Raw genomic sequence first — 60,948 nt, 5'->3', positions numbered from 1 at the left:
TTAGAAAACACGATGCACTTGTATTGAAACCATGCAATTTGTATATCATAAACAAAACTAGATGGCATACTGTTTTTCAACTTATTTTGAAAACATTTAAGAATATCAACTTTCAATATACAATTCAATCACATTACATTTTCTAAAAATCTTTACTTTACAAGATAGGTGCACATGCGTGTAAAAATTCACGTATACATTATGTATATATAAATATATAGATAATTCAAACATAAACCAAGGTCATCCCCACATTAGTCACCATGGCTCCACACCTACACCCGCCAACCTCAACTCAGCTCATGTGCACTCCCACACCGCACATAGCTAACATCCTCATGTGCACTCCCACACCACACATGGCATTTATCATCATCATATGCTCTCCCACACTGCACATGGCATATATCATCGGCGTGTGCTCTCCCACACCACACGCTATCGGCACTGTCATGTGCACTCTCACACCGCACACGCATGATTATAATTATCATTCAACATTACATTTAAATGCATAACACACATAACAACATGTAACAAGAATCTTTGCATAACAATGCATCACATGCCACAAATCAATTGGCAATTCAACATAATATTTCAAATACGTAATTCGTCACATTATACGTTTAAAAACGTAGAAGTATCACTTGTGAAAAGCTTGTTCCCGTGCATAAATTTGAAAAGAGTCAACCAAGGATATTCTAGCATTTCATTCAACACATATGCGTTTGTTCAAAACCTTTTAAATGCAAGTTCACTCACCTTACGATAGCGAGGTACTATATCGTTATTAATTCGGAGGTATATCTAACTATTTCCAATTTTCGATCGCTCATTATTTCCACCGGCACACCACCACAGTATATTATCTTTATTTTTGTACTTTCTAGCAACAATTCAAATTCAATATCTTTAATGTATATCATTTCTACTTCTTTTTTGCATTCAATTGTGAATCTTTATTCAACTAACTTATATCTTGACACATTTTTACCAAAGTTACCTTTATCCTTTGCTTGCGTAATTCTTTAGATTATAAATACCGGTAACTTATTTATGACTCCAGCACATATGTTAATCTTTTCTAAGGATATTTATCAAGTTCAACCATAATTTCCACACCAATAATCTAGCATATGGCAGCAACTATAAATTTACTTCCATCAAGCATTTTCTAAATCCACATGCACCACAATTTACTTTTACATGCTGCCACAAGCATAACAATCAATACGTATCTCATTTTTCCTTTCTACTTGTGATTTAGAGGTTAAAACGCTTACCACCACTTAATCTAGCTCAAAATCACCACGCATTTTAAGATTCTTTCACATGCATGCCTCGAGTTCCTTGGATCTTTATTGATCATTGCTACCACAAACAAAACCTCACATCATAATTGGTTCAAACTACATGCTTTCAAACAAAACATCAATTTCTACCTTCCTTACCTTGAAATCCTCAACAATGGTGTGTGGGTGGGGAGGAAAACCTCTTGGTTTTCTCTTTTCTCTTTTAAGGCCGAGCCTTCTCCGAGCTTTTCTCTTCCTTTTTCCTTTCTTCTTTCTTCCTTTCTCTCTCTTAAGGTTTAGTTGGGATGAAAAATGAGGTTGAAAGTTGTGGGTTGGGTGAATAAAGGGGTAGGAGAATGGAAAAGTAAGAAAGAAGAAAAAAACTTGATTTTTATGATGAAGAAAGGAAAATGGCGTGGGAGGAAGAAGATGGAGAAGAAAATGTCTTTTGGAAAAGATAAGGATCAACCATGGATAAGGAAGAAAAGAGTCAAAGCTTCTTTTGGAAGCTTTGACGAAGTTCATGGAAAAATTATCGTTTTGCCCTCCAAGTTTCTCCATTTTTATAGTTAGTCCTCTGAACAATCTTTCAATTCCAATTTCATTCTATTTTTCTTCCTTTACATGTGTGCAAACAAAATATAAAGTTTACACTTCAATGCGGTATCACCATAATATTTAAATATATACTTACCATCGCTAGCTTTATTTAATAAAGACACGTGAGCCCCACTAACGTCGTTTTTCTCCAAAATTCTCTCATTCTTCTTCTCCCCCACTTAGATTGACCATATACTCCTCCTTCATAACTAATTTCGACATCAAATAAAATATTAATATTTTAATATTATTTTATTTCAAGATTTTCCTCTTATCTCCTTGGAACTCAAAATGTCTTATTATGCCCTGATTCACTTTCGAACCACTTTTTATCTCACTAATTCATCCTCAATAAAAATATTATTATTTAATTATTGTTTAATTATTATTTTTTCGCGTGCGAAATATTTTACTCTAGAATATTCCTTTTACCCACCACTGCTCTTTGACACTTAAATCCACATCAATTAGCTATTCGTTTTATCGATACGGTTATGTTGACTACTATACGGGGATACGGGGTATCACAGGAGTAGTCAAACTCGACATTGGTACCTTTGGCTGTACTTGAGTATCTGCTTCGGAGTGAGACTCCGTGGTTTGGGGGGAGGATGCTGTAGAAGATGCGACATAGGAAGTCGACTAGTCGAAAGGCCAGTGCTATTGGCCTATCATTGATAGCCTTCCTTCATCTTCTTCTTCAACTTAACCATGTTTGTCCAATAAGAAAAGAAAATGTACAACTATTAATATAACTATAAAAAAAGTAATATGCATATAAACATTAATTTAACTATGAATAAATAAATATATGACATGATAAATATAATGAATGAGCTTCATATAGTTTTAATGTCAAAGTGCAAAGAATACATTCATACATTTTTTTTTACAAAACAAAAAACATTAAGCAATCATCATCTGAAAAAGCAAACTCATTTTCTTCGTTCTTATCTTCATCATCATCGATATCATTTTCATTTTCTTCGTTTGATTTTTCCTCTATCTCGTCATATTCTCCTTTTGCTTCATCATCTTCTTCATTATGTTCAACATCCACAAACATATTAAGCTCTTCATATTCACCACTAACAAGAATTGTATTATTGTCAAGGTCAATCGACGTATGATCAAATTGTGAATTGAAGGAAACTCCATTTTCTTAATACACCACTTCGTTAAGGTTGATCATTTTTCCATCATTTTTTTTATTGGGGGAAGGAGATTCGAACTTTGCTCTTTAAACGAGAAAATGATGCATCAACCAATGAGCCAAATACTCAGGTGCTCGTTTTTTTATCACTTTGCTCATTATACGTAATGGGAAATCGACTTTGAGCCTTTATTTTGAACATTGCCCACCAATCATGTCGATATCTTTTGTTTAATGGATATGGAGTGTAGAACACTTGAGTTCCTTGTTCGGCTAAAACAAAAGGCTCATTGCTAGCTAGAATTGAGTTGTGTCTAATTTTGACCAACTCATGAACAATATCTACTCGAAGACCTTTGTCAATATCAAACCAATGGAATTTGAACAATATGACTAGGTTGTTGACACCAAAGTATTCCAACTCAATGATATCGACCAACAATCCATAAAAGTCACGATTGTAATCATTATAACAATTTTCCTTGATACCGACATCATTGTTCATCGTTTTACGATTGTGACCATAATCCAATGTGTGAAACTTGTATCCATTGATGTAATAACCTTTGAAACACCTTGCCATACGACTAATACTGTAAGACATGTCAACAACACAAGAATCAATTTGACTCGCATGTTGGGTGACTTGCGAAAAGTTACATGGCTTTCAATTATTTGAAGTATTAAGTTAAAAAAATCAAATAGACTTATAAAAGATAACTTACATATTCTTTAAAACCAATGACGAAATAATGCATCATGAACTTTTTCCAATTCCTTCTCAGAAATACCGTACTGTTATCTTTTAACCATATCATCGAACATCCTAGAGATAGAAAGAACATAAATCATGAATTACTACCATTCTCTATTCACAATTTTCTAAATTATTGGTTAAACTTATACTTACTCAATGTACAGTAATATCTCATCGCAATTCATTAGTACATATAGTTCGGCAACGTAGAACTCATCCTTCTCTAAGTATTGACGTTTCTCGAATTATTCTAAAGGTTGACAAGGATAAGTGAAAATTGATAGACAACCGGTTGCATCAACTTCTTCGCTGTGGTCATTTCGTGGGACCAAGTTCACTCTTGTTGGGATTGCAAGGTTAAGCTATATCGAACAAAACGATGATATTTCGTCAATGATATATACTTCACAAATGGATCTTTCCATGGATGCTCGATTTTTCACCCTTTTTTTAGATGATGTAAAAACCTAAAAATCAACATTTGTTTTTAGATTCCAATTGTCAAATTGATAGAAAACTTTAATTACATGTGTGGCTCATAATTCCTTTTGAACGGATACATCCATCGATAATAGACCAATCCTCCAACCTTACCTTCGTATGGCAAGTGGATTAGCAAATGATCCATTGAGTTAAAAAAATTGAGGGAAAAATCTTTTTTAATTTGTAAATGGTTTTCACAATATTTTCTTCCCATGCATTGTTATGCTCAACATAAATCACGAAAGAAATGTGAGATCTCAACAACTGCATTCCAGATAGTGTGAGGAACTATATCATGCAAGGCAATTGAGAGCAAACATTGTAAGAAAACGTGACAATCATGACTTTTCATCCCATAAAATTTGCATTCTTACTCATTCACACACTTTGCTATGTTAAAGGTCAAACCATTTGGTAATTGTAATTGTTTCACCCAAAACTCACACAACTTTTCGTTGCTTTTTAGTCAAAGTGTATGAGGCTTTCAGTTTAAGAAGTTTACCATTATTTGCAATTAAGTGCAATTCCAACTACCTATAACACACCTCTAAATCACGAAAAGCCTTGATATTGTCTTTTATCTTTTTCAGAACATCCATCATCGTGTTGAATATATTGTCAAATAGTTACATTCAATATGCATCACATCCAAGTTGTGACAAATAAGATATGTCTGCCAATACGGTAACTCCCAAAATATATTTTTCTTAACTCAATTATTGGTTTGACTGAAACCCGGTAGCTTCTGGTCTCCCACTTTTGTCTCACTCGCAATATTTAAAATTGACTCCAATCATTCCAAGATCATCGAGGAATTGGAGGGTCTCGTTCAACACATTTTTTAAATTTATCTCTTTGGTGACTAAAAGGATGATCCTTTAGTAAAAATGCCGATGACAATAAAAAAAACAAGGCTTCTTCCCTTACTCTAAGAAGAAACTTATTCCATGTTCCATGCAATATGGACATGATAAATGTCCATGAGTGCTCATTTGGAGAATATATCATATGCAGGGAAGTCATTAGTGGTCCACAAAAGTGCTATTTGTAGAAAAAAATTTTGGCGAGTAAAGGCCTCGTACGTGACCACCCCTTCGTCTTAAAGAACTTTTAACTCATCTATTGGAGGTCAGAGAAACACATCAATGTTATGTGCTGGACTTTTCTTCCCAAGGATGACCATATTAAGAAAGATGTCAAATTACATTACGCACATCCATAGAAGTAAGTTATAGATGATGAGCATTACTGGCCAAACAGAATACGGTTTTGTTGTTGGCCCGAATGAACTAAAACCATTTGAATATAAATCGAATGTAACATTGCGAGGCTTAAAGGTAAAAAACTAATGGGTGCAATTAAAATGTTGCCAAACCTCTCTATTAACAGGATCCCTTAGCACTTCATCATTAGATTGGTGTGTGGCATGCCATGTCATATGTTTTGTAGTTTGACTTGACATATATAGCCTCCGCAATCCTAGTGTTAGTGGAAAGTGTCGCAAAATCTTATAAAGAAAATTTTTTTGCCTTTCCCCCGTGATTTATTCGGTTTATATTGAGGATGACCATAACATGGACAGTAAGACAACTCGAAATATTCATTATAAAATAACATGCAATTATTCTTATATGCATGAATTTTCTAATAGCCAAGTCCAAGTTCTTTCATGCGTGTCTTCATTTTATAAAAGTTTTTCGATAATAATTTATTTGATGGCAACATCTCCTTCACTAGATGCATTGGACAATTAAAGTATGCCTCACTCATATTAAACTCTAACTTCACATTCAGTAATTGGGACATAGTTGACAATTTTGTGTGCTTATCGCATCCGACACACAAAATTGAATTGGCTTTATTTAACAACGAAAAAAAGATTACAACGTTCGGACTTGGACTTTTAGGAAAGACCAGTTCCTTTCAAGTCTCATTATTGAACTAAAACTCTAGTCCTAAAGCATCCATAACGATTTTAGCATATAGATTTTATACTATGACTTCATTAACAACTTCGTTCTGGTCACCAACAAAATGTGCTGATGATTAGTTGGCATGGAATGATATGCCATGTGCATCTCATATTATATATGCACCGATAAACATTTTACAAAATAGGTGTTCTCGAATCTTTTTAGCAATTTATGTATGTTTTTTTAATGTATTATTTTATAAATTTAACGAATTACTAATTTATCACATTAATCTCAAGTTGAGATCAATAAAAATTATTATTTAATTAAGATTATTAATTTATAGAGGTTGTACATTACTTAATATGTTTTATTAAAAGAGAAATTTTTTTTATTTAAAAAATACAAATTAAGTTGAATAAAAAAAGTCGGTAAACACAGCTTAAAAGCAGGCGGCATGTAGATTGGACTCCCGCCAAAACGGACCTTTTCCAATTATAAATATCCAAGCGAACTCATTTCTATCTTCTTTTCTCCGTTCACTTTCTCTGAAAAAGCTGCAAAGGCTATGAATCTCAGCTTTCAGGTGAATCGATCTAGTGATTCAAAGAATCATACGATTTTTTAGTAATCACAATTGAAATTTATACAGATTTTTGTGTTAAAAATAAAGTTAGCTAGTCCTTGCAACCAAAGAAAATTCATCTCGAATTCGCTCATCATATTCATCAGTTGCAAGAACTAGCTAATTCTTCATAGCTCGGAGATTTCACGATCGAGCGGCAATAGAGATTGTTCTGGGTGATTTGGATTTGAAACGAAAATTACAGTTCAATCGATCAAACTATGTACAAAGAATTATAGACTTTAGCGAGTCTTTGTTTTCTACTTTGCATTTTTTTTATTGCTCTTCAGCGGTTCTTCTTCTCTAGAGGTTTTACAATAATTTGCTCTATGATTTGCATTGTTTTTCGTATTTTATTGAGATTTGAATATAAAATGAAGAATTAAAATATTTAACGACTATCCGCTTTCTTCTTAGCGTTTTTTAACTGACATTTCGAGAGGTTTAAGAATTAAACTAAGAGATCTTTCGAAACTCATTTCTCTGGAAGTTTTACGATAATTTGAGCTTATTTTCACTAGTTTCTGTGAAAAAAATGAAGAATTAGAGTGTTTAATGAGTATCTATGTTTTTCAATCGAGATTTCGAGAGATTTGAGTTTTAAATTCGGAGATCTTTAGCAGTTCATTATATATAGAAATTTCTTTGTAAATTTGCGGCATTTGTGAAGGAATCATCTTAGCTTCGTTAAAATACTACAGAATTTGAAGCATTTTTATATAAATTCTTTCCAGTTTAATTTTCTATCATAAGCTGTTATTATCGTCTCATGAAAGATATATTTGAATATCTTGTTGCTATTTGTTTGATTTGAAATCTGAATCCAACAAAAAAATAAAGCTACAAATTGTTTGAATTTAGTGTAATATTTTTCTTGTTCATTGAACTGTATTATCGAAGTGCATTTAATCTCGATATTATTCCAATAATTAGAGTCTCGGTTCCAGGAGCTTTGCATGATATTTACTGTTTTGTCCCTTTCCATTTGAAAAATATGCTTAATCTTGACAATTTATATGAAGATTCACAAGAATGGCATTTATATTAGCTGGTATTTATTTATTTTCATTTTTGTTTGCCTCAGATTGTTAATAAGAGAGTTTGATCATGGATTCATGTTCACTGAAATCCGTGTTCGATTTGCCAGCACTTTTCCGTTCAATTTTTAGTTTCAGGTAAATATACTTTAACTTGAGATTTTTCAAGTTGACATGGAAATTAGGCGTTTGTCAGTAACATATTATGGATTTTAGCTTCATTCTGATTATATAAAGTGTTTATAATTATAATTAAATAGAAATTTTATCATTTTTTTCTGAAACAAATCCATAATTCCATATGGTGGTACTTTTTATTTGCATTTGTTATGCTCGCAGGTACTTTAATTCACTGCAGAGTGAATGCTTCCCTGTTTGTTTCCTCTCCGATGTAAACATGGTTATTTCAGCTCCTACTGGAAGTGGGAAAACTGTGCTCTTTGAGCTCTGCATTTTGAGGCTTCTGTCAAGGTTTATCACTGGGGATGGAAGGTTTGTCCATATAAAGGGAACACTAAAAACAGTAAGTCTTGAGCACTCATGCCAGTATTAAGTTTGAAGACACTTGAATTATTACTTTAGTAAATGCAGACAAGCGCCTTTTTCTCATGCTTTTCTGCCCAATGCATGATATATTAATGTTAGGCTAGAAGCATATTGAATGTTTCTATATAGGAGCACTTTGTCATTGCTTCTTATTTCTAGTTTGGATTTTGTATTGCTTATTATTTCTAGTTTGGATTTGGTCTAAAGATCTACATAGCCCCATCTAAAGCTTTAGTACAAGAGAAGCTGCGTGATTGGAATCAGAAGTTTGGTTCACTGGGGATAAATTGCCTGGAGTTGACAGGTGATAACGAATCTTATAGCATAAGGAATATTCAAGAAGCGGATATTATTGTAACGACTCCTGAGGTGAGTACATATACATGTCATACCAAACGATAAACATAGCCACGAATTTAGTCACATGCACTAATCTAGATTTGCAATTATGCAAATTCCTTTAATATACATGTTGCACTGCATGATTACATGACTGAATGTTTTTCATTTTCTTTTATATAGAAATTTGATGCTGTTACCCGGTACCGCATAAAGGATGGAGGCTTGAGCTTCTTCAGTGATATAGCACTTCTGCTTATTGATGAAGTTCACCTACTGAATGATCTGCGTGGGGCAGCTTTGGAGGCAATAGTTAGCAGAATAAAAATGCTTGCTCGCAACCCGGAAATGAAATCAAGTCCTCTGGCATCTGTTCGGTTTTTAGCTGTGTCAGCCACTATTCCAAATATTGAGGACCTTGGTAAATTTTCCTCTCATATTTACTAGAGAGTTAATCCAATTTTATTTTAACTTTTACTTTCAAAAGATGGATAGTGATTGAACTGTAATCACATACACACTGCATAATAACAAGCACAGCTGAATGGCTTGAGGTCCCTGTCCAAGGAATCAAAAGGTAATTTATGCTATGATGTGATGGCTGTACTTTCTTCTCTTAGTTGCAGTTGAATTTTATGTCCTTCAACTTTCTAATGTATTAACAGGTTTGGAGAAGAAATGAGGCCTGTAAAGTTGACCACTAAAGTTTTTGGTATGCCTTTTCATTTTAGATGTTCCATTCTCAAAATTATCTTTTCAAAGTTGTCTCCCTCAAGTGCATTTCTTTGACCAAAGCAAACACCTTTCTTGCAGGGTATGCCGCTGCCAAAAATGACTTCCTATTCGAAAAGGCAAGTAATTGTGTCTGGATTATTAAGTCTTACACTTTCTTTATTGTAAGAATTTTATATATTGAAAGGGCAAATAACAGAACGTAAATATTTAGTTAACAAGTTCAAATTCATCTAATATTAGTGATTGTTTCTATTTGTCATCATCCAGCGCCTCCAAAACTATATTTTTGGTAAGATTCAACTTCTGGACTAATGTCTTATTGAATGCTTTTTTAACTGTTTCCGTTTTATATGCTGAAATAATTATATATGATAAAAGAGCATAAATACCATTTTTGGTCGGAACTAATTGCAGATATTCTAATGCAATTTTCAAGGGGAAAATCTGCTCTAGTTTTTTGCTCAACTAGAAAAGGAGCACAAGAAGCAGCACAACGCCTCTCCCAGACAGTAATGACCTTAGGTTATTCAAATCCATTTATTAGAAGTCATGAACAACAGGAAAGGCTAAGAGAGGCTTCCCTGTCATGCAGTGACAAACAAATGCAATCTTATATTCTTTATGGAGGTATAGGGTGAATTTATTCTGATATGACACTCATTATTGGAAATTATATGTCAAGTTAATGTGAGATACTATGTTTGCAGTTGGTTATCATAATGGTGGGCTTAGTCTTAAGGATCGTAATCTCATTGAAAGTCTTTTTCTTAGTGGTGATGTCCAAGTTCTGTGCACCACAAATACTCTTGCCCATGGAATCAACCTACCAGCTCATACAGTTGTAATTAAGTCAACACAACATTTGTATGCCAAACTGTTTTTCTGAAGTCAACTACTTATTATCTTTATCGTTTTCTCTTATACGAAGGAAAGAGCATCTATTGTATCTAATGCTTCAAAACTTCAATTTATTCAGCAACAAGGAAAAAGGTCTTTACATGGAATATGATCGGTCAATGGTACTACAGGTGTGCCACTATATGTTTCTTCAGTAGTTTCCAGTCCCTTTCAAAGATATAAATCACTAGAATTTCTGTATTCCTCTACCTTTAAAGATATAAATTACTTGAATTTTTGGAACATTTATGTTTTTTGAGAAAACTAGTACTTCTACATGGAGCTGCTCATCTCTATCCCCATTGTATGTGGAAGGCATGAGCTGTTATAAATAAGTAGACATGTTTTGTGGATGGTCATTCAAAATTGTCCATATTCACTGTCGCTTGACTGAAGAGAGAAAGAAGAATGTATCTGGTCGTATCTGCATTTCATGTCCATATTTCTCAATTTACATGCATATGTATATAATTAAATTAGTTGCTTGTTCTCCAGATGTGTGGGAGAGCAGGTCGGCCACCATTTGATGAGACGGGGATGGTGGTAATCATGACTAGAAGAGAAACAGTAATCTAACACTGTCCTTTGTTCCTCTTCCCTAGCATATTTCTTTTACGGCCACTAATTTAGCCTACTTGATTCTTGCTAATTTTGTCTTTTATGATATCATGCATGATCTCAGGTCCATTTATATGAGAATCTCTTGAATGGATGTGAAATGGTAGAATCACAGTATGTTCACAACTTCTAAAAGCCATAATAGAGTTGTTATTCTCGAGTTTTTCATGACTCATGCATTCTATGAAAGTTACGCATATCTTCTAATTGTGTGCTTCACATTTTTGTTACCAATGTAGGTTGCTCTCATGTCTGACAGAACACTTAACTGCAGAAATAGTTCAACTGACCATCTCTGATATCACAAAGGCAATTGAGTGGATGAAGTGCTCATACTTATATGTGAGAATGAAAAAGGCATGTATATGGCCATTTTTTGAAGGATATAAAATGCCTTCTTTTGATTGCATTCTGACACTTTGAATGCACAATCAGAATCCTGAGAATTATGCAGTTAGAAAAGGGATTCCAAGAGATCGAATAGAGAAGCATATGCAAGGTGTACTTCTTTCCCTGTTGATTTATCGAGTTTTTTTTTTTTCTGACATCACATTGCTCATCAATGCCCTCTAATGTCAGAGATTTGTGTTAAAAATGTTAATGAGCTATCATACCACCAAATGATTCAGACTGATGAAGATGGTTTCGTATTGAAGCCACAAGGTATGCTGAAATTGTTAATTAATATCTCTTAGCTTTCCTTAAGTATAAACATATCACTAATTCCTACCCTCCTGTTTTCATTGTTTTTAGAGCCAGGTAGATTGATGACAAAGTACTATCTGAAATTTAACACCATGAAACACATTATGCAAGCTCAACCTAGCTATAGTTTAGAAGATGTACTACAGATTATATCCTGTGCTGTGGAGATTGCTTGTATGCATACCCATCTAGTAATAGTTATTGTTTGTACTTGTTCTTCTAAAGGAACTGTAAGATTGATGCAGTAATTTGCTGAAAAATGAAGGGATACAGCTCAGACGCAGTGAGAAGAAACTTTTGAATGACATAAATGCCGATAAAGATGGCCGCCTCCGGTTTCATGTCAGTGGTGATAAAGGGAAACGGAAAAAGCGCATTCAAACAAGAGAAGAGAAGATATTTGTGTTGGCAAATGACTGCTTAACCGGGGATCCTTTGGTTCATGATTTATCTATGACCCAGGTATCATGACTTCAGTTATTTTCGTACTTTGATTATGGTTAAAACTTTTTCTAGAAGAATTACTCTTAAAGTTGAACTGATGAAATAATGAATTGCTGTGTTTGCTTTAGGATGCAAATTCAATATGCTCAAATGGGTGTAGGATTGCTAAGTGTATGAAAGAGTATTTTATATACAAAAAGAACTATAAAGGAGCCCTCAACTCGTCGCTTCTAGCAAAGTCATTATATCAAAAACTCTGGGATGACAGTCCTTACTTGCTGAAACAATTACCTGGCATTGGAATGGTGACAGCGAAGGTTTTCTTTGATGAGAATTTGTTTGATTGATGTAATTAGATTTATTGTTTCTAAATACTTGGTTGGTTCAATTTTATCTCATTATACTCCCTCCACTAATGCTTTGTTCAGGCACTGCATTCAATGGGAATTAAATCATTTGAGACACTAGCTGAAGCTGATCCAAGGAGGATAGAGTTGGTTACTGGGCGAAAATATCCTTTTGGAAATCATATCAAGGAGTCTCTAACGTCATTGCCACCTAAAGTTGACATTAAGATTGAGGAGAGTGAATGCCAGAGGCAAGGAAAGTCCAAGTTAGCAGTAACATTGACGAGGTTATCACAAGGTGTCCAATCAACTAAGCGACACTATGCTGATATGGTATGTTATCCGGAATGTTTCTTCATACCTTCGTGATTAGCGTCAATGGAATATAAATGTTGTACTAAACATTTTCTCTTACAGATTGTTGCTTCAGAAGAAGAAAACCTGATCCTTTTTCATGAGAAGATAAGGTGCAGTTAACATTTGTTTATATTCAATGTTTGTATACCATCTATTGGACCATTATACCAATGTTTTTCCGTCAAACAGATTTGTTATTTACTCAAATATTTTAGTAAAATAAGACTGGAACACTTTTTATTCTCCTGTATGGAATTGGTTATCCGAAACAGTGACACTTGATATAGTGCTTAATTCTAGATCCTATCTCTGCTTCTTTCTTCCTTATATTACTTTCTAACTCCATCTTACTTGGCTTCAGCAGAATGGATGACTTTTTAAGGTATGCAAACTTCTTCTCAGACTCCTTATGTTGTAAAGATCAGCCCGATAATGTGTTGAAACAGGCTTTTGCCATATGAAACAGATTTATAGGTTTAGAATGGATGAGGAAGGAAATAAGTGCCCTTATAAGAACGTTTTGTTGCAATCATTTTTATGTAATTTGCAATTATGGCATTTCAAAATGACAGAACCAATGGCATTGGTACTTGATCGACTTCATGAATGAATTAGCTCAATTTGCTAGGTCTTTAGTTGCTCAACCATCATCTGCTTGGTTCAGAATATTTGGTTAGCCACTTGTTTTCCTTATCTTGCCTTTTGAGGCAGAGGTGGTTGTTCATCCTTGCAGCCCCTATAGCACGACTATCCTCGTGGCAAACCCCCTGGGAAAGATGACTGTAAAGGCTGATCTTATATTTGAAGAACACAGTTAAGCTTCTGCTTGTCTAATTTCTACAACTTTTATACACACTGGGCATAAATTCCAGAGTTATGACTCATTTTGCTGTATTATTCATGCAGTTGGCGTTGATCTCCATGAAAAACTTCTGCTGGTTAACGAGAGCAATTCATATGCGAATAATAAACGTGCAAAGGAGCAGCCTCAGTTTTTTGCTCCACCTGAGGAAGTTTATGTTGTGGAAGATGACAATGCAGCCACAAATCAAACTTTGGCTCAAGAACCTCCTGATTCAATTGAATCTAAAAGGGAAAGCTCTTTAATGTGAGAAACAGAGGATTCATCTGGATTTCAAATAGCCCATTTTAGTTTTGATCCATTGGGGCTTGAAGGGGTTTGTCTTTATATCATATATCTGATATTAATTCTTTTCAATTGCAGGCCCAGTTTCAACCTCTTGGATGAAGAATTGGGAGAAGGTATACCTTATGGCATAATGCTATGCTTTTCATTAGATGTCCTGGTATCTTTTTGCCTTTTCACCCACCATTTCTACCTCCAATGGCTGCAGGAGAGCCTGCTGCTGAAACTGAAAAAGACGATTGCGAAATCACCATTGGGCATACAATATTTGACCATATACGTGAAAAAGCCAAGAGCTTCCCTCTGTTGACTCCATCAAACAGTGCCTATCCCCCAACATCTGGTGGCTTAATTCTGACAAGCAAGCGCTCTCGCGACCAGCCCCCGGAAGAAATGGAGAGAAGCAAAACTCATCAACATATTGTGCTCGATCCTTCTCCAGAATCCAGAGAGCCAGAACAGAACGTCCATGGTATCAACAGCTACATGACCAGAAAGTATCATATAAATTCTGGGAGCTCAGTTACCATTGATCTCACGGATGAGTCAGGTACACATTTGACCAAAGCATTGTTCGTAAAATCATCATTGTTTGCTTCTGGTATGGTGTTAAATGTTACTTCTATCATTCAAGGTGATCTTCCATCTGAACCTGAAGTCCTCTCGTTCAAAACGTTGACTGAAGAAACAATATTTGATCACATACGGAAAAAATCCAGGAATTTTCCTGTGCTCAATACGCTAAATCCCATTGAGTCCGATTCTTTCTTTCGGACAGATGAATACTTCGCAGTGAATCAGCGAGGGTTTTGCAATGCTACTTCAAGAACATCAAATGATTCGAATTCCAGCAATGTTGTCAGGGATGCAATGGTCATTTCAGAGCTGGAACCTGGGGAAGTCAACATAGACGTGTGTGAGACCAAAGCCGGCACAAAGGCGAAAAACAATGTATTCCATGGAAGTTCCAGTGGAGCAAATGGAAAATCAGCAGTTTCTCCCAAAGTTTCAAGCACCAACGCTGGTATATCATCTATTAAAATGCTGACCTTTGATATTTCAATGGTGAAGAACAGCAAGCGGCTAGCAGACCTTGGAAGCTGTATCGAGGATGGTTCGAAAGAACTGCGATCTCCAATCGAATCCAAAAGGCCCTGCTGCTCAGTGGCGTCCACAGGCAAAGTCAGTGAAGTAGATTCATTCCTTGGCTTTCAGAGTGTCTTTTCATTTCTCTGATTTACGTGGACGTGTCTGCCAAGAAGACTTTCATTTCTATTTTACTGTCCAACGACCAGTTACCAGAGGTATGTCTTCTTTTTGTTTTTACTTAGCCGTCTATTTAGTTGCTGAGAAAGCGTAGCAAAAAATTTTCTAGGGTTCTGATTAGTAGTTCTGTTCAGTTCTGAAGATTAAGTTTGAGAAAGATTACCATGTAGGGTGATGATTTTCAAAGATTTAGCAAATTGATAAAAAAAAAATGGTGCAACAAAATTCAAACAAGTTTTCCCTAAGGGGAAAACACACTATCAATTAAAAGCAATTAATGATTAATGAGCTTTAGAATTATGCAGTGAATCTGTAGAAATGAACCAAATTTCTTTAATTAATTTGGATTGAGAGAAAAGGGGACCAAGCAGACCTATTGGGTTAGGGAACAAAATTTCAAGCAGCAAATGCGTAGGCTGAATAGGTTTCATCAGCTTAGGGAAATGGTGGCCAAAAGCAACTTTTATGTGTCACAGATTCAGACAAGACAAGTTAAGATCATATCACAAGCATTCTTTTCCTTTTTCTTTGACTTTTTTCTTTTTGGTACTGAAGCAAGAAAATCAGTTAGCAAATCAGAAATTAGTTCAAGGAAAGTTATCAAAAGTCAAAATAGCCGGATAAAGAAAAGCCCACAGGAAGGCCTAAATTTCAAAATAAGCGACCACCATTTAAACCAGGAGAAAATAAAATTATCCTAGAATTTTTAAACCTTTGATAATGAACGGTGCTAAGTTCCAATAATGCTCAATAATGGAAAGTTGCTTGTCGAGTTAGTAAAATTGACTTAAATTCGAAAATGTACTCGATTTGATTGAGTTTGATTCGATTAGAAAAAATTAAAACGATTTAAACTTATTCAATTCAAACCGAAATTTTTAAATTTAGATGTTTAAAAAATTAATCTAAAATTACTTTAATTAGAATACTCTATCAAAATCTAATTTGATTTAATTTTAAAAAGTTAATAATTTGAACTTAAAATAATTTAAACTCGAATGATTTAAATTTAAATAACTTGAATAATAAATTAAAATGATTCAAATCTGAAATAATTAGATATGATTTAAATTCAAAATAATTTGAATCCAAAATAACCTGCTTTAGAAAAAGTTAAATTTTTCTTCAACGTGAAATAACCAAACCGACCAATCAAATTGCCACCAGTACACATTACCTACTTCTCGATATAATTAACCATTTATGAAGGGAGATGGGTGTGAATCTCAAATATAGATAATCAATGCCTAAATAAGTACAATGAATGTTTCGGGTGACATGTTTTCATGTACATTATGTAACCACGTGGACTGGTGGGAGAATCAAAAAAATTATCTAGCCACGTGGATAACAACAAAGTCGACATGCCACGTGGTAAGTATATGACCGTGTCACATCAAATATTTAATTTTAAGCCCCATCTGTTTATTTGCTCTGAAAAGGCCATATGATAAGAGCATTAAATAACATCCTAATCATCCACTGGATAGAGTGAGGTGGCTCTAGTCGTTTGTAAATCAATTGACAGAAAATAGAAAGAACTGCATCCATCTATGGAGGCAAATGGGTCCCCAGCAACTACCCCTACTTACTCTTTTAACTTTTGGATTCCTCGAAGAATGTTTTTGTGTGAGAAGAAGTTGAAAAAAATATTAAACATGAAAGCTAAAAGACAAAGCTATGGTCTCACAAGCTCTGCGGAAAAATTGATATGCCAATGCATAGATATCTACTCTCATTGCTCAATGTTTTGTCTCCTACTATGTTGTGGCATTTGTGGACTCTCGGCTGATTGAAACTTCAATGGGCATTGCTGCTTTGTACCCCAAAAGAATTATGCCAGAGACCTTCCCCTAAACCCTTCATAACTAGATGAGTCCTGGGATTTCAACTGGCTTCTGCATCAATCATTGGCTTCTTGATGCCTCATCTGAACTGAGAGTCCTAGAAGGCTCGGAGGATGTACCTGAGTCTTGAATTTTTCTCACTGCGTTTGTTGTGAAACTGTCTGTGCTGTTGGACCTTGTGGAGCTTGTTGGATCTAGCACACTAGCATTCAAGAAAGGAGGCTGGTTGGGTGAAGGAATTTCACAATCTTTATCTGTCAGCATCTGAACTACTTGTGCCATTGATGGTCTTAAGGAAACTGAAGCTTGTGTGCACAATAGTCCAATTTGAAGCACATTGGGGGCTTCTTTTGCTGAAGTATCATCTTTTATGCTATAGTCCACAGCTTCAGCCAATCTATTTGATCTGTAAAGTGCCCAAACCTGAGGTTGAAAATCCCCTATCAGAATTCTCATTTCATTTCTAACTGATTTAACAGCAAGAGAAAGTAGCAATATGCCGAATGAACAATGATTTAGGAGCTTACTGTTTGTAGAAGGGAACCAGAGTCCTTTGTGAAGGTTGTATTCCTTTTACCACATACAATCTCAAGAGCTAGCACCCCAAAACTGTAAACATCTGCTTTCTCTGTGAGTTGTCCTCGAACAAGGTACTCTGGAGCCATGTATCCACTGCATCAACAGCAGTTCATATGAAGTTCTGTCATGTAGTACTGCTCAAACTATGAACCAATGTCATGCTGATGAAATGCATTTGATTCTAATGAATAGCAGTATGAAAAACCAATCAGACAATCAGATAGATCTTCTCTAAACTTACAGTGTTCCAGCAACCCCAGTGCTAAGATGACTTTTGTCTGTAGCTAAACATCGTACGAGTCCAAAATCAGCAATCTTGGGGTTGAGATTCTCATCTAAAAGAACATTGCTGCTTTTAATGTCCCTGTGGATTAGCCTTACGTGAGACCCTCCTCCATGAAGATGTGCTAGACCCTCAGCTGTTCCAACAATGATATCAAACCGCTGCTTCCACTTTACAAGGTTTGTTTTCTTCTCATCTGCGTATGAAAGTAAAATCATCAACACCTCGGAAGTAGGCTACAGAGAGCAGAATGGAATGGCAATAGAAAAATTTAGGCTGTAATTAATCAGAAGAATCATGTTTTTACTAAGAAAAAAGACATACTAAATCATGTAAAGGGAAAACAATTTACCAAAAATGAACTGATCGAGGCTCTTGTTTGGTACATACTCATAAACCAGGAGACTCTCAGGGCCCTCAATGCTACAACCCAGAAGCTTCACCAGATTCTTGTGTTGAATTCTGCTGATTAAGTTTACCTCATTAAAAAAGTCATCTACCCATTGCCTGGTATTGTATATCAATCTCTTCACAGCTACAGTCTTCCCATTTGGAAGAATCCCCATGAATACAGAACCAGTTCCTCCTTGGCCTAGCTTCCTTGAAAGACTAAAGTAATCGGTTGCCTTCTCAAGGGTTTCATACTTGAACTTCAAACCTGATTTGTCAAAGCTTTTGGAAATCTGGCCGAGGTTTTTGAGCTCTAGGCAATGCAATAGAGAGTAATAGATAAGAGGAGGCTAATGCTTTATGCAAAAATTGATGCTAAAGAGATTTGAGATGAATGAAAACAGCTAGAATTATCACTGCACATAGTGAAGATTACTCAGAGTGATTGTACCTTCTTTCCTCTTTGACAATCTTGCATAAGTAGCGTAAGCTGCTGAAAGAGAGACCATCAAGAATGCAGCTATTGATGAGACAATTGCTACTATGACTGCAATTTCTGAAGTCCCTCGAAAAGGTGAAATACATTCAATACAACAAGGAGAGAAGAAAAGAGGTGAACGGAGTTTAGAACTCATACAAGGGAAAAATCCAAAATCTACTCTAAAACAGCCAAAGAGGAAACAGTGAACAAATAACCTAACTAGAACTTTTTGGAAGTTGTTGGAAAAGGATTATGGCAGACTTACCATGATCATGCTTTGCTTCTCCCTCTTTACTATAAAACTTATCGGTCGAGTACCTTATATAACACCCAGTATTCATCCCTCTCCCTTCCTCCTTTGGCACGCAGCCTCTCACCGCCTTTGCCGCCTTCTCCAGGCACTCTCTGCACCCTTCAGCAGGAACACTCTTCCAACACTGTGCCAATGCATACACACCATTCATACCCACCGTCCCAAATCCTCCATTTCTCAAAGCAATCCTAGTCATATTCCCAACTGCATAATCAACACTCCTACCAAATAAATTCACCCTCTTACTATCTCCATCAAACACTGTTGCTTCATCAGGGCTGCAACTGACATTATCCAAACTAGATGAGACAGACTCTTGATAAAAGCTGTAATTATCGTAACGCAAGAAGCAGCCATCAAGAAAGATTCGACCTGAGACAGAAGGAAGGCAACGTGGAAGCGTAGTCCTTGCGGCTGCATAGCAAAGAAGGCAATCAGTTTGTGAGAGGTCTTGATGGCACTGAGCCAATACATACATTGGAGATGTAGAGTTGAGGTGGTAAGAAGCAAAGTGGCTATTGTTGATCGCTTGTGACAAGCCTCGCATCGCTTCAGAAAAGTTTGGAATTAAGTTGGTCCCATTTGGTGGCCTGGAATGGCCACACAAAAGGCCAGCGTTTGAGATCCTTGGATCAGAGAAGGAGCTGGAGAGCAACAAAGGGAAGACTAACAAGAAAACCCATCTCCAGTATGGTTGTTTAGAGGCTGAGAACTGCATGGGAATCAACTTTAGCCTTCTCTCTTTCATCTTTTTCTCTCTTCTTTTGTGGGTGTTTAACTTAGTTGCAGTTTCAGGGAAACGCAGAAGTATGCAGAAGAAGCAGGAATATGAAAAGAATACTGCTAAAGTAGGCTGTTGCCGGCTTGCTCCTGTCAAGTCTTTACAGCCGACAAGGGAGCTTTCAAGTCTAAGCACAGTTTTCTACCCTATGGCTTTTTTTACTTTTCTCTTGTTCTGTCTCTATCACCCTGTGGAAGACAGATTGATCCATTCGGTATAGTATAACCAGTTATGGTTAAGGTAAGTGCGTTGATAAATTGACCTTAAATTATTCTAATCAACAAGTCTAACATGGCAAACATTTCAAATTCCACTCCAATTTTTGCTTGGGTGGAAAACTCAAATCCGATTTCTTTGAATCAAAATCATATGCATTTATCATTTAAGTTCAAAATTAGATACAATTTAATACCTTATATCTAATGAAATGATACACCAATGAAGTGAAATTTGCTTCACTTTTCTTGCCCTCTAAGCTGAAGAAAACATGGAATCAATCAAGACACGGCAAATTATCATTTCTTTTTGGGGGGTTTTAGACTTTTTCTTCAAAATTTAGGTAAAGAGGAGCACACAGCTCACCAGGCAACACAAGTCTAATCCACTTTCTAAGAATTCAATAGATTGCTAATAACTTGACTCCCCTGTCCTCCACTGTTTTTGCTTTGTAGGTGGGTGGTTTCTATGCCATAAAAGTCCCCAATTCTTGGGGAATACGTGTTGATCCATCGAAAGGTATACATTTCTTTTTCTTTTTCTTTTTCTTTATTCAAAAAACACAAAAGACTTTCGTCTCTCTTTAATCATTGACTTCCAGAACATGATGTAACGAATGCAGCTTCACATCTGGGTCTGTTCGATTTATTCCTTACTAATAAATCAACGCCTCGCATTTCATCGAGGAAAATTGGGGTTTTTCTTTTGTTTTTTTAATAGAATTCCTTTTGGTCTTCTTTTTATTTTCACGAAAATAAAAATAAAAATAAAAATTTTAATCTATTTTATACTAAAAGTTAATTTTTTATAATATATAAAAGGTGTAAAAATCATAAAAAATAAATTTGTGATATAAAAAAGTAAAAATATTAGAGGTCTAAAAATTAAATCCAAAAGGTAAGGTTTTTGTTATTTTTCAGATACTTTAATCCAAATCTTATTATTTGGTAGGATATCCGAAACCAATAAATATTTAATTTTTTTTTGAATTGATTTTCGAACTTGTATTTGAATATCCTATACATTATTCCTCAAATATCATATTAAAATAAATTTAAATGAATCTTTTAAATATATTATTAATAAAAACCAAATTCATAAATTAATGTTAATTCACAAAAAATAAATTAAAATTTAAAATTATATTTAAAACAATTAATAAATTTTAATAAGTATTATATGAATAATATTAAATTTAGAAATAAATATATATAATTAAAACTTTAATATTAAAAATCATTATTTATAATCGTATTTAAATACTAGGTACCTTAACACTTACTACTCCAGTCTTATCCAAATCTGCTTACAAAATATCTTAATCTTACCTAATTTGAGTCTGATTTGTTCAACCGCCTCGGCAAGTGGTCTGTCCATTTTCTTTCCTGCAGAAAAAAGAAATTAAATACTCAAAGCAGCACGTGGTAGCAAAGGGTCTTCGTCTACACCAAAATCAAAGCACCCCACCCCCGTTGTTTGTTTCTTACTCCATTTTCCAGTTTTGACTTTTGACTGTCCAAAGGTCACAATTAATTATCACCTTCTCTGATCTTTTATTCTTTGAAAATTCAGTAATATTACTTCTACTTGTCATTATTTCCTCTTCTAGAACCTCAATTAACATTCATTCAACTTGGGATATATATATATATATATATATAATTATGTTTTTAAATTCATTAACTTCATGTAATATTTAAAAAAACTCAAGAGCTGTTCAAAAAGTTTTAAATAAAATTTTATTTTTTATTATATTTAATCAAATTTTTATATTTTTATTTTGAGTTAAATAAATTTTTATAATTAATGATTTATGAATTATTATTAATCAAAATATCGCATGTCATTCTATATCACGTATTGTCGTGTTGTGCTGACATGTCATGTGAATGATTATGTGACATATTAATATGACATAATGACATAGTCATGTGATATTTTGATTAATAATATTTAAATAATTGTTAATCATAAAAGTCTATTTTACTTAAAATAAAAAATACACGAACTTAATTGAACGTAATAGAAAAATAAAGGTTTATTTAAATTTTTTTAAATAATTTAAAGTTTTTTTAAAGTATTTTATGCTGATTTTATTTTTTGATATGATTAGTGAATTTTCAAGAAATAATATCATAATGGTAATGCTCTACATGTGATATGTATGACATTGTAGATGATGTTGGAGTAGTTGTTTTATATATTAATATGTTTTCTATTTTCAAGATCATATTCAATGTAGAAGAAAAAAATGGAATAAGAATCATTATTAGTAGATCACCTATGAATCTACTTTTTGGTGGCAATGAGAATCAAGAACAGCGGCTGTTATGAAAGCAAAGCAGCTGAACCACATTCATATGCTGAAAGTTGTGTGTGACATCCTAAAAGCAACAGAAGAAATGGGACAAAAAGAAGAAAGAGAGATTCAATTAGAGGCATTGATAATTACAATCCTGAGGTCTATGTAGATTGAACATTTGAGATTTTCCTGGAATAAAGCCAAATGAAGATGATAATTCTACACACTCATCCAAAAATGGAGGTTTTGTTGGTGCAGGCAACTCCATGTCTTTATGTCTCAGCATTTGAAGTACTTTAGTCATGCTGGGACGCAGAGCCGGTTTCGCCTGAGTACAGAGCAAACCAATTTGGATGTCTCTCTTTGTTTCTTCAACATCTTCAATCTCCAAGCTCTCATCTATGATTTCTGATGCTGTGTTGGATTGGAAGTGCTTCCATGCCTGGTAAAAAGGTGAGAACAGGGAAAGGTTGTTAATAAAAGTTAAGGAGTACATATATATATCAGTAAACAGATTGGATAAATTTGTAAGCAAAGTTTGTGGGGTTTTTACATCAGTCACCAAAGTTTCGAAATAGTTATCTGATTCTAGTGTTGTGTTCTTCACTCCACTGATTATTTCAAGCACCAGAACCCCAAAGCTGTAAACATCTACTTTTTCTGTTAGTCTTCCCTTGGCAATGTATTCTGGAGCCATATACCCACTACAAAGGCAAAGAAACCACAGAAAAGGTTTATGAATTCATCTAAATACTGCGCATTAACAGCCTTGATGTCTAAATTATGAGAGAATGTACATATTATGTGGAAGAATGACGTGTACCCTCTAGACAAAGATTCAATAAGCTCACTTTGTATATATGGAAAAGACATGAGTAGTTCTAAATATACTAGTAGTTGCCAACAGGTTACTAGAGCTGAAACAAGATTCTGTATCAAGTACTTACAATGTACCGGCGACAGGATTGTTGACAAGGGAACTCTTGTCACACTCACGGGAAGAAAACCTTGCCAGGCCAAAATCAGCAATTTTGGGTCTGTATTTCAAGTCTAGTAAGATGTTACTCGCTTTGATGTCCCGATGAATGATCCGGACTCTGCAGCCTTTGTGCAGGTATTCCAAACCTTCAGCTGTTCCTATGATTATCCTATGCCTTATTCCCCAGGCTAGCTCTTTCTTCCTCTCCGGATCTTTCTTCCAGGGGGCATCAAAACAGTTATCAGATTGTTTTAGTACTTCCAATGAATTCTTTCTAGCTTGTACTAGTATTTAGATGCCGATAACTTACCAAATAAGATGGTGTCAAGGCTTTTGTTAGCAAGGTATTCATAGACAAGGAAATTCTCTACTGTGGTGAAGCAGCCACCTAGGAAACGAACCAGGTTCTTATGTTGAGCTTTACTGATAACATCCACTTCATTGTATATCTCCTCTCTTCGGCTCTTGCCATTTACATACAAACGTTTTATTGCAATTTCTCTTCCATCTTGTAAGGTTCCCTACACAGATTTTCAGATATTATAGAGAAGAACAGGAACATCTAAATACTTCATAAGATAAAAGTGTTGGTATATACCCTAAATACTTCACCATATCCTCCAGAACCAAGCTTGTTAGATGCATCGAAGCAATCAGTTGCTTTCTCCAAAGTCGAAAACTTGAACTGCAAGAACTGCATGGCCTGGTCCATTGCTGCCAAGTCCAGTTCTTTTCCTGTGTAAGTAACATACAAAACCAAATATAAGAGACCAATCTCTGGCAAAAGAATAGAGACGAGAAGAATTAAAGGAGAGAGAAGGTTCATGATTTCTTTTAAGCTTTTCTAACACTACCTTTCCGTTTGCGTCCAGAGTTCTTCGTTATGTAAGCCAATTTTCCCAGACACAACCCAATGGCAATGGCCAATAAGCCAATGGCGACCGCGAAGATGATGTAAAATATGAATGATACTATTGCATCTACAAAAGAGAAATGAAGCTAATTACATTACTATTTAAGCAAATAGAATGAACCAGGGTCATTGGAAACTAACATCGGGTTGAACCAGCATCAGGGTCATTGGCAAATTTGTAAGTGGAGTAACGTAAAAAGCAGCCAGCGTTGAGGGCACGTCCCTCCTCCGATGGCAAGCAATGGAAGGCAGAATTGACAGCATCTATCAAGCAAGCAGAACACATATCCTTGTCCAAGGTTCTCCAGCATTGAGCCATGCCATGAACTGTGGTTCCATTTTTTGTCTCATGAGCCAATCCAAAACCTCTGTTGTTTGGAGCCTTGTAGACAATCTTTTGGAGTACATTTCTTAACAGTTTTGGGAATCCTTCCTTGGTGTCAACATCATCGCTGCATCTCTACCTCCATTCAACCCCCAAAGAGGAGAAATTCAATAACTTGTTAAATGAAAGAAACTATCATAAGGCTCATGAGGCTTAAAAAAGACCCAAAAGAATTGGAGCGGTAGAGAAAGCAAAAGTTTGTATGGAAGCAATAAGGAATTGGTAAAAGACAATGGCACAGAAACAGATAATGCAGTTAAAAAACATATATGAAATGAGAAATGATGCAGGGTTGGGAATGGGTTATGACTTGTATTGAAGGATCCATGAATCTCATCTCTTGCAATGCTCATCTTAAAATCCATTTTTCCATACATATTATAGCAACTTTCTGCAATAAATCAATGAATGCCAGGAAGGGCAAAGAGACAATTTTCCATCCTTTTTCTTTTGTCACAAGTCTACAAGGAATGAGAAGAAATTACAAATGCAACTCACCTTCATATCACCCTCTGTAATGATTTCCCGATAGAAACTATAATTGCTAGCCCTGATAAAGCATCCGTCGAGATAAACACGGCCACCGGTGGCAGGAAGACAACCAGGCAAAAGATTACCGATCTTTGAAAAGCATTGTGCACATTCAAAGTTAGAAAGATCATCCATGCACTGAGATAAGACATATAATTTGTCAGGCGGCTTGCCTGCTTCAGTAAATGCAAACTTGTTACGATACATCTCATATCCCATGTTTTCCAGGATAACTGCATAGAGCTTCCGGTACTTGTCCACGTTCTGCACAGAAGTTGTCTCACATGAATGTGCAACAATTTCAAGTCTAGGGTCTGCATGAGATGAACGGATCCAAAAGGCAATGAGGAGGATCAAAATGAAAAGACAAGCTGCCATGACAGAGAAGGGAGGTCGGGAATTTGGATCAATTAAGAAATTTTAATCTTTAGTTTTGTGTTTTTGATTCTGTTTTTCATGTGTTTTTGGTTATATTTAGGCCTATATTTTGTTACGTTTATATTTAGTAATTGTGAAAATTTTTGGTACTTGAAAGAGGAGGCCAACCCAAACAGCTACAATACTTCCAAATGTCAGTGGTATATATTCTAATTGTACAAATGGAAAAATCAATTACATTGGAGACTTCAAGTTACAACCATTGCTATACTTGATATATAATATCATATATTATCAATCAAGGATTCTATTCTATTGCAGAATCAATGAACCTAAACTGGTTAAGAGCAAGGTCAGTAGAAAATTTACAGCAGCTAGTTCCTCCCTATTTCTTCAAATACCGGGATTTATTATCGATAAATGGAATGTTCGAATTTACAAAATACAGTAAGAAACTAAGAGGCCATCCAACTATCAAAATCTCTGAGGTTAAAGAAAGGTATGATTGTTTGTCCAGTGGCAAAAGTTAAGCCTTGCTTGAACAGCTAGCTTGCCATTAGGTGTCAGCGTTCTCGACATTTCCATAGATTAGGCAGGTTGCAAAAGCTTCCTCGAACAATTGCAGATAAATTTATATCTTTGAATCAGATTATAAAGATGCACCTGCCTTCTCCGTGCAACCTTGTTCACCAAAAAACTGTGTCAAGAATTCGACAATGCTCAGTCACTGGAACAAGAATATCATTCAACCACAATCCGCAAGGCCATCTACTTGACATTATTCTCAGAATGGACTGTCAATGTGCTATCATTCCTCATCCACCAAAGACATGACAGGGATACCTTTAGATGTAAAACTTGAACATTGGACTGGCAACTCATCACCTACATTGAAGTCCTTCTCACCATTGGGCTGCATCTCAATCAAATTAAGATAGTGAGATTTTGTAAGTTTTATTGGAATAAAAAGATTAAGGGCCATCAAAATCAAAGTTAATTTGGTTCAAGCATAACTCCATCAAAATGCATTATTGAAGATGAATGGGTAAATAACTAGATATATTAACTTAGAAATGCATCAAAAAAGAAAAATAAATGGAAATTGTAAATAACACAGATGTGCAAAATTTGAAATGATGGGCAGGATACATATAAAACACAAAGAACTTTCTCAAACAGAGTGCAAGACAAATAAATAAATTCACATGCATGCCTATTGAACTCAAATATCCGTCCCAATCAGAATTTTGTAGAGATGGACTTGGACATTAGAAACAAGACTCAAATTAGTCAAACAATTATTAAAAATAAATAAAAAGGAGAGAGAGAAAGAAAAAAGGTCAAAGGGGAATGAAAAAGATCAATGAATTCAACTAGTAGGCAGTTTCCATAGTGAATTTCAATTAATAGGGAGAGAGGGGGAGTGATGAGGAAATGAAGAACACAATGATCTATAGCAAGGAACACCTTCTTCAGGCTGGGCGAGTATTGATGTGTCAAAGGTAAATGCCACAGAAAACTTTACCTATTTTAGTGCGGCAACCATGTTTTTCCATAAAAGTGTGTTTATAGGGGAAAATAGAGAAGGAATAAAGGCAGTGCCAAAAATTCCTTTTCTTTTAGTATTTGAAAATAAACTGTAATGACTGTTATCTCTGGACCTATAGCAGGCTAGATAGTCTTGTCAAAGTCAACTAAATAAAAAAGAAGCTGTAAATAATTAGCCAATGAGTTAACAAAGCACCTATAAAGAAAATATAAGGCTCTTAAAACATTGGCACTTGAATACAGATGATAAGAATAATTTGTAGCATGTAAAGAAATTTTAATAAAAGGTCATCCTAGTGAGAAGGGTGGTAGCATGGACAGAGACAAACCCTTTTAGTGAAAAAGCACTAGCAGTGTCAGACAAAGGATACATACCTCAAACCTATACATGCCACGAATTCCACCACCCAAATCAAGAACCAAACCACGTGCACGAATTTGATAAACCTTGGCAGTAACCTTAGTTCCTAACTTTAGCTTTTGAGGTGTCATAGGAGTCTTATCATCAGTTTCCTTGTCCTTCTGATTACTCAGATTATTCTCACCTTCATCTTCACTAATAAATTCTTTCTCCCTTCCCATTAGAGACAAGGAATTTGACAACAGACTGCTGAGTGTTGAATCAGGCTTGTTATTGGAAGGTTGGACTGTTTTCAGCTTATTATTCCTTTTCAAAATGCCCATTCGTTTAGGTGCACTTTTGGCAGTCTTACTCAAACCAGCAGATTTTTCTTCCTCATCACACTCAGCAGCACTTCGAATTACTACAGCTGGTGCTGAAGAGGCAAAAGGATTTGCTTCAGCATCCTCATTTTTTCTCAGAGGCAACTCCTCTACAGTAGATGTCTGCTGTTCTCCATTAGACACATTCTCAAGTGATACCCAAACGTTAGGTGCTTCTTTACTAACAGGAGCAGATCCTTCAACTGCAATTTTTGTCTTAGATCCAGGCTGAGGTAAAGTTGCTTTACGAGATAATTTGATATTACCACGAACATCTTGCCCTATGCACATCAAAGAAATTTGCTGGCCGACAGACACCACGTCTGAAACCCGAGACACCTGATGAAAGGATGAATACAAGTTTTCTGAGGCTATAGTTATTTACATAAAAGCTTTGTGAAACAAACAGTTCATATGAAACACCCCTAAACCCTACACAGAACAATAGTTATTAATTATTAATATAATCTGGTTTTTTGTTCCTGAAGCATTATCATATGTTTCTGAAAATTTTCATGATCTTGGCTGATCAGAACAATATATCAGACACATGCATATTGGGAATTCTTATTAAGTATTAAATAGCAAACCAATTTAAGAAGAAAACAAAATGCAACAGTTTGCCAAATCTTTGAATTGGACAAAATGCTAAGACTCTGAGCAAACTTGTACATGACCCAAAAGAAGAAAAAGAAGAAAAAGAAAAAAATGCAGCCATTCAGAAAAAGAAAGTGATAGATAAAATCAACAGGACTGCTCTACTCCAAGCTACCACGACTGTTTTATCACCTACCGGTTCATGTGACAACTCAGAAATGTGTAGCAGGCCTTGCTGTCCACCATTGAACTCCACAAAGGCACCATATTCTTTGACTGATGTCACAATGCCTTTATAGATTCCTCCAACTTCAATTTCACGGCCAACTATGAAATCAACCTATAGCACAAAAAAAGGATAACTTAAGGCACTTAAATAGGATAAAGCATAATGAACAGGCATGCTCATGCTCTTAAATAAACTAGCAGCAACATGAACAAGATGGACAAAATTAATGCCACACATGCATGGAAAGAGACTGCAAAATTCTATCCACAAGGTTTATTTTAGTGGTAAAATGAGAGAGAAATGATTCAAGCAGCACATACTAGAGGGTTCAAGGCATTTAAATTTGAAAACAAATACCAATTCCCCAGAAATTAGTTACTTTCGTTAGTCAAAGAAATAACCAGTAATACAGTACATTAAATTTGCAAAATAGCGTCAATGACTTTTAGAATTGAAGGAGGAAATAATGACAATGAATAAGTATCAAACTTTTGCATAGATCTACAACAAACTAGAGTAATATCAGATGTCAATCAAGATAAGGAATGCTGTGAATACCTTATCTTGCACTTTCTCCATCACAGCCTGATTCTTAGCAACTATAGTAATTGTTCCATCGCCTACAGAGATCCGTGCCCCTGAATTTTGAAAAGCATTAACATGGTTATTGAATGAATGATGGCAGGGAAATGCACATATACAACTATAAGTTGCAGCAACAAGAAGTTAATTGGTAAAGTATGCACAAACAACACATGTCCATGAATCATCCATGATTGGAAAGATATACTAATTCTGCAGCAACATGAAAACACAGATAGTTTCATGGCTGCCAAACTGATGCTTGAGTCTAACAAAGAAAAAATCATCTTCATATCCAATATGAAGTGTGAAAATCCATATTGTCAATGACTAGTAATTACAAAGGAAACTGTTGCCACGATATATGAAAAAGAACCCATGTTAATCCCTTAAAAAAGCTTTGTGAATTATGAAAAATGTTTATAACATTATTTCAGTAAGAATACCATCATAAGGGAAATGATCGAAATGACAATCCAATTACCTCCCCAACCAAGGTAAAATGTTTTTCATGTTCAACACCCACCTGTTTCCTCTTCAATTTTTCTTTTAACAGAACCTAGAGGCCCAATGAATTTCCGAATAGCATCATTGGTGAACTTCAGGGTAACTGCATCAGAGAGCATATATTTTCAGTTAAAGCAGAAAATCAATTGTCGCTGAGTATCTGAACTAGTTAAGTGAAAATATATAAGGATTTAAACCTAGTCGAGGAGAATTTCTATCATCTTGAGTTCGAGGTGCACTAATCTCTCGCTCCATGTGATCAAGGATTTGAAGGCGACCTTTACGGGCAGGCTCTAAACAGTCACATATTATATCTAACGGAATTCCAGCAGGTTTTATATCCAATTGAATTGCTGTAACTCCATTCCTTGTTCCAGCAATCTTGAAGTCCATGTCTCCCAGATGATCTTCCAGACCCTAGAGAGATCACTATTTTAATAAACTCTAACAACCAACTTCATAATATTGACGTCACATACTAATTTTGAAATAATGAGAAGTGTTGGTTTCTAACATCTGTTCAAGGTTTTAGTATTCAACAAAATAAAAGTGACCAAAAGATTGTTGCATAAGCAATAATTTAGAATAGGTCAAGTGAAAATCTCACCAAAATATCAGTTAATATACGATGGTCCCTAATTTCACCAGTTGCAGGGTCAACATCAGTAACAAGACCCACTGAAACACCTGCAACATGTTCTCGTAATGGAATGCCAGCATCCATCAACGCCAAACTGCCTGAATGAGGAAAATGCCATCATGCTAAAACATGATTAGTGTTATAGTTTAGAGGAAGTAAATTTTACTTATCTATCCACACATGTAACTGTCAACCTGAGCATATAAAGAAGATACAATTCAGATGAAACATTAATCTACAAATGAATGAGAGGACCTACTGCAGGTTGAAAAGGATACCTCCACAAACAGTTGCCATTGACGTTGAACCATCTGAAGCCATGACTTCGGAATTGATGCGAACGGTATATGGGAAACAATCTTCAGGAGGTAACACAGCAAGAAGAGCTTTCTCCGCAAGAGTTCCTATGGAAAAGGTAAGAAAAGAAACAAGCACAAACCTTAGTTATCTAAATGAGAAGAACTCTTTTACATGCATGCACAAAAACATGTTATAAAGATAAAGGAAATTGATTTACCATGCCCTACTTCACGTCTGTTCAGGCCTGCTCGTTTACCGATTTCATTGATACAAAATGGTGGAAAACTATAGTGAAGCATGAAGCGCTTTGTTGGGGGACCAACCAAGGAGTCCAAGCGTTGTGCATCCTGAGGTGCTCCAAGTGTGACAGTACACAGAACCTGAAGGAAAACATCAACTATAAACTCTCTGTCAAAAGAAAGGTAAAATTGAAACATATTATATGTAGAGACATTCGGAGATGTATTTTTAACCTGAGTATCTCCACGGTTAAAAAGAGCAGATCCATGCAATATAGGCAAATGGCCAGCTTCACAGTATATTGGCCTAACTTCATCAAGATGTCTCCCATCAACTCTAGATCCTTCAGAAATAATCTTTTTGCGAACAACCTGATATTTTTTTAATCAACTTGAGCAATGTCAATTTCAAGAAGTTTAAGAACAAGGATAGGCAAAAATGTAAGGGTGAAGTAACAAAATCATCTGATTTGCAATCCCCTGGCAGCAGTTTTTTGAGGTGTTAACCTTAATTTCCCATCTGTTCCTTGTCAGAAACTTATAGGTTGCTCAAGATCACAGCGAATGCCTTAGTTATACTTTATTATGTGATCCAATCTTTTGTTAAAGCCAAAAAAAAAAAAACATTGTACAGCTTTGTCCAAATCAAGCTTAAAGGAGAAAAATAAAAGGAAAAAAAATTTAAAATAATTTGGAGAATAAAAGAAAAAAGACGAATTTAAAACAGTCATGAAAATGTATGATATAAATCAACCAAACAGATTTCCTTACACTTTCCCAAGGCACAGCTCACCTCTTTCCTGACCGTGTCTACAACCTTTGGCAGAACTTTTAAGCTTTCTTCATCACATTCTTCTTCAAGTGCGTTTTTTACATCTTGTGCTATCTTCTCTAGAGCCTCTCCACGTTCAAACTATATTATTCAAAATTTCCAAAGCATGAAACTCAAGAATACATAAAAAGAGGTAATTCTAGTGTATCTGTACATATAAATACACATAGCATATCTAGAGTGAAAGAATAGAATAAAGAAGAAATGTATTCACCTTGCCATAGGAAGGATCAGTAAAAATAGCTTCTATTGGTTCTTCTGCCAGGTTTCTGACTTTTTCAAAAGTTTGTTCTGAGACCATAGACAATTTGTATTCCTTCTTTTGTTTGCCAGCTCTCGCAGCCAGTCTGATTTGAGGTTCAAGATATTTAACAGCCTGAATCAATAAACCCATCTTAATGGCCTCTTCCTTTAATTGACAGACACAATGAAAACTTGTTAGAAGTCTTGTGACTCACTTCTGGATGAGCCAGTCTTAAACCAGCTTCTAAATCTTTTTCGGAGATTTCACGAGCTTGAACATCTATCATCAAGGTTTTGTCCCTTGTACAGGCATATACCAAGTTGAGATCACTTAAACTAAGCTGCATTACCAAATAAGCACTGATCAGAGGATAAGGAAAATTCACATAGCAAGGTCATTGTCTGCAGATCTGCACAGGTTTACAAAGCTTAAAAGCAACTTCAACATAGGTAGACAAACTCATTAACAACCATTCTTGCTCAAAAAACAACAATTAACGTTGTGAGTTTGAGGCATTAACATTATAGCAAGGGACCAGAGCAGAACCCAATAAATGATAACAAACTAGGAAAGAAATAAAACCATTCTTCAGCAAACTCAGACAAGGAAAGGAAAGAAAATATCAGGGAACATCACACTAAATCATCTTGAGGGTAAACTTAAGAAAAAGTAATCCAGATTCCAGGAGGGGGGAGATTGACACTGCATAAAAACATTGAGAGCAGTCTTGATCCCTCAAGAAGGGTTGCATTCCAAGTATTCTTACAACCCTTAATCAGTACCTTGAAAGCACTATCTTACCAAACACCAAATACCATAATAGCATATCTGACAGTCCTCCAGAATCTAAGAAAAAAATAGCAGTATGTGTAAACCTGAATGGATAAACAAACTACTATTACACAATTGTGTAACCACAGGCCACTGTAGGATCAGCTTTATTCCCCCCCTACAATACCTCTTTTTATCTACCCAACATTCCAATAAGCGCTTTAGTCATTTTCCATTACTGACAAATGTTTTTCAACCTGATGATCTTCTTTCCAGGGAGATAACACACTGAATTAACAATTACATAACTAAACATTCCATACATATGCAAGAACTCTGAAATGAGATACCTTTATGGTGAGTGTCTAATAACTAACTTCTAATTATTTTGACTAACTTATTACCATATATAGGAAATGATGAGTAACTTGGCAATTACAATGAGCCAAACTCTGCACTTGCTACCTGTAATAATGATAGAAGTGATACCTAAATCGATATCCAGAACTAATAAAAGCTCTTGTTAATACCTCATCCATAGTTGGATTAACAATAAACTGCCCACAAATTCTCCCAATTCGCACAACTCCAATGGGTCCACCCCATGGAATATCTGATAACATAAGAGCAGCAGATGTCGCATTAGCTGCCATCACATCTGGATCTTGTTTTCCATCAGAAGAAAGAACACTTGCCATTACCTATTAAATCAGACAAGATCAATCAAATGAAATTCTGAAATACATATACATGCACACATTTGAATCTGAGAAGTAACATCAGACCTGGATCTCATGGTAAAAACCAGCAGGAAAAAGAGGCCGTATGGGCCTATCAATGAGGCGACCACACAAAAGTTCACGTTCTTTTGGAGCACCCTCCCTCCGCATGAATGTATTTGGAATGACACCTTGAGCAAATTGCTTCTCTTGATAATCAACCTTATAAGAAGGAAAACCCATTAAGACCACATAGTAATAAATCTAACATACAAACAAGAGGTGTCTATCATCCAAGAAAATGAATCTACCAACAAAATCCAAATGAAAACCAATAGAGACTTAATAAAGTCCATTTTGTCGTTATTTTGCTTCTTCTTTTTGCTTCAAAATCAAAAGGTAAAAAGTGTGTCTAGTTACAAATGCAGAAAATATTTTAAAGAACTAAAAATGAATTTTTCTAAATAGAGAAATGCATGGTTTTACATTTATACGACAATTGTGTTAATTTGGAGTCACATTCTAGTCATTTGTTCATCATGATTTTACTTTCTAATGTTTACTCTACTTTATATGACAACTTTTAACGAAGCAAAAAGCAAAAATTAAGAATAGCAACCAACGGCAATCTTAGAAAGCCAGCATTCATAACCTTTTAAAAGCCTCAAATTATTCTTACTCTCGTCCCATCATTCGAAGCATTCTTCACCAATAAATATACTAACTAATTAAGCAACCTTGAAATCTTGATATTGGAATAAATATACTGTTATAACAATGAGCCAACATTACATTTCGCGTCAAATGAAAGCTAAAATACATAAAATCCAAATTACCCCATATCAAAAGAGAAGATTGAGTATATAACTTACAGTGAGGGGTAAAAAATCTCGAACAGCGTCGCCTTTACCGGCGGCAATAGTGGACAAAACTTTGGTCTCTTCCATGCCCAAAACGACAGCCCCATTAGCAAAACGAGCAATTTTACCGGTTTCAAGTGAAATTACCCTGGATCCAATTTCGAACTCTTCTTTAAATGACTCAAGAAACTTGGTCCCTGCCACTGGTGGGTAAGGTGGGTCGGACTCAGACGTGGCGAAACCGAGACCGCCGCTGCAGATGGTGCGGAAACGGAGGGCTCGCCATGTTAGGAGTGGGTTGGCTTTGGCTCGAGCTTTGATAGCTAGTGAGGACATTGCCACTGGAGGAAGAAATGATGATTCTGATTTTCGTTTGGGGAAGTTTAGGGTTTAAGGGAGAGAGGGAAAGGGTTTTAGGATTTGATTTGGTGTAATGAGATGTATTTTACCATTTTGAGCACAAAATTTTTGTGCGTTATTTTTGACGGTTACCATTTTGGCCAAAAGAGAATCATTCCCCTTTCTATATTTGGTCATGGACGATAAAAGTAAAAATTTTTAAGTTTTACATTTATATTTTTTTAAGGGTGCGTTTGGACAAGGGATTTAAAAAAAAACAATTTTATTTGAAGAGAAATTCTATAAATTTTAAAATAAAATTATTTTATTTGGAAAAATAAAAATTGAAATTGTCAAAATTCTTGAAATTTCAATGAAAAAATTTGGAAGGCTCAAATTCCTCAATTTTATATTAAGTTATCAACATTTATTATGTTTTCTTTTTATAGGTAATTTTTTTAACCCTATCCATAATTACTCATATTTAAAATATATTTTTAGACTTTTTCATATTATTAGTAATATCTATACATTTTTACGAACCTAATAACACCCGTACGGCATAGTTTTCTCATTTTTTTTATTTTTTTATCCCTAACATCACTAATTTTCTTTTATAATTCTTTTTATCTCATCAAATTCCAATTCTCAAAACTTCATTCTATAAAATACTTCTCTAAACAATACATTTATAAATGTTATCCTTTTGAGTTAATGAATTATAAAATATTCTTAAAAATTGCAAAATTCCTCATCTCCCTTGTTTTAAATTGAATATCTACTTTTGGCTTGGCACAAAAATAAAAAATAATTTTAAATTTTTTTTATAATATTGATAAACGATAATTTTAATGTCAAAATATAATAATAATAATTATAATATAGAACATTAAAAAAGTAAAATATGTAAGTGTTAGTAACAAGACATAGTTTAAACGAATTAAAAATAATAATGAATATCAAATTTGAAACAGAGAAAGTATTAGTTTATATTGTATTTAGTTTAGTAATAAGTACATGTATCTCTTAAATAAAGATTGACTCAAATTTACTTGACTTTGTTATTGTCAAATTAAGCAAAGATTGATCCCCAACTTGACTAAAGTTTGAGTTTAATTCAAATTTAAAAACTTGAATAAAATTTTAATATGTAAATGAATTATTATTATTATTTATACAATATATATTAATTATATTTAAAAAAATTTTAAATTTTAATCAGGCTTGTAAATAACTCGAACCCAATATTAAAAATAGTTAAACTATGCTCAACTATTTATTTATGTTATTTAATTTTGAATTTCACTTGATAATTAACAAGTCTAAGTTCAAATATTTAACAAATAGAATACAAGTAACTCAAAAATTATTTACATAGTAATTTTTTTGAGACATTTTAATTCGAATCTTGTTATTTGATGAAGTATTCAAACTTTATAAATACCTGATTAAATTTTTGAATTGTTATTCGAATCTATATATAAATATTTAGAATATTACTCATTAAATATTCACATCCGTTACATACTCGATTAAAATAAATTTAGATTTAATTTTTATGTATATTATTTATGAAAATTAAATTAATAAGTTAAAATTAATTTATACAAAAATTAAATTTTTAAATCATATTTATAATAATTAAAAAATTCTAATAAATATTACATTAATTATAAAAAATTTATAAATAAAAAATAATATATAAATTAAAATTTAATATTAAAAATTATTATTTATAATCGAGTTTAATCGGTGAGTATCCTAAGACTATTAACCAAACCCGTGATGAACAAGTACCCTAAATCTTAAAAAATAAAATTTATGAATATACTTAAAAATTCGTATGTCTGATTAATTGAATTTTAAGTTAATCAAGCAAGTAGTCAATTTTTTTATTCGATTAAAATACTCGTTCCATCCTAGCCGTTCGATCACAATACCCGATATTGAAATGCAGAGCCCATGATGAGGCCGCCCTTTGACATTTCTCATTCCAAACAAGCCAAAATATGTAAAGCATAAACCAACATCCAAAACGGCAAACCACTCTCTTTAAAACGAGAGCGTCATTTAAACGCACAGTAAAGGAAAATGCTAAAACTTCCTCTCCGACTCCGCGCTCTCTCGTCTCCACCTGGCTCTACCATGCTCGCTTCCTCATTTTCTTCTTCATCTTCTTCTTCGATTCTCGGTCTCAGAAACAAAAACCCTAGCTCTCTTTTCTTTTCTTCTTCTAGGCACTTCAGCAATGGAGCTCTCGGCAACCGAGTCGTTTTCTCCTCTCACTTCCCTCGCGCCGTTTCACTTCGGTGTTTCGCTTCTTCCACTGGATTCGATCGAGTTCAAGTTCAGAATCCGATCGTCGAAATGGACGGTAAAAACGGCGCCAAATGAGAACGTTTTGGAATTATATTTTCTGCTTGTTTTATTTTTATTTTTCTATTTAATTTTAGTATTGTTGAATTGCTTAATTATTGTTTCCTTTTTTGCTTTTCTGATAATTAGGTGATGAAATGACGAGGATTATTTGGAGTATGATAAAAGAAAAAGTATGGTTATCCATTTCGTGATTTGTTTTGAAAGCTTTTTTTTTTCACATTTCAAGAATTATTAATAATTTGGCCAATAAAAAGAATTGTTAATAATGTTAATACTTGTTTGTTTAATTGCAGCTTATATTTCCTTATTTGAATTTGGACGTAAAATACTTTGATTTAGGGATATTGAATCGTGATGCAACTGACGACAATGTTACCACTGAAAGTGCTGAAGCAGCTCTAAAGTAAGTAGTTCTGACATGAATAATGCTCTGTTGTTGTTGTTGTTTTTATTATTATTATTATCTTTTAGAAACTACTTGGTTTTATAGATATTTTATGCAGGATATTAGTTAGTGGATGAAACAAGAATAGGTTTATAGAATTGCATTGTTAACATACAATGAGGCCACTCAAATAGACATTATCTCATTTGTAGATATATAAATAAATTTTATTTTCCTGACAATCGATGGATGATATAAGTCTTAAACTGCTTGTGTTCTACCATATTTTAGTTGAAATGGGGTCAGCATCGGGTTTACATTATGGTGTCAAGTGAAAGGTAATAGAGAAATATAGTAAAATGTCCAGTAGCCCCGTGAAATGTGATTGTTGCTTTTTTAAGGAGGGATGGATGGCTTAAATGATTGGAGGAGCCGAGGAGGTAAAGAGGCTTGGTTGGGAAGATTTGGGCAGAAAGCCTTCGTAGTGCCAAGGCATATTTTATAGTAATACAAATGATGATGATTTTGTAGTTTCCTGGAGTTATTGGATTGAGGCTGGATGATAAAGAGCTTCGCCTATGTCGGGGTGGTTTGAGAGAGTTGTGCAGAGGGTTCTTTATTTTAGTATCTGAATGGAATATGGTGAATTTATTCAGCATCGTCTATATGTGTTAAAACTTAGCTGAAAAACTTTTGCTATAGTTGAGGAAAGCAAAGGCTTGAAGTTTCGAAGAATTTTAGGGTTTCTTTATTTCCATCTTAAAGCCTACAGTCTCAAAGAATGACCTTATTTCTTTCAGGTACAATGTTGCTATCAAATGTGCCACAATAACTCCTGGTTAGTCATTCTTGTGCTTTTTTAAGCTTTATTGGTCTTGTAGATTGATGTATTTCCAGATTATATACAGAAAGTAGCTAGATGCTTTTGCTTCTTTTTTTTTCCTTAGAAAACTCTTCAGCTTTACATAAACTAAAGTCAGGTTATGTTGATTCCATTTATGCAGATGAGGCAAGAGTCAAGGAATTTGGGCTGAAATCTATGTGGAGAAGTCCTAACGGCACTATTAGAAACATCTTAAATGGTTTGTCTTTCATTATCTCCTGTTTACTTCTCACTTCAGGGATGAGTTTTAAATGATCAGCATGAATAGACTGATTTGATTTTTCCTTTTAGTTGTTTAAATAGTATCCTAAAGTTTGAAAGTTCTGTCTTACATAAGCTGTTGTTGATGGATATGTGCTGAAACAAGATTTCAAATCATCTATATATATATATATCATGAGTTTTTAGAACAGATAAATTATGATTCTTTGCAATAGCGCTCCAACTTTTAACAAGCTGTCTTCTCCTTGTATTTGAAGTGCTTCCTGATTTAAGGGTTGCTCTGTTTGTAGGTACTGTCTTTCGTGAACCTATCCTATGCAGGAATATACCAAGAATTGTTCCTGGTAATGATTTTTTCATGCTGTAGCAATGTTACTAAAGTGTTGTTGCAAGCTGCTATGAACTTTTTCTCCCTGTTATAGGTTGGAAGAAACCCATATGTATTGGCAGGCATGCTTTTGGTGATCAGTATCGTGCCACTGATACAGTGATTACCGGACCAGGAAAGCTTAAAATGGTTTTTGGTGAGCTGATTAATCATTCTCGGCCATGGTGCCAATGTAGCTAAGCTGGAAAAATCTGATTCTAATTTTTTGCTGCATATTGTCTTCTTTCTTTCTTAGTCCCAGAAGGTGGAGACAAGCCAGTGGAGCTTGATGTGTATAATTTTAAGGGCCCTGGTGTAGCACTTGCTATGTATAATGTTGATGAGGTTTGTAAATTTTTGTTTTTTTTGTTTTTCTATATGTATATATCTACATGTTATATCTAGATATGCAGTGCATATTTAGAAATATCCACATGTATAAGTTTGAGTACACACACACACCACTTTCTAGACATGATGTGCAGCTTGTTCTTCTGATTAACTAATTTAACAAATCGTTGTGTTGTTTGTAGTCAATTCGTGCTTTTGCTGAGTCCTCTATGTCATTGGCTTTTTCAAAGAAGTGGCCTCTCTACTTGAGCACAAAAAACACTATTCTGAAGAAGTATGATGGCAGGTAATGTTTTCGTTTCTAGTTGCTTTTTCCCCCAAATGTTTTTATGTCTTGGACTGTTTCTTTGTTCAAGGTTATTCTAATTTTTGATTTGTGGAAGAAGTGCATAATGCTCATCGTAGGAAGTCTATTGCAGGTTTAAGGACATATTCCAGGAGGTGTATGAACAAAACTGGAAGGACAAGTTTGAAGAACATTCTATATGGTTGGTTTATGCCTATAGTGAAGTATGCTTTAGATTTCTGTTTAGATATTTAAATACGATTGATTCTATATCCAGGTATGAACATCGGCTTATTGATGACATGGTGGCATATGCCGTGAAAAGTGAGGGCGGATATGTTTGGGCATGCAAAAATTACGATGGAGATGTCCAGAGTGATCTACTTGCTCAAGGTGCTGTTTTAAGCTTATTCTGAAATTTAGCTGGCTATGCATAGTTTTTTTCTGATCCCCCCACCCCCCACACACAGAAGAAGAAAAAAACCCAAAAGGGATACTAATGATTTATTATATGTGTTTAATGTCCATTAAATGATTCATTCTTGTTTGCCATATGCAGGATTTGGCTCTTTGGGCCTGATGACTTCTGTCTTGGTTTGTATCAAATTACTTTATTTCCCATCTTTTTATATTGGTATCTTTGATTTGGCAATTGAATGTTGCGGATTTTTATAATCACAAATTCTGCAGTTGTCATCTGATGGGAAGACACTAGAAGCTGAGGCAGCTCATGGGACTGTAACACGACATTTCAGGCTTCATCAAAAGGGACAAGAAACCAGTACAAACAGTATTGCTTCCATATTTGCATGGACACGAGGCCTGGAGCACAGGTATTTAATTTTTCTGCTGCATCCAAGTAAAGTGGTTCAGCATCTTTTTGGGATATTATTTTTGATCAGTACTTATTCTAAATGAACTCCTTCACATGTTTCATTCTGCTTACTTTACATAGGAATTTGAAACAGAAGCAAAAAAACTGCTTTTATGCTTCATGTTTAATATGGATGATGTGCCTTTCATTGATGTATTGGAATTTATTGGTCAAAGTAGTCTATCACTGTTGGAATAAACTTTTCTGGTTTTTACTTTTACAATTTAGATTTGATTTTTTCCCCATTTTTAACACTGATGGCAGCAATTATTTCAAGTTCCATGCAATCTCTTTTGCAGGGCCAAACTAGATGAAAATGAAAGGTTGCTGGACTTTGTTCATAAGTTGGAGGCTGCTTGCATTGAGACAGTGGAGGCAGGAAAAATGACCAAGGATCTTGCCATTTTAATCCATGGACCCAAGTATGTACCATTTTCACTTGATGTATGATTTTTTATAACGTCAATGTTTCCTGTTGTGAACTTTACTCCCTCGATCTGATCTTTCATTGGGTGGTTCTTTCTTACCTCCACTACAGCTAGCTTTGTTTATACCTTCGTTAAAAAGTTTGTCTATTCACATGTTACCTAAAAATTAAGTTATGACTTTATAGTTACTGAGATAGTTCTTATTAATTCAGGGTATCAAGGGAGTCATACTTGAACACAGAAGAATTTATTGATGCTGTTGCCATAAATCTCGAGTCGAAGCTTTGGGAACCAGCCCTGTGCAAGTAGACACCTATATGAAGTTGTCATTCAGGTAATTTCCAAGGGTTAAAGAATTTTTTGGAAGAGGCCATGTACCGTGTTAGGACTCACTCGGCTGTTCTTTTGATCAAGAATGCCAAGTCGATAGCATAGCTCTATTTAAAAGCACAATAATATGATCAGGCCATTCTTAGATAACATGAGTAACGAGACTGCTTCATGAGGCGCAAAGAACATTCTGAATGTTAAAGCCATTTTTTAAATGCCAGGACTTTGGAACCACTGGATGTACATTCTTATGAAGCTGGTGTACATGACACCCATTTGAAATTGGGAATATGGGATGGTGAATGAATTGTAGTTTAAGCTGCATGACACGTCGTAGTTTTGATATCTGTTGTCATATGCCTGGAATTTTCTACTCCCACTGTCCATCTCATGTTGTTGATATTTTCTCAAAGCGAGAGCATCTGATTATTTGTGTCCATTCCATGGTCCCAATAAAATTCGCATTCCTCCATGCCATTGCCACCCTTGAAACGCCTACGCGGCCACTCCACCAACCTAAGCAACGATGCCACAAATGTGATACATCAATGAATGACTATTCTGATATATAAAAGATATTTTCATCTATTACATTAATAAAGGTCTATTACATCTAATATAAAATTTTTTTTTGTATTAAAAAATTAATGAACATGCCACTTACAGGAATGGAAGCTAAGTTTTCCCTTCTTATCATTGTCTGTTAGTGGTGGGTCCCTAACTGTAGCGGCCTGCCACTGTGTAGACGACACGAAACAACAAATACTAACTGATGTGATTGGAATCTTATCAACGGCCCACATCATTTTCATCAGGCCGACATCTGCTTTCCCACGCAATACACGCTCTGTTTCAGTGTTTCTCATTTTTCCCTCTATAAATACCACGACGCTGCTTTCTTAACACGGAAGAAAGCTTGGAAGAATATTTTAGGGCTGTGTGAATTTGAGAGAAAGAAATGGCTTTGCCGAAGGCTAAGGAGGTCGTTTCTGCCAATCCCGTCGTCGTTTTCAGGTACACATGTTGACGTAGGTGTTCTTGTACGTACACTATCATCCTTCATATACGAATTTGTAATTTTATACGTATTTTTGTTGTTGTGATGCAGCAAGTCGTACTGTCCGTACTGTGTGAACGTGAAGCAATTGCTTCAACAACTTGGAGCCTCTTTCAAGGCCATTGAACTCAACAATGAAAGTTAGTTTCCTTTTCCTTTCTTTTCTTTTTTAAGATTCTGGAATATATTTGTGATTTGAGGCTTGATATGTATATTTAATTGATTAAATTTTCTTTAGTATTGATTTGATCGGATTCTGTTTGGTATCTTGAAATTGATCTCTTAACAAAAATTAAACATCGTTTTCAAGGCTGTGTTTGCGATTAGATTATTTGGAAAAGTTCTGGCTTCTTTAGGAAACAATTATAAAACAATCAATTAAAATATAAGTAAATTAGTAAAAGATCTTATATAGTAAATACATCACAAACCAAAAAAGTATTTCGAGATTTTTTTTGTTGTTGTTAGCATTTGAGGATATAAAGCTTAATCTTAAACTTTTTGATTGACTTTTTTAAAACAATTAGATCTAATTTGGTTAACCAAACATTACTTTTTTATTTAAAATTGATTAAATTGATATTGGGGATTAAGTTAATTGAACCTGGCTGCCATTAGTGGTTGCTTTCTTAAGCTTTGCAAGAAAAGGAGCAGCTGGAAACTTATGTGGGAAGTAATGTTGAGTTTGAGACCCTTTCTTTAGTATAGGGGAATCTGTAGCAGCGTTATCAAATTCCATGGCTCTGTCCTGTTTATGAAGCCGTATGGCTGATGTTTTGAGTTGGGTTTTGGAAGATGCTATAATTCAGTGAGCCATGGTTGGTTTCTTGTGGGGTTCAATGTTTTTTGTATTAGATTTGGAAGATGCAAATATATGGTTTTTAATATAAGACAAAGGGGATGTTAGTTCATTACCTTTTGATAAAGGCTGTTAAAACTGCCAGCAAAAGTAATTGAACGTCTTTTGGTGACATTGTGAAGGTGTGAGTACATTATCTTGAATCTGATATTTGAATGTCTTAGTTCAATCCATTAGAAGCACCTGAGCACATCGAAACAGTTTGCTTCCCATGGGATGGGAGCTGTAGATGCTCTCTTGGTAAACTTCTTCTGTTGACGTGAGTTGTGGATCAGATTTGTGACTGTCATGTTGAACATTTACTTTTTTCTTTTCAAAAGAAATAGTGAGGAATATCCACGTTGGTTGTAAAAGTAGAACTCTGGAAAGGGGTCAATAACTTATGGCTTTCATCTTTGTATTTCAAGGTGATGGAAGTGAAATTCAAGCAGCTCTGGCAGAGTGGACTGGCCTGCGGACTGTGCCAAATGTTTTCATTGGTGGGAAGCACATTGGTGGCTGTGACGGTATGTGCTTTAAACTCTTGAACAATATTCTTAATACCATTTCTGCTCCTTTACTAATTACTTGGTTCTTGTATCTTGCAGTTACAACAACTCTGCATGAGGAAGGGAAGCTGATTCCTCTGCTAACTGAAGCTGGAGCTGTTGCTAAACCTTCCGGTTAGAATAGAGTTCTGCTGCCTGTTGTCGAGTCCAATACTCTAATAAATACCGAGTTTGGTTTCTTTTGATTATGTATTGTCAGCTGAATCCTCGGTTTGGCATAGGGATATCGGACTTGACTTTTAAACGTTTGCATTTTCTTTTGAGTTTTTACTAAAGCTATGGAAATTTAGAGTTTCATGTATGGTTTAAACTTGGCTGAAGTTTGTTTAGACTTTAGCATGCAAGTTTAGCAATTCTTCATGACTCAACCCTTACATGCCCTATAAGCTCTCCGTTTTGGCCCAAATTTAAAACCTAACATTGTACTTCCATCATTATCACCTTTCAATCCAAGCATTGAACCCATAATCAACAAGGAATTCAAATATATTTTCTTTTTTTTTTTTTTCTGTAAAAATAAGATTCATTGTAATAATATACACTGAGTGAAGGAGGATGATAGGTTTCTTCATGTTAGGTCCTCTTTGGTATGATTAAGGTGATGGCAGGAGCCTTAATGAGTCTTCCCGTGTCTTCTAGCAACCAACACAAGGCAATAATGTGAGTATAATACATCTGCTTACAATTGGTTGAATCTGTAAAACAACTTCCATGAAGCCCCAAAATTTCCCTATCCAACTTTTTGACAAAATACAAAACCGACATTCTTTATCTTAAACACCGGTAAGACTGAGGGAACCATTTTGACAACAGGTAATGCTTGGTATTTACAATCAATACAAACATGCCATAGCATGGTAGGTGCATGAATGCCAGAAGACAGTACCTGCAAAAGCATACAAAAAACAGAAATGGATGAGAACAGCAAAGAATAAGAGTTCATGTACGTTTGAACCATTCACAATTCACTTGGATATGGAACTTTTGGTAAGAGATGTACCATAATGGAGCATAAGGTGATGATAAATCAAGAAATGGATATGGCCACCTGTAACAGAGAGAATCATCACTAGTTCTTGACTAAAAATGTTATGTCAATTATATATCTGGATTCTGGAATGACAAAGCGCAAAACCAATGTTACCAAATTGAGACACAAGCATGAATGATCCATTGAAAAATGACGAAAGCACCCGTCCATATGATAAAGTAAGAAATCCGAAACCAAGGGAATTGCTGAAAGGTAGTTGAGAGATACAATTCAAGGCGATTATGATGAAAAGGAGAAGCCATATCCATAAAACAAGATGGAAAAACAACGTATATTTACCAAGCAATTCAGGGCTGCATCGCCCAGAAGTAGGATGACATTGAGTGTATGCATATTCACAGTCATCTGACATATGGAAATGTGGATTGTTCAGTTTTAATAGACCATAAGCAGTAAGATAACACAAAAGGGCATAAGAAAAGGAAATATATCTAGGACAAGTTCAAGTAGAAACATCAGCCAACAGTTTTGTCAGAAAGTATCAAGAGATAAACAGAATGAATGGATCTTCAACTGGAGACGGGAAGATATAGAGAAATGGCTATGAATTGGTCCTCAACACTGCTTCTGACATGAAGCAAGTTTGGCTGTGATTCTAAGAACTTGAACTACATGATTGTCATGGTTGCTTCTGACATGAGTTGCTTGTGATTGATTTCCTAGTATTGAACACGTTCACAGACAGCAGGAGCTCAAAAGCAGTAAACCAGATAAGCAAAGGGATAGAGAACTTACAAAATTGAAATTATAGTCTCTGATGGTAAGGAAAGGAAAAATAATGGACCAATAAATGAAGTCAGTAAGCATAACTGCTCCAGCATTCATCTGCATATGACAAATAAATTTGAGGTTTAACATCAAAGTTTAGAGGAATAAGGCTGAAAGGACTCCCAGAACATTCTTAAAATCTTTTAGTAGCATTTAATGCAATACTATAAACATGTTTTTAGATTCAAAATACTAGTATCTACACTAGAAGGTTTTGAACCATCAGATTGTTGATTTGTGTTAAATGGAAAAAGATCCCCTATGAAGTGCGAACAATGAGGTAATGTTATAAACATGAAGCAGATCCACAAGAGCAAACTGATTCTTAAATTACCACCAATTTGAATGCTACAAACTCAACCTATCCATATCAGCATGCTGCTTCTCTATAACAGAGAAATCGCTTCCCTTCGAATAGAATTTACCTGGAATATAACTTGGAAGAGATAACTAAAAAAGCCTGCAGCTTGTGAAACATTGCATTTTTCCTGGGGAATTAAGGCTTTTCTCTGTACATTTGTGTCTTTTCTGTTATTTAAAGGCATGTAGTATCCCTGCTCTGCATCTATCCTAAAATGCTGTACATTACTACAACCACAGCTGCTTATCTTTTGATGCTGGTAGCACCCTTGAAGGGAGAGTAATGTTCCAAACTGCAAAATTAAGTGGAAATCATAATCCAAACAGTCATCAGGATTCTGGTGTAGAAAAGTTCAAGTTTTCAATACATATTGTGCACAAACAGTAACATATGCTTCCATCAAAACTGGAAGCTTTTGCAGAAGCAGAAACATCTCAACAAAGGATTGGAAGAAAAAAAATCAGAAGACATACCCCAAAATAAATGGTAACCAAAGTAAAAGTCCACCTGTCCAGCACCGAAAGACATCATAACTTAAAGTTAGAATGTTTCAGAAAACACCTTTTGGAATCACTAGGAAGCTTGAACTATAAGGCAAAATACTTATGATTTTGGAAGAACAGATGATCCTAGATGGGCAAAACATTTGCTTAAAGCTCATAATCATTTTTTTAAAAAAAAAAACTACAGCAGCACACATAGATGCAATCTACTTAAAATATCATGATTCCAATATAAAGATAGAAGCAGTTTAATAAGGATTAGTAACCTAGGCCAAGACAAGTTCTGAGAAGATAGATTGCATACTGTGTATAATAGTAAAAAATGCCACCTCCATTAGTAACAACTTTGGATATAATTGTTGCCAAGGCAAGACAGAATGCAACAAATCGATAAACCAACAGCCAAGAAGGATGGATTTCTGAAAGACATGGCCTCCATACATCATCATTGTATAACTCATCACAACCTATACCTTCCTGGTTCTCCCTTCCCTCACATTTCACTTGTTTCAAACCTTCATATTTCCATATTATAAACAATGCTATAATAATTGGTGTCAAAACAATAACTGAACATAGCAAGACCCTCCAATTCAACCAGTAACTCAAGGTTGTTGAATCTGCAGTAACCAACAGCTTCATCCTGCAAAAAGCAAATCACCATTATAAATTGTAACAGCCCTTTTCTTTTCATTATTTTTTTGTTTAAAAGACATTATTTTTTTTCTATTTTCATAACTATGAATCAAATGTTTGATTCATATTTGATATTTTTTCAATTTCCTAATAAAACCAAAAAATTTAGAAAGGAAACTAATTCATATTTTTGCTAAATAACTTTACATGCAGATTCTTGAAATACATAAAATTCATTAATTACATCATAAACAGAAAAGGGTATCTAAAATTAATAAGCATTTAATCAATGAAAATCAAACTAATCCAAAAAATTCAAACTTTTGGATAATATTAATAGCAACAACTTGATACAAATAGAACCCATTATCAAGAATGAATTGAAATTAATAAATAAAAAAATTTGATTACAAATTCCAACAAGTGAAGAGAAAAATCCAAAATTTTCAATTTTCATTGCTATTGCCTCTGCTTCCCATAAACCAAATGGAAAAATCAAAAACTCAAAAAAAAAGGAAAAAAAAAAGGAATACTTACAGAATACACAATGAAACAGAATTGTTCCTCTAATTTGTATAAATTTTAAGAATTGTAATTAATAGAAAAAGAAAGTTGGGGAAGAAATGAGAAACAGGGGAGTTTTCGGTTAGATTGGATATCAGGAAATGGATAATTCAATTCACTCCTTTTGGGAGCCGCGCGAAATAAATTTGCAACCATGCGACGAGGTGGCGCCATTTGGCTTAATTTGGTCATTCTAGGGCCCACATTTGGGTGTATTTAGTTTTGTTTTTAAGTATTTTTCTTTATGAAATATTATTTTATTTGGTGGAAGTCTCATATTATATTCGTGAGATTCATTTTAATTTTTTATTGATGTGGGTTTTGTAATATTAATTTATAATTTATTTAAAAGTATTAGAATTAAGAATATATTTTTAATGAAAATAATTTAATACAATTAGTATTTTTATTCATAATTGGATGAATTTTGTTAATATTTTATAATAAAAAATATAAAAAATAAAAAGCATCATTTATATTTTTTGTTAAGCCCATTTATAAAATGGGAGAAATATAAAGGCCCATGCCCACCGGACATCCCGAAAACTTGACAGGAAAGCCCATTTTGATCTGCAATAGGCTTTGGTTGGAATGGAAGTGTTGAGGGGTGGCTTGCTTTAGTTTTCTGCATTGGCTAATGACAGTGTTTGATCATTTTGATTTGTGCTTTCTGTCATCTTGGCCCTTTTTTATTATGTTGCTGATGAAGACTTGCTTTGCTTAATCTCAATATTGCCACAAGTGAATTTCTGCAATTCCTACATTTCCAATCATGCTTTTTGGTGGACAGGATGTTGCAGCCTGGTTGGATTTATCAGATGGATCATGAAAAAGTAACAGACAATTTCTCCATTGATGTTGTTCCCATGCTAATGCTTCTGGTATATTCAAAAATGGTCCATGCTTATTCCCGAGTTCCTGCCTTACATTCCCAGTTGAGGGTCCAACCATATTCAATCATACCAACCCTCTGAAGGAGGGTCCCAATACATCAAAGCAGTATAATCCTGACTGCTGAGGCCAATGCATTTGACTTGGAATCCAATTTGCTGGATCTATGTGATAATGTGTTCATGCCAGAATTTCCAACTTCATGGTACCATCAGGTGTGGTTGCCTAAAGAAGCCAGAGGTGAAAGCATGTTGAGATTTATCAAGCAATAGTTTCAGTACTTGCTTTGCTAGTAGCCTAGTACTCAAGAACAGTATTTCATAAAAGTAAAGGATCTGCTCTTGGTCTTTGGCACTAAACCTATGCGAATATTGCTTAATTTGATCCGGTTATGCTTAACGAAACTGGTTTATAAGAGAACAATACAATTGCTTTATGCTAATTTTTAAGAACTAAGCATTGCCTTTTATCATCCATTCATTCATGTATGCAACTCTTTATACAGCAGTCATAATAATAAGTCTTGAAGTACAACATAAATATCACCTGCTACATTATCCTAGTCTGCCTGATTTTACCAGTAGGTGAATACTTGAAATAACAAGGACCCAGCAGATTGTACTCAATATTCTACACTCTGCAGGCTGCAGCAGAGGTCTCTCCAGTTCCTTATCACTTGATTAAATTTCTAACTATGTCTTTAACTAGAAGTTCATTCATAGCGCTTTTGATGATCATATTGCTCTGAGTCAACGCCAATGCCTTCTTCTTCTGAAAGTAGCCATGCTTTGAGTGGACCAATCTGCATAGGATATAAAAAATACATTCCTTTATAAGAAGGGTATGTCTTGAAGAATCCATTAGTTTTGAGCTTTTCAACAAGATTTTGATTTTTCACAAAATTATTAGCATGCAAAGTTTTGTTGGCCTTACTGTTGAACTGCCTAGGAGAATTAGCCTGGAAGTATGCTTGAAAGAACCCCTTGTTCTCTTTAAGCAACTCTTTCCAAACTGTAGAAGCATCAGTTTAAGTATGTCAAACACACATAACATAGCACACAAGCGACCAGGCGAGAGATAAGAGTAGGAGAACTTTGCCTGTTAGGGTGATGATTGGTTCAATCTTGGCATGCTTTGCAAGTGCCTTGACACAGTCATCTCTGCTCATCTGAAAGAGCAGGCACCTCTCTATCATATGTTGAACCTACAAACAAAATCACCCCAAAGCTTCAAAAAAAAAAAGAATTTTTTGATGTTATACAAAGAATTGAGAAACCATCTTAACTTGTCACAACAATGTGCAAACAAGGCAGAAGATTCTTTGTATCCCCAAGAGTTTGGGAGACAGTTACATAATTATCTGGGTGTTTACCATTCTAATGTAGTCATGTGGCTGGCAATGCAAACAAGGGAGTTGATGCTTATGGTACATTGGGAAAGAGAGAGAGAGAGAGAGAGAGAGAGAGAGAGAGAAAGTGGAAAAGCAAAAAGTGATGTAGGTTGAGATATTTGTGTTTAGATATTTAGATTGGTTTTATAAGGAAAAGCATAATAAGAACAAATGAAGGGGGAAAGAGAAACTGAGAAAGGGCCGTTATCCACAAATATCCAAGTGAAGGGCCAAAAGAGCTTGAGAAATCTTGAGGTTAGGCTCACCTCATCTTCAAGCGATAAGACTCGATGCTTGTTCCATTACAGAAACAGGTTATTTAAGATGGAAAACGTTTGATGTGGACCTCTACCAACATTCATAACTCTTTTGATATTTAACCTATCACCTACTGGTTCTCCTTGTAACCCATTTAAACAACGATTAATATGATGAAAATTTTATATATGATTTACAATCGTATTGGATAGAGATCGGGCCTGACTGCGTACATTGCGATGGGGCTTCTATCCTAGTCCTGCCAATGAATAAAACCCAAGAAACTACATCATGTTGGCAAGCAGATTGGGCTCAATGGGTAGATAATGTGGAGCCTCTGTCATAGTCCAGCCGACAAATAAAAGCCCATGAAAAACCACACCAAAGCCCTACTTGGCCAAAAGAAGTTGAAAAAACCCCGGGTTTTAGCTGCTTCATGCTCTCTCCCTCCGCTCCTTCAGCTTCACTGGAAAACCTGATCCTTCACTCTACAATTTTTCTATCAGAAGAATCTCGCTGTCTAAGTCAAAATATCTTTTGGGTTAGTCTTCTTGTTCTCAACTTTATTGCTTAAATATTCATGGGATTAGTGATTCTTTTTTTCCCCTCTATCTGCTTTGAATGTGTATCCATTTTCATGAATTTGGGTCTTTCTGGTATTTTATGGGATAGTTTATTCTTAGTAAATTTTGGGTATGTGGTAAATATTTTTGTGTGGAAACTTTTGACCGTTAGGAGAAATTTATAATAGTTGAAATGCTTTGGCTTTTGGGGACTAAAGTTTGGTACTTTAGTTACATGTTAAACCATTTTGTTTATCTAAGTAATTCATAAAATATCGAAGCTTTTTTAATGAATGAAATATATTTTCAGTCTTGACAGGTAATTGCTTTTTTATTGGCTCAGCATATAAAATTTAATATATTAAGGATGTTGCTTACGGATCCTTCAAAGAAGATTTCTTTTAATCGGTGCATTAGAGATGGAGACTTAGTTATTGTCTATGAGAGGCATGACAGTATGAAGGCTGTTAAAGTGTGTAAGAATTCGGTTCTTCAAAATCGTTTCGGTGTGTTTAAACATTCAGATTGGATTGGGAAGCCATTTGGGTCCAAAGTGTTTAGCAACAAGAATGGATTCGTTTACCTATTGACTCCAACACCAGAGTTATGGACTTTAGTTTTAAGTCACAGGACCCAGATTCTCTATATTGCGGATATTAGCCTTGTGATTATGTACTTGGAAATAGTTCCTGGTTGTTTGGTTCTTGAATCAGGGACTGGAAGTGGATCTTTAACAACCTCACTTGCAAGGGCTGTGGCTCCAACAGGACATGTTTATACATTTGATTTCCATGAACAGAGGGCTGCCTCAGCTAGGTAAGAAGTTTGTTTCTTATTTGTGAGAGTGCATTTTTATATTCTTTCATTGTTCCTGATGAAAATTTCAGTTTCAAAGCTTGAGTTATGAAATATGATTTAGTAACTAATTAGGTTGAGTTTGAGTTCTAGTTTGATTTCTTAAGTCTATTTGGGTTGATTTAATTTTAGACTCTGCATTTTGTTGCTGCGATATTTCATAGTCTCAATAAATTACCACAGTTTATGGATCTCAACTGATTTGTTTGACTAGGAAAATTAAGAAACAATGAACCTTTCTTAAAACTCATTTATAATTTGAACAATTGGCAGAGCAGTGGACTGTATATTATTTGTTTTCTTTTATTCTTTTATGCATTGGTTAGAGAGAGAATACATGAGTCATTCTCTAATCTGTTATGATTTTTCTCTCCTTTAATAGAGAGGATTTTGAGAAGACAGGCATAAGCACATTAGTCACTGTGGGAGTCAGAGATATTCAGGGTGAGGGATTTCCAGATGAATTTTCTGGGTTGGCAGATTCTGTATTTCTAGACCTACCACAACCTTGGCTGGCCATTCCTTCAGCTGGAAAAATGTTGAAGCAAGATGGAATTTTGTGCTCCTTCTCACCATGCATCGAACAAGTGCAACGCTCATGTGAAACTCTTAGATCAAACTTTACAGGTAGCCTATTTTGAAATTAGTTCTGTCTTGCTCTAGCAGTATCTTTTTTTGTAAGGCAATGTACATTTTTCAGAAGTGTTCTCTCTTACTCTATCTAAAGTATAAATTGCTTGTAACACACAGATATAAGGACCTTTGAAATACTGCTTCGCTCATATGATGTTCGTGAATGGAGAATGGATTGCTCCAAGGTTGATGAAGGTACTTCCGTTGCATGTCCTCCATGCAAGAGGAGGCAGCCTTCAGGTGAAGGAAGTGTGAGGGACCACCAAAGTTCTCCAGCAGTCATGGCTCGGCCATCTGCTGAGGCTAGAGGGCATACTGGATATTTGACGTTCGCTAGACTTAAATGCATCTTGTGAAAAACATTTACTCATACCATCTCTATTCAAGAGTATAGTGAGATTTTGTATCCTTGTATTATGATTAGTTCTGACCTCACTCAATGACTAAATTCTTTATTCCTTATTATTGTCACTAGTTGGCAAAGGCTATCGTTATGTTCCATGTTGCTTTCAACTATAAGATATGCTTGAAAGTTTGCAATTAAGATTGGCATTTAGCATGCACGTGACACAGATGGGACAATGATACTTCTTTCAACACTTGGGTGTACTTGATAATGTCTTTGACCTGGATTTTTGGAAAGAATAATAATTAGCTCTTGCCGATCCTATCATATAATTATGTTCTATCTGCAATATCTATGTTTTCACAAGAAAATGTAGTGTTCCAGGAATCCTCATTGCTAGTCAATCTTCATATCAACCATAGAATCTTCCAATTAGATTCCTAGATTGGTAGAAAATATCTTGGAAATGGATTACAGGGGATTATCAAGTTGGCGAACTATGCGGTCCATGATTTAGTTTTCCCTTTCGAATTGGAGCCCCGATTGCCACATCTTTGTCTGAGCGGCTTTAGTACACAAACAGGAGAATTCATGCTATCCATGCATTTCCAGGTCCAGCTAATCTCCACCAAATGAATTATGCAGAGCCTTGGGATAATTGATTTCTTTGGTTTTAGTCTATAAGTTCACATTTATCCATAATAAGAAACCGACAGGGTGGAAACTTAAACTGTTGACTTCATATGTTAGTATGGATATTGGAGAATCAAGCTTTAAAATGCACCTCTACTTCAATTTGTGGTGAAGGTTCTGAAATTATGATGCTCAAACTACCCGCTTCAAAACAAAAACTATTCATCACTGTCCCTTAGTCTTTTGACCTTACTGTCCAATGTTTGTATCACCTTGAACACCGATTGCTAGTGACTTTACACGTGCATTTCAAGAATGTGAACCGCAAGACTGATTGAGCAAATGGCCAAGTGCAAGAGGAAATGCCTTTTCCGTTCATGCCCCACATTTTGTATCCATGCAGGTTTAAAACCCCAACCTCTATGAACCCTGCCTTCCTCTTGTAAACATTCAAAATGCAGAGCACTGCACTTGCTCTGTCTCCTACAATTTCATTCTTCAAACCTCTAAATAAAAACACCAACCCCAGATATAGTCCGCTATCAAACCCGTCTTCTTTAAAACCATTAGATCTCAGTTCCATACATGGACTTTCATGTCAAAAAGCTTGTTATCTTTCTTCGTGGTCAAGCTTCAATGCTCGAATCTCTGAGTCATTCGTCGTTTCAAATGGAAGAAATGATGATAGTTTTAAGGTCAGAGCAGCATCGGTTCCTGGAAACAAAGGTGAGACAAAGGATTCTAGTGGTTTGTCAGGGACCTTGCAACTTGGAGCCATGTTTGCAATTTGGTATCTTCTGAACATCTACTTCAACATTTACAACAAGCAGGTTCTATATCCTTTTGTTTTAATCTCTATTTGTTATTTTCTTTCTGTTGTCCAAACAATTTCTTGGCTTCTTTCTAAGTATTATCTTCCAAGCTATAATGGTTGAAAAGTGTAATAAACTAGGAAAAAAATGAGTTCAGACCCATACAAAGTGGTCTTGCATAAGGACATCTTTTCATCTCTGGAAGCGAAAGATCCCATAACCCATATAAAGCACTAAGTAAATCTTGAATTCCATTGATAAGTTATCTCAGACGGCTTTGATTAGTTTTCAATGTACCAGTCACATTTGGGAAATTGTAAGGCAGATGTATTTGAAGTATAATTCATGGGAAAGGTTAATAAGTAATATGATTGCTTAAAAGAGCTACAATTCAAAGCACATTCTTTTTCTCCTGAAGGTTCTGAAGGTCTATACATTTCCAGCAACAGTTACAGCCTTCCAAGTAGGCTGTGGGACTCTGATGATACTTATAATGTGGGCATCTAATCTCTACCATAGGCCAAAGCTTACTCGTTCACAGGTACTTTTGTGATTTTTATCTCATATCTGATTCTATTCTGTAATAAGTAATTTTACAAAGCTGTTTTCAGCTTGCAGCAATCATTCCATTGGCTGTGATTCACACACTTGGCAACCTTTTGACCAATGTTAGTCTTGGGCAAGTTAATGTCTCTTTCACTCACACTATTAAAGCAATGGAGCCCTTCTTCACTGTCTTATTCTCAGTTCTGCTTCTTGGAGAGGTAATGGTTTCTGCACTTAGGATTTCTAACAAATTTACTTTGCTTCTTTTACCTGTACCCCAATTGCTAAGAGTGAAGAAAAGGCATCTCCTTCTTGATATAAATGCAACTTGAAATTAGTTGAAACCAAGAAGATTTTCTTCTGAATTCTTCAGCTTTCAGTTCTGTTCCCCCTCCAGCATAAGCTTTCATAGAAGTTTGGAGATTGACTTGTCAAGCAAGCTTATTTGCCAAAATTATGTGGGCAGCAAAAGTTATTCTACAAAAATCCATAATGCAATCTAGGCTTAGGGGTCCCAAAAGAACCCAAAAGCTGCTAAGAAACAATCATTTATTAATTTTTATACTTACAAGGATTTAATTTAAGCTGACTTGTCTCCTATTATTTTGTACCTCAAAGGTCATTTTCTAGCTATGGGCTAATTCTTTTGGTGATAATATTTAGAAGACATTGCTTGTTGATACGATGGGAAAATAGCCAGCTATACCAGAAATTTCTCTGATTAATGTGCTTTTCAGCATGACCAAGCAAAGTTATAGACACAGATTCACAAATCATCTCATATTTGAGAATTAAATTTTTATCTTTCAGCCCTTTGACTCAGTTTTTTACAATTTCATGTTCACAGTGGCCTACTCTGTGGATATTATCCTCCCTCATACCAGTTGTAGGTGGGGTGGCATTAGCCTCATTCACTGAGGTATCTTTTAATTGGTAAGAAACATTGATCAACTTAATCGAAAAGACGAAATATGCATGTTTCTTCATCGTTAACTTTGATTGGTATTGTTTCTTAAACTTGACAAAAGTCTTGCTATACTGGAACAGGATTGGTTTCTCCAGTGCAATGGCTTCTAATGTGACTAACCAATCGCGTAATGTGCTTAGTAAGAAGTTCATGGTTAGAAAAGAGGTAAAAAAACACATAACTCTGGTTCAAATTTACAATGCTTTTGCATTTTAATTTCGACTGAATCAACATTGTTTAATCACAGAAGTATGATAATTCTGCTCTTGATATTGCCAAGCGGTTTTTAATACATGGCATTGTTCAATTGGGATCTAATCCTCACTTGTTTAAACAGGACACCTTGGACAACATCAATCTCTTCTCTGTGATAACCATAATTTCTTTTATCCTGTTGGTTCCCACGGCCATTTTACTGGAAGGTGTCAAGTTCACTCCTTCCTATCTACAATCTGCTGTAAGTAGCATATCTAGAAAGCATAATGTTGATGGTGGCTCAAAGCAATCAGAGTTTGTTACTTAGTAAACATCCAACATGATGCTGTTTTCTTTTCTCTTGAGCTAAGGCAAACCAAGGCTTGAATGTTAAAGAGCTCTGCATAAGATCTCTTCTGGCTGGATTCTGTTTCCACAGTTATCAGCAGGTGAGCCTGTTAGTATTCAGAGTATTTATATCCTTATTTCTGGTCCTTTAATCAATGTCAAAATGCTATGTTTTATGTTTGGCAGGTCTCCTACATGATACTACAGATGGTATCACCAGTCACCCACTCTGTAGGAAATTGTGTGAAGAGAGTTGTGGTCATCGTCTCTTCAGTTATCTTCTTCCAAACTCCTGTTTCACCCATTAACTCCCTTGGTAAAATTGTTCATACCCATTGTTAAAACATGGCAAATTGACAGTTGTAGTTTGATCAGCTTTTCCATTTTATATAACTGTGACTAATTTGGAACTGCAGGCACTGCCGTGGCTCTTACTGGAGTCTTCTTGTATTCAAAATCAAAGCGAATGAAGCCAAAGCCGAAGGCTGCCTAAGTTGTATTAAAGAAAAAGTGGTCAGTATCTAATTATTCAACAGAGACTTTTAACTCCAATCAGCTGATGTAAAGTTTCTTGTTACACTGACAAATGATCATAAAATGTGCTATCTTTGCACCCTTTTTTTCTTTAAAACCAAATGTAAAGCAGTTATACCTGACAAGCCTTTTAGGGGGCATTAAAGCAATGATGTCCTTGCATTGGGTTGTAGCAATGGCTATTCATTCATATTGGATTTTATCAATTGGCCACCTTATAATCTCTTTCTAATCTTAAAATCCTTACAAGACAGGTCATTTTCATGCGGATTTGGCTATGGGAAACCAAATCATTTTCATGCATTTGCAATCACTCAATTTCTCAAGTTCGCTTTAAAAAGGAATCTAAATCCTCTGCTCAATTTCCTGCTTTAACTTTCACAAATTCTCATGTGTCTATTTTTTAATTACTAATTAATACATATATTTAGACTTGATAATTTAGACATGATACATTAACACGATACAGGAACATACGTAATTAAACAAGTTTGAGTTTAACTGTCTAAATGTTTTTGACCCGTTTAAGATATTAAAATTTTTATGTATTAACGTGTCAGACACAAATAACACGTTTAATACAAGTTTAATTAATCGTGTTATCATATTTAAACGTGTATATATATGATATTTTTATCAATCTGTTAAAAATTAATATTCAAAGACTATTTTAACCTTATTTAAATAATTTTAAATAATTATTTTAATACATTTTTAAAATTTTATAAAAATAATAATGTAATTATGTTATACCCAAACACTAATTTTGAACTTTTACTTTGTTACATTTGATGTTATTATTATTTTGCTTTGTTATAATTATTTTTATAATTTTTTATTTTAAAAAGCAATAAAATTATATTTAATTATAAATATTTTTATTTAATAGTATTGTGTCTTATATTGACACATTTAATAAACTTATTAAACGTGTTGATGTTATTATTATTTTACTTTATTATAATTATTTTTATAATTATTGATTTTAAAAAATAATAAAATTATATTTAATTTTAAATATTTTTATTTAATAGTGTTGTGTCCTATATTGACGTATTTAATAAATTTATTAAACGTGTTATGTCGTGTTATATGGTTATTAAACGTATACAAATACGTGTTTCAGATTTAAAACATGAATATTATTCGTGTTGTGTTTGTATTTAAACTTAACGTATTTCATATCTAATTATGTCTGATATATTTAAAACACAAAAATATGAATTACTAAATTTACATATATTAACCAATAGTAAAAGAAAGGAGAAGAAAAAGGGTTTGGGACAAGGAACCAGGACAAAAATCAGAAACATGTGAAAAGAAACAACATTAATCTTAACGGACTGAAATACTTAGATCAAGGATTGATTTCCCAAAGAAGCCATATCCTCTGCTCCATTTTTCATTTTCAACTCTCACAAAGTAATTACCACGTGTCTACTTTTTTTATTACCTATTAATACATGTATAAACCAGTCGAGAAAAAACAGAGGATTTAGGACAAGGGATGGGCTCAAAAATGAGAGCAGAGGATTTGACTTCTTTCAGCAGGCAAGGTAGATTTAATTAACTGCCGCAATTTCACCAACTCCAGTATCAACTGAGGTAATATCTTCACTCGCTCGTAACTCGTTCTTGCGTTCCAGGGTAGTCTCAGAAGCGCCGGGTCGCAGTCCCGAATGATGCTTCGGCTGTTCTGTCCACCTTAATGCTATAACGTGACTGACAGAGAACATGACCAAATAGCTTGGTTCTGTCTTCCTTCTTATAAAGCGTCACTGTGTCACCAACAGTCAGACCTTTAGCTACGACAAAATCTAGCCAACCCCTAGAAAATACTGGTTTTGGGTAGCCTGTCTTGCGGATGGAACAAACAAATTTCCACACTTGCCGTCTCACATCATCATCATCATCCCAAACCACCAACTCAATCTCATAGCCACCGTCGAAGGGTGGGAACAAGGAAAGTTTCTTGGTTGGAAGAGCCAATCTTTTTGATATATCAGTTCTAGTCAGACGCTTTGAAAACATCTTCTCCTTCTTCTTCACTTCGTTACCTTCTGATTCAGAGAATCTACTCAGCTCCATGGGAAAACTACATGCATGCAAAGAAGCAAAAACCACAGTTTCATTTTATAACTAATTTCTTTTCCAAAGATATGAATTTTATTAATTAGTCGTTCGATTCCTTAATTTCTACACTGCAGATCGTTCGATTTGTCAATTCCTTCGTCGTTCGATACCTTAATTTCTACAATGCAGATCGTTCGATTTGTCAATTCGTTCGCGCGATATCGTTCGAGTTTCCAAGTCCTAAACTCAGTTTCGTAAAGTCGTTTTCTACGCCCTACATTTTTTACCTGTACACAAGCGCGTGAAGTTTTGATGCCATTAATGATCTATTAATTAACCGAAAGTGCACTTAGATAAAGAAGGAAAAGGACTACAATATCCTGAATATTTTCAATCACATTTAACTTCTCAATCATTACCAAAAAAAAGCCATAATTTTTTTTTCAAATGTGCATTTTTTTAAAGAAACAATGTCGTTTCTAAAGACTGACAAGAAACGACTGACGTAAGCTAATCCAGTTGCGCACACCAAGCCCTAAAAGAAACCTAGTCAGCAGATAAAAAATGATTGACACATGACCATATTTAAAGAAAAGAGAAAATTGTGGGAAATGATATTTTTTGATAAAAATATTTTAAAAATAATTATCTAAATAAATTTAATTATTTTTAGTCATATTTAATCATGACTTGACGAAAACACCCTTTAAACTATTTCAAATAAATTAAACCATTCATCACAATTTCTCTCTATTTCTTTCAATTTGTGTTTCAGATTTCTCTCTCACCATCCCAGTTTATCAAATTTTATCGATTTCTCTGTTTGGCATTCGTCTGCTATACTTCTGATTTCTCTCTCTCATGTTTTCAGATTTCTCTTTCTTACGCTTTCAAGACACCAAGCAATAGTTTTGACATACTTAGATGGGTGGTTGTTTGAAAAATTCGATTTTTAAGTATTATAGATAAAACTAAAACGTTTGAAATAATTACAAATGTATGAAATAGCTTTTAATTACACTTTACACAACCCTAAAAACAAAATATTCCCTATTATTTCCGGCATCTAAATGTCTGCCTCTATGCAACTCAAAAATCAAAAACGACCATCCAAGACAATCCCTATTCTTCATCATGGCTCCCTCATTAAGACCTTGACACGTAGTAAACAGCAACTTGAGAAGCATCCACAAGTCCTAATGCCATATATAATAAAAGCATATTGATTTTATTGGAAAAAAAAAGGGCAATATATAATAAAAGCAAGTTTTAATGCCATTTTCGGTAAATTGATTATTAGTTAGTTACTGCCCTTTGCTTCTTTTAATATTAATGGAATTTAGTTGTCAATTTTAAAATTTAAATTGAATAACTAATAATTATATTCGGTGCTTAACTTTCTATTGTGTATTAAGATAGAATTAATATTCATTCTCTTGGTTTCATGTCCTTTTCTAATATCAAAGTCTTTGCCGTATTGACCATCAACAAGCTTACAAGGAAGCTTTAATAGACTAAATAACAATTGATTCCACCATCACCCAACTCTCACCCCATGCATGCATTACTCCGAATACAAACATTACATAACAACATACATTAAACCACCAATCTTCTCAATACAACATTCATTTACTTGGGCAACCCCACATATATGGTGTGTGATTATTGATTTTGATACTGAAGATATTTTGAGAACATAATTGGGTTGTGAAATTATGGTATTTTGTTATGCTGATCCCATTAGTAAGGGAGATTGATTGTATAAATTTTGAATTGCATTGGAGTTATGTTGCGTAGACAAGGTTGAGATTTTTTTTAACTTGCATATTTGGAGTCTATGGAGTTCTAAAAAGTTTAGTACTTTTGTATTTGCATCTTGCTTTGGACAAGAATTGAGATTTCGAGTTTTGGAATGTCTAATTAGTTGGCTATATAAGATTTCGATTTATAGTTATGTTGAATTGGTTATTGGATACAAGATCATGTGAAGTTTTGATGGAATATTTTAGATTACTGAGACAAAATTCTTTTAAGGGATGATTGTATGTAACATTTGCTTATAAGTTGGACAACACTTGGAGCTTATGAAATTTGAATTTGGGGACCAAATTCATTTTAAGTGGGGGAGTATGTAATACCCCAACCCAAAAATACAATTACATTAGTATGTTTACTAAATCCTAAATTTGACAAATAAGTTTTATTAAAATTACTTATAAAATATTTGGGTTTATAATAGAATAGCTGTATATTAAGGACCTTTTAGCAAATAGAGTG

At 34.7% G+C, this 60,948-nt stretch overlaps 10 protein-coding genes across 14 annotated transcripts; 5 read left to right on the top strand and 5 right to left on the bottom strand.

Moving 5' to 3' along the window:
• The first annotated feature begins 7,933 nt into the window (after positions 1–7,933).
• RCK (DNA helicase ROCK-N-ROLLERS) lies at positions 7,934–15,461 on the top strand. Of its 2 annotated transcripts, none has more exons than XM_018118632.2 (27): positions 7,934–8,001; positions 8,203–8,386; positions 8,617–8,778; positions 8,932–9,169; positions 9,289–9,325; positions 9,414–9,460; positions 9,562–9,599; positions 9,751–9,772; positions 9,898–10,110; positions 10,191–10,347; positions 10,460–10,511; positions 10,876–10,947; positions 11,063–11,112; positions 11,238–11,355; positions 11,434–11,497; positions 11,578–11,661; positions 11,752–11,877; positions 11,969–12,165; positions 12,276–12,464; positions 12,576–12,827; positions 12,912–12,961; positions 13,216–13,233; positions 13,585–13,664; positions 13,758–13,959; positions 14,077–14,114; positions 14,207–14,548; positions 14,633–15,461. In XM_018118632.2, the coding sequence occupies exons 1-27, from the start codon at positions 7,934–7,936 to the stop codon at positions 15,232–15,234; spliced, it is 3,702 nt and encodes a 1,233-aa protein (XP_017974121.1). In that variant the 3' UTR covers positions 15,235–15,461. The 2 variants fall into 2 exon arrangements, with proteins under 2 accessions (XP_017974121.1, XP_088662060.1); XM_088805934.1 differs by lacking the exon at positions 9,751–9,772 and having other exon boundaries at positions 9,562–9,621; positions 13,213–13,233; positions 14,210–14,341; positions 14,390–14,548.
• A 1,206-nt stretch (positions 15,462–16,667) lies between these two features.
• Positions 16,668–20,036, bottom strand: CRK42 (cysteine-rich RLK (RECEPTOR-like protein kinase) 42). 2 transcript variants are annotated; one of them, XM_088805846.1, is made up of 6 exons: positions 19,110–20,036; positions 18,815–18,928; positions 18,326–18,676; positions 17,932–18,169; positions 17,639–17,783; positions 16,668–17,534 (listed from the first exon to the last, which is right to left on the bottom strand). In XM_088805846.1, the coding sequence occupies exons 1-6, from the start codon at positions 19,903–19,905 to the stop codon at positions 17,172–17,174; spliced, it is 2,007 nt and encodes a 668-aa protein (XP_088661972.1). In that variant the 5' UTR covers positions 19,906–20,036; the 3' UTR covers positions 16,668–17,171. The 2 variants fall into 2 exon arrangements, with proteins under 2 accessions (XP_088661972.1, XP_007031540.2); XM_007031478.3 differs by having other exon boundaries at positions 18,815–18,919; positions 19,110–20,034.
• A 2,527-nt stretch (positions 20,037–22,563) lies between these two features.
• Positions 22,564–25,642, bottom strand: LOC18600803 (cysteine-rich RECEPTOR-like kinase, putative (DUF26)). Its single transcript, XM_007031477.3, has 8 exons — positions 25,232–25,642; positions 24,490–24,808; positions 24,290–24,415; positions 24,034–24,170; positions 23,746–23,956; positions 23,404–23,647; positions 23,010–23,160; positions 22,564–22,898 (listed from the first exon to the last, which is right to left on the bottom strand). The coding sequence occupies exons 1-8, from the start codon at positions 25,640–25,642 to the stop codon at positions 22,587–22,589; spliced, it is 1,911 nt and encodes a 636-aa protein (XP_007031539.2). The 3' UTR covers positions 22,564–22,586.
• Positions 25,643–25,815: 173 nt separating this feature from the next.
• Positions 25,816–34,812, bottom strand: LOC18600802 (polyribonucleotide nucleotidyltransferase). The gene is made up of 16 exons (XM_018120350.2): positions 34,446–34,812; positions 33,640–33,795; positions 33,385–33,555; positions 32,298–32,423; positions 32,054–32,215; positions 31,801–31,920; positions 31,242–31,379; positions 30,986–31,148; positions 30,747–30,872; positions 30,436–30,566; positions 30,026–30,245; positions 29,848–29,931; positions 29,298–29,377; positions 28,707–28,850; positions 27,566–28,252; positions 25,816–26,555 (listed from the first exon to the last, which is right to left on the bottom strand). Exons 1-16 carry the CDS (start codon positions 34,767–34,769, stop codon positions 26,451–26,453), a joined length of 2,937 nt encoding a protein of 978 aa, XP_017975839.1. The 5' UTR covers positions 34,770–34,812; the 3' UTR covers positions 25,816–26,450.
• Positions 34,813–36,827: 2,015 nt separating this feature from the next.
• Positions 36,828–41,601, top strand: LOC18600801 (Isocitrate/isopropylmalate dehydrogenase family protein). Of its 2 annotated transcripts, none has more exons than XR_016026048.1 (15): positions 36,828–37,146; positions 37,278–37,321; positions 37,445–37,554; positions 38,337–38,374; positions 38,541–38,618; positions 38,932–38,985; positions 39,064–39,165; positions 39,265–39,353; positions 39,542–39,645; positions 39,779–39,847; positions 39,923–40,038; positions 40,205–40,239; positions 40,336–40,478; positions 40,797–40,941; positions 41,160–41,601. XR_016026048.1 is itself a non-coding variant. In XM_018118647.2 (15 exons), the coding sequence occupies exons 1-15, from the start codon at positions 36,864–36,866 to the stop codon at positions 41,254–41,256; spliced, it is 1,485 nt and encodes a 494-aa protein (XP_017974136.1). In that variant the 5' UTR covers positions 36,832–36,863; the 3' UTR covers positions 41,257–41,601. The 2 variants fall into 2 exon arrangements, 1 of the variants encoding a protein (XP_017974136.1); XM_018118647.2 differs by having other exon boundaries at positions 36,832–37,146; positions 40,819–40,941.
• A 528-nt stretch (positions 41,602–42,129) lies between these two features.
• Positions 42,130–44,042, top strand: LOC18600800 (glutaredoxin-like). Its single transcript, XM_007031470.3, has 4 exons — positions 42,130–42,291; positions 42,386–42,474; positions 43,601–43,699; positions 43,781–44,042. Exons 1-4 carry the CDS (start codon positions 42,236–42,238, stop codon positions 43,858–43,860), a joined length of 324 nt encoding a protein of 107 aa, XP_007031532.1. The 5' UTR covers positions 42,130–42,235; the 3' UTR covers positions 43,861–44,042.
• A 332-nt stretch (positions 44,043–44,374) lies between these two features.
• On the bottom strand, positions 44,375–47,747 carry LOC18600799 (plant/protein). Its single transcript, XM_007031469.3, has 9 exons — positions 47,598–47,747; positions 46,729–47,067; positions 46,395–46,428; positions 45,986–46,213; positions 45,528–45,617; positions 45,072–45,137; positions 44,886–44,977; positions 44,742–44,789; positions 44,375–44,627 (listed from the first exon to the last, which is right to left on the bottom strand). The coding sequence occupies exons 2-9, from the start codon at positions 47,064–47,066 to the stop codon at positions 44,510–44,512; spliced, it is 1,014 nt and encodes a 337-aa protein (XP_007031531.2). The 5' UTR covers position 47,067; positions 47,598–47,747; the 3' UTR covers positions 44,375–44,509.
• A 1,210-nt stretch (positions 47,748–48,957) lies between these two features.
• Positions 48,958–50,017, bottom strand: LOC18600798 (uncharacterized). The gene is made up of 4 exons (XM_007031468.3): positions 49,888–50,017; positions 49,614–49,719; positions 49,449–49,526; positions 48,958–49,317 (listed from the first exon to the last, which is right to left on the bottom strand). Exons 1-4 carry the CDS (start codon positions 49,945–49,947, stop codon positions 49,265–49,267), a joined length of 297 nt encoding a protein of 98 aa, XP_007031530.1. The 5' UTR covers positions 49,948–50,017; the 3' UTR covers positions 48,958–49,264.
• Positions 50,018–50,543: 526 nt separating this feature from the next.
• Positions 50,544–52,777, top strand: LOC18600797 (S-adenosyl-L-methionine-dependent methyltransferases superfamily protein). 2 transcript variants are annotated; one of them, XM_007031467.3, is made up of 4 exons: positions 50,544–50,704; positions 51,037–51,542; positions 51,964–52,208; positions 52,332–52,777. In XM_007031467.3, the coding sequence occupies exons 2-4, from the start codon at positions 51,094–51,096 to the stop codon at positions 52,568–52,570; spliced, it is 933 nt and encodes a 310-aa protein (XP_007031529.2). In that variant the 5' UTR covers positions 50,544–50,704; positions 51,037–51,093; the 3' UTR covers positions 52,571–52,777. The 2 variants fall into 2 exon arrangements, with proteins under 2 accessions (XP_007031529.2, XP_088661353.1); XM_088805227.1 differs by having other exon boundaries at positions 50,558–50,704; positions 51,070–51,542.
• A 683-nt stretch (positions 52,778–53,460) lies between these two features.
• Positions 53,461–56,819, top strand: LOC18600796 (phosphoenolpyruvate/phosphate translocator 2, chloroplastic-like). Its single transcript, XM_007031465.3, has 9 exons — positions 53,461–54,023; positions 54,424–54,546; positions 54,617–54,769; positions 55,399–55,484; positions 55,599–55,683; positions 55,856–55,975; positions 56,085–56,162; positions 56,248–56,377; positions 56,478–56,819. Exons 1-9 carry the CDS (start codon positions 53,649–53,651, stop codon positions 56,552–56,554), a joined length of 1,227 nt encoding a protein of 408 aa, XP_007031527.2. The 5' UTR covers positions 53,461–53,648; the 3' UTR covers positions 56,555–56,819.
• Positions 56,820–60,948: the final 4,129 nt, after the last annotated feature.

Source organism: Theobroma cacao, chromosome 4 (assembly GCF_053813885.1).
Source record: "Theobroma cacao isolate CCN51 chromosome 4, ASM5381388v1, whole genome shotgun sequence".
Lineage (NCBI taxonomy): Eukaryota > Viridiplantae > Streptophyta > Magnoliopsida > Malvales > Malvaceae > Theobroma > Theobroma cacao.
This window is presented reverse-complemented; position numbering and strand designations above follow the sequence as displayed.

What these genes read in the sequence shown, in the direction of transcription:
- LOC18600798 (XM_007031468.3), bottom strand. Translation starts at nt 49,947, where the DNA reads ATGTACCATAAGCATCAACTCCCTTGTTTGCATTGCCAGCCACATGAC. An exon ending in CACATGACTACATTAGAATG is followed by an intron (nt 49,720 to 49,887) that starts GTAAACACCCAG and finishes TTTTGTTTGTAG; the next exon opens with GTTCAACATATGATAGAGAG. An exon ending in ACCAATCATCACCCTAACAG is followed by an intron (nt 49,527 to 49,613) that starts GCAAAGTTCTCC and finishes ATGCTTCTACAG; the next exon opens with TTTGGAAAGAGTTGCTTAAA.
- LOC18600796 (XM_007031465.3), top strand. Translation starts at nt 53,649, where the DNA reads ATGCAGAGCACTGCACTTGCTCTGTCTCCTACAATTTCATTCTTCAAA. An exon ending in GTTTCCACAGTTATCAGCAG is followed by an intron (nt 56,163 to 56,247) that starts GTGAGCCTGTTA and finishes TATGTTTGGCAG; the next exon opens with GTCTCCTACATGATACTACA. An exon ending in TTCACCCATTAACTCCCTTG is followed by an intron (nt 56,378 to 56,477) that starts GTAAAATTGTTC and finishes TTGGAACTGCAG; the next exon opens with GCACTGCCGTGGCTCTTACT.
- LOC18600801 (XM_018118647.2), top strand. Translation starts at nt 36,864, where the DNA reads ATGCTAAAACTTCCTCTCCGACTCCGCGCTCTCTCGTCTCCACCTGGC. An exon ending in ATGTGCCACAATAACTCCTG is followed by an intron (nt 38,375 to 38,540) that starts GTTAGTCATTCT and finishes CCATTTATGCAG; the next exon opens with ATGAGGCAAGAGTCAAGGAA. An exon ending in ATTTTAATCCATGGACCCAA is followed by an intron (nt 40,942 to 41,159) that starts GTATGTACCATT and finishes TTATTAATTCAG; the next exon opens with GGTATCAAGGGAGTCATACT.
- LOC18600797 (XM_088805227.1), top strand. Translation starts at nt 50,600, where the DNA reads ATGCTCTCTCCCTCCGCTCCTTCAGCTTCACTGGAAAACCTGATCCTT. An exon ending in TAAGTCAAAATATCTTTTGG is followed by an intron (nt 50,705 to 51,069) that starts GTTAGTCTTCTT and finishes TTATTGGCTCAG; the next exon opens with CATATAAAATTTAATATATT. An exon ending in TCTTAGATCAAACTTTACAG is followed by an intron (nt 52,209 to 52,331) that starts GTAGCCTATTTT and finishes TGTAACACACAG; the next exon opens with ATATAAGGACCTTTGAAATA.
- LOC18600799 (XM_007031469.3), bottom strand. Translation starts at nt 47,066, where the DNA reads ATGAAGCTGTTGGTTACTGCAGATTCAACAACCTTGAGTTACTGGTTG. An exon ending in ATTTTTTACTATTATACACA is followed by an intron (nt 46,429 to 46,728) that starts GTATGCAATCTA and finishes GGTGCTGGACAG; the next exon opens with GTGGACTTTTACTTTGGTTA. An exon ending in TGGTTACCATTTATTTTGGG is followed by an intron (nt 46,214 to 46,394) that starts GTATGTCTTCTG and finishes TTAATTTTGCAG; the next exon opens with TTTGGAACATTACTCTCCCT.
- LOC18600800 (XM_007031470.3), top strand. Translation starts at nt 42,236, where the DNA reads ATGGCTTTGCCGAAGGCTAAGGAGGTCGTTTCTGCCAATCCCGTCGTC. An exon ending in AATCCCGTCGTCGTTTTCAG is followed by an intron (nt 42,292 to 42,385) that starts GTACACATGTTG and finishes GTTGTGATGCAG; the next exon opens with CAAGTCGTACTGTCCGTACT. An exon ending in GCACATTGGTGGCTGTGACG is followed by an intron (nt 43,700 to 43,780) that starts GTATGTGCTTTA and finishes TGTATCTTGCAG; the next exon opens with TTACAACAACTCTGCATGAG.
- RCK (XM_018118632.2), top strand. Translation starts at nt 7,934, where the DNA reads ATGGATTCATGTTCACTGAAATCCGTGTTCGATTTGCCAGCACTTTTC. An exon ending in TTATTGTAACGACTCCTGAG is followed by an intron (nt 8,779 to 8,931) that starts GTGAGTACATAT and finishes TCTTTTATATAG; the next exon opens with AAATTTGATGCTGTTACCCG. An exon ending in CTGTGCTGTGGAGATTGCTT is followed by an intron (nt 11,878 to 11,968) that starts GTATGCATACCC and finishes TGAAAAATGAAG; the next exon opens with GGATACAGCTCAGACGCAGT.
- CRK42 (XM_088805846.1), bottom strand. Translation starts at nt 19,905, where the DNA reads ATGAAAGAGAGAAGGCTAAAGTTGATTCCCATGCAGTTCTCAGCCTCT. An exon ending in AGAAGCAAAGCATGATCATG is followed by an intron (nt 18,929 to 19,109) that starts GTAAGTCTGCCA and finishes CACCTTTTCGAG; the next exon opens with GGACTTCAGAAATTGCAGTC. An exon ending in ACTGGGGTTGCTGGAACACT is followed by an intron (nt 17,784 to 17,931) that starts GTAAGTTTAGAG and finishes CTGTTGATGCAG; the next exon opens with TGGATACATGGCTCCAGAGT.
- LOC18600802 (XM_018120350.2), bottom strand. Translation starts at nt 34,769, where the DNA reads ATGTCCTCACTAGCTATCAAAGCTCGAGCCAAAGCCAACCCACTCCTA. An exon ending in GTATATTAACTGATATTTTG is followed by an intron (nt 30,246 to 30,435) that starts GTGAGATTTTCA and finishes TGATCTCTCTAG; the next exon opens with GGTCTGGAAGATCATCTGGG. An exon ending in AAAAATTGAAGAGGAAACAG is followed by an intron (nt 29,378 to 29,847) that starts GTGGGTGTTGAA and finishes TTCAAAATTCAG; the next exon opens with GGGCACGGATCTCTGTAGGC.
- LOC18600803 (XM_007031477.3), bottom strand. Translation starts at nt 25,642, where the DNA reads ATGGCAGCTTGTCTTTTCATTTTGATCCTCCTCATTGCCTTTTGGATC. An exon ending in CTCTGGACGCAAACGGAAAG is followed by an intron (nt 24,171 to 24,289) that starts GTAGTGTTAGAA and finishes TTACTTACACAG; the next exon opens with GAAAAGAACTGGACTTGGCA. An exon ending in TCGAAACTTTGGTGACTGAT is followed by an intron (nt 22,899 to 23,009) that starts GTAAAAACCCCA and finishes CCTTTTTACCAG; the next exon opens with GCATGGAAGCACTTCCAATC.